This window comes from Scardinius erythrophthalmus (assembly GCF_964197995.2).
Source record: "Scardinius erythrophthalmus genome assembly, chromosome: 1".
NCBI classification, from domain to species: domain Eukaryota; kingdom Metazoa; phylum Chordata; class Actinopteri; order Cypriniformes; family Leuciscidae; genus Scardinius; species Scardinius erythrophthalmus.
Window position 1 is genome coordinate 27,518,470 of NC_138221.1, and position 72,089 is coordinate 27,590,558.

General features: G+C 37.5%; 2 protein-coding genes across 3 annotated transcripts in view; one reads left to right on the forward strand and one right to left on the reverse strand.

Annotated features, from left to right (window-relative positions):
- Window positions 1-3,002, forward strand: part of nup85 (nucleoporin 85) — a 15,289-nt gene extending 12,287 nt beyond the window's left edge. For both annotated transcript variants that reach the window (XM_081385210.1, XM_081385209.1), the window contains 5 exons: window positions 404-521; window positions 990-1,090; window positions 1,547-1,698; window positions 2,595-2,684; window positions 2,788-3,002. In XM_081385210.1, coding sequence (XP_081241336.1) covers window positions 404-521; window positions 990-1,090; window positions 1,547-1,698; window positions 2,595-2,684; window positions 2,788-2,886 — 560 coding nt within the window. In that variant the 3' untranslated portion in view covers window positions 2,887-3,002. The remainder of the gene's footprint in view (window positions 1-403; window positions 522-989; window positions 1,091-1,546; window positions 1,699-2,594; window positions 2,685-2,787) is intronic.
- A 13,563-nt stretch (window positions 3,003-16,565) lies between these two features.
- gga3b (golgi associated, gamma adaptin ear containing, ARF binding protein 3b) lies at window positions 16,566-40,364 on the reverse strand (the record flags this gene model as incomplete). The annotated part of the gene is made up of 17 exons (XM_081373793.1): window positions 16,566-16,949; window positions 18,122-18,232; window positions 19,832-20,001; window positions 23,819-24,081; window positions 25,722-25,852; window positions 25,952-26,025; window positions 26,878-27,126; window positions 30,977-31,093; window positions 31,863-31,944; window positions 33,939-34,076; window positions 34,385-34,465; window positions 35,379-35,482; window positions 35,684-35,807; window positions 36,734-36,832; window positions 36,919-36,991; window positions 37,127-37,211; window positions 40,220-40,364. 17 exons carry the CDS (start codon window positions 40,362-40,364, stop codon window positions 16,839-16,841), a joined length of 2,157 nt encoding a protein of 718 aa, XP_081229919.1. The 3' UTR covers window positions 16,566-16,838.
- Window positions 40,365-72,089: the final 31,725 nt, after the last annotated feature.

Below are 72,089 nucleotides of genomic sequence, written 5' to 3' on the forward strand. Positions count from 1 at the left end.
TGAGCGAACACACTCAAACACTGAGGTCGACTGACCACAGTCACCAAAAACTGTCATCCTCTTCCTGCCTAAACCGGCTGCTCTTTTCCAGAAAGAGTCTATTACATTACATTCATTAAGTTTGATTTAAGTCTGTTAAGTGTGTGTGTGTGTGTGTGTGTGTGTGTGTGTGTGTGTGTGTGTGTGTGTGTGTGTGTGTGTGTGTGTGTGTGTGTGTGTGTGTGTGTGTGTGTGTGTGTGTGTGTGTGTGTGTGTGTGTGTGTGTGTGGTGTGTGTGGTGTGTGTGGTGTGTGTGGTGTGTGTGGTGTGTGTGGTGTGTGTGGTGTGTGTGGTGTGTGTGTGTGTGTGTGTGTGGTGTGTGTGTGTGTGGTGGTGTGTGGGTGTGTGTGTGCGTGTGTTTCAGTGCGCAGTATCTGTAAGATCATGGCTAAACGAGCTCTGAGGAACAACAGACTGGGATCTGCTCTGTCCTGGAGCATCAGAGCAAAAGACGCAGCCTTCGCCACACTCATCTCTGAGAGGTTACTATCTATCTGTCTGTCTGTCTGTCCATCTATCCATCCATCTTATCTATCTATCTTATCCATCTATCCATCCATCCATAATCCATCTTATCTGTCTTATCCATCCATCATTCTTATCTATCTTATCCACCCATCTATAATCCATCTCTTATCTTTCTTATCCATCCATCATCCATCTATCCATCTCTTATCTTTCTTATCCATCCATCCATCTGTCCCTATCTATCAGTCCATCCACCCTACCTACCCCTGCCAATATACTTAATTGGTTATCATGTTGTCTTTTTAACCTATAATTATAATTTTTTTACAACTTCAAATTACCATTACTGTAATGTTCTAAAACAGACTTAATTGTCTTAATGCTACATTTAATATATAAGAATAAAAAAAATATATATATACATATATAATTATTAAATTGCTCTTTTTCCCCTAACGCTTCTTTCCATGTGTTTTGCACAGGTTTCTTCAGGATTACAGTAATAAAGGCTCTTTCACAGATCTGGATTTGTTGGATAATCTGGGTCCTGCCATGCTGCTCAGTGACAGACTGACGTTTCTAGGTACAACATGACAAACCAACGACATTTACGTGATTTATCTGAAGAGCTGCTATAATTCGGTTTCATGAATTTTTCATGAACAACTCATATTTCAGTCCGCTGGTTTTTTCTCATGACTATTTATCACAGATTTCACTGCGGCTTTCCTTCACTAACTGTGAAGGATTCATCAATGCCCATTATATGTGCTCATAGCTTGTCTTTCATCTAATAACTTTCTCTTCATATATTAATACTGACCAATAACTAAAGCAATTTATAAGTTATTGTTTTCAGCAAATGCACATTCAGCTCTATTCTGTTATAAGTCCATGTTTTTCTTGTCAGATATCCTGTTTCACTCTGAACGATGTCACATCACAGACTTAAAAACGATTACTAATGCCATTTCATGTTGTCTTTAAGAAGGTCGTTAGTCCTTGAGATGTATGACCATGTGTGCGTGTGTGTTTTTAGGAAAGTACCGTGAGTTTCACAGGCTTTACGGTGAGAACCGCTTCTCTGAGGCGGCCAGACTCCTGCTGTCCCTCATGACGGCTAAGATCGCCCCGCGCAGCCTGTGGATGACCCTGCTGACCGACGCACTGCCACTGCTGGAGCAGAAGGAGGTCACTCACACCTCATGCTCTACACTAACCCGTAACCTTAGGAGAGAAAGTGCTAGGAACAATGAAAGTTTGGCTACAGAACTTCATTCCCTCGGGTCATTTTGATCCAAAACTTTTTTTTAATTGAGTGTACATCAGAGGGGTACATCTTGGGCTTTTGTCACACTTGAATAACGAATACACAAAAAAAAACATTTGATTGGATTCAAGGAGTTTTGTGGTTGAAATTGTAAAAAAGTAACAAATTCTTCCCTCACGGGTCAATTTTACGTCCTTAGGAATGAATGGAATGTGAGGAATACACATCGAAAATCCTAGAATTTTACCAAAAAATTATTTTCTAATGTCTACATGTGTGTCTGAATGCATACTGAAGAGAAACTGAGTTTAGGACCCAGAGGAACAGCTCATTTGCTCCATATAGAGCTATAAGGCCATCTAGTAGCTAGAGTCATATTATCATTATTTCCACAAGAGGTCGGCAAAGACACCCAGTGTAAGATGTTTTGAGCTGAATTAAAAGGGTTATGCATGAAATTGTGAGTTATTCTGAATTTAAGTGGAAAGAATGTGAGGAATGTGCTTAAATTATGTATTTATTGATAAAATATAGTAATTTGAAGGTAAACAAAATAAAGAAACTCCCCCAAAAAAATGCATTAAAAATGGAAAAAGTAATATCAAAAGGCGATTGAGAGGCTTTGGCTTCACTTTTCAGCACTTGTGTGGCATGTTTGGTCTGTACTATCAACTGATTAAATATTTGCCTTAAATGCAAGGATAAAAGCGACTACCAAATGCATAAATATAAACAAACATATTAGCTTAACCCATAAAAGTTGACCATAGTGTGTTTGGCATATCGTTTGAATCGCTCTGTTTTCCTGCATGTAAAGGTGATCTTCTCCGTGGATCAGACGTATGAGCTCATGTCCTGTCTGGAGGAACTGAACTCAGGAACCAAAGAGCCAAAGCAGACAGACCAGGTACTGCTCGTCCAGAGCGTCCCAGAAGCACGTGAGCTGACCATTATAAGGTTTAGCTGTAAATTAAGATGTTTCTAAGCTGTTTTTCCTCTGTGTGTTTTAGGATGAAGATATCGAGTCCACAAAGACGGAGCTCTTGCGACTGTCTCTGGCCCGTAACCTCGCCATGGCCATCGTGAAAGAGGGAACGATTGAAACATAAATTCATCTGATCATTTAAATAACATTTAAAGCTGTTTTTTTTTGTGTCCTGTACATAATTCAGAAAACTTGGATTAAAAAATGTGATGTCTTTTATAAAACTTTTCCAGTATTTGCAAAAAATGGTCTTTCATATTGGTTTCTTTTGTCTTCATATAAAGGTCTTATGAGGTGTAAAGGTCCTTTCACACTGGACGCGATTTTGACGCACAAATAATTTGCGCGATGGTTTTATTTTTTGATCAGCTGTGTTTGTGTAATGAGTGCTTCCACACCGAACGCGAATGTGCTGCGGCGAAAAAACGACTTATTTTTTTCGCTTTGATGTCGATTTTTTTTTTACTTTTGCGGCGACAGAAAAGGCTTCAGCCAATCGCATACTACAAGGACAATGATTGTGTGGCGTAGCATTGCCAACCAACTCGGTTATCACGACTGTGAGTATGTTGTGTGATAGTTTTAGTCGTTGTATAGTCCTGTGCTGTGTAGGCTAGAAAGCTAAACTACATTTGGGATAGAAAGCTAACACTTATCGTCAAAGATAGAGATAGAGACCGTGTTTACGCAGCTCATGTGAATGGTTTTGACGCAAACTATTTGCACACGAACTATTTGCTTTTTCGTTATGCATCCGGTGTGAAAGGGCCTATAGGGGGTAACAGCTTAAGGACCCAGACCCAGATATGATGAAAGAAGACTAGGAGACGTGAGGTTAAATCAAATAGTGAAAAATTTACTGAAGAATAGTTTGCAGTTTCATCGGTAGAGCCAGCATCAGAGTCTCACGAGGAGGTCGCAGGCCAGACTCTACCTTACACAAAATCTCACACCAGTTATACAATTTCCAAGAGCATGAATTACATCATTGCTTACAGGTTAGCTACTACTGATTGGCAAAGAGTCCACAAAATCAAAAACACATCTTCACACATGGATAGTTATGAGAGTAGGCGCCATTAGTCAAGATACAGTAGTTGTCGCCCGATTCCTAGATTTAGTCCTGTGGTGACCTCGGAGATCGTGGAAAGATGTCTCTGGGTCTGTTGTTGCTTACCGAAGTGTTTCATAAATCCTATACAGGACCTGCACAAAACATCCAACACACACACAAAGCACTGGGAATCACAGTTTCCTCAAGGATGGAGAGGGCCTGAGCTCACTATCATACCAAAACATACTGATAAAACATTCCCTCCTCAGGAAGATGTACAGATAATGTTCACTTTATTCATTAGAGAAATACACATAAGAGAAGTACAATTCTGTAAATCAAGTCAGGAAAGTCACGTAGAGTTTGACCTCTGGAACCTTAACTAGTCGACTAGAACAGATATATAGTCCACACATGGTGAGGGTCTTCTCCAGGCCTGACATCTTCTGTTGGCTGTTTTCCACTACAAAGAGCCTGTTCTCTCAAGGCCGTCTTTCAGGTCAACAAAGATTAATCACAGACATCAGAGTTCACCTAGAAGGAAGCTGGTTAAACACTCACAGCAACATGTGGTTAAAAGTATGTATGTATAATTCATGTAATATAAAAATATATATATATGAAATACTGCTTCTTGATTATTAATTTTTATAGGAATAATGTAATCACTCACAAGTTGAAGAGACAAGGGATTCTGACCCCAACCCTTCAGTCCCCCGTTTTAGACCGATGTGTGGTCCAATACCGCCACGTCTGGTCTATCAAGTGAGGTCACTACGGAAGGTGGAGTGGTAACGCATGCTCCCCTGACGGGTCACACTTGTCTCTTCGCCTCATCACGGACATGCTGGATACTAAAAATTCCAGTCCCCATTCCGAGGCTCTCCCACCTTCCACTCACAACAGGGCGTTGATGTTCTCTTTCCTCAGTTTGTCCTTCAGATGGTTCGTCAGCTTTCTTAGTCTCCTTTCCTCCTCGACAGGATTCAGTTTTCTGCAAGAACATTTAGGAGAAACAAAAACGAACACACAAGCAAAGAACAAATACTCCCAAACAGGCTCCAAAAGCATTCAACACAGATTTAACATTCCCCATGACTATATCCTCCGATGCAGTCACAAACTCCTCCCATTTTTACTCAAAAGAGTGGCCTCCCATTTAGCTTGTCTTTGGTTAGAGATAGAGATGAACATAGAAATTACAATGTTCAGATCCTATCTCATGTAGGATAGTTGCGGGATTGACCACCAGAGGGTACATTTTCCCAGAAACTGTAGAGTCAATTGTCAAGCGCCAACTTCCGTCTGGCTTTCTTGGAGAGTTGGTGAGAGAAGAACATGGGATTATGATTCCTCATTTACATAACTCATCTACAACATTGTCAGCTCCCTCTCGAGCTTCATTCTTCAAACAGTATTGTCTTTTGGCTTCATGCATTGGACCTTTCACTTCATGCATTGGACCTGGGTTGTTCAGTGGTTGAATCTGTGGAAGCCCACAATCGAATTTATCTTTTGCCCATACTTCTGGGAATTTTGAAATTACAAACTTCCACTCAGGACGAGTTTCAGTTATACTAACAGGATCAGCCACTGCACATCTCTGCTCATGGTGGGGGCCAGTCTGAGATAAGCCAATTGTTTCATTGCAGTCAAGCACTAGCTTATCTTTAGAACGCAAAACATCAGCTTCGAGTTCTTTTAAAATGTCAACACCAATTATTGTCCCTACAGTATTTTCCCCCACCCAGAATTCAGTCCAATACACTTTTTCAGAATTAGAAATGGTTAGAGGGACAGAGACAGATTTATGATACACCTTTTTGCCATTTAGACCTTCTATATTCAAAGTTTCAGAAGTAATCTCAAGATCAAGATCAGTAATCATACTGTCACACCCTTATCAATCAAAGCAATGCATTGCTGGCCTCCTAACAACGCGTTTATGAATGGGCGGGTCGTGTCAGCACAATTACAGGAACCGGAGGCCGCTGACGCCTATTCTTCACCTATCAGCTGTCTCAGCTTTTCAAGTTCAGCCTGAGACAAGGTGTTAGGTTTGGAAGCTTCGCTTTTGGGACCTTGCTTTTTCCAGTTTCCTTGATTTTTCTGCCTACGACAAAATTTCACCAAGTGGCCCTCCATATTACAATTTCTACATCTTGAAATTGGCTGGGTACAATTTCTGGAAGTATGGCCCATCTCGCCACAATTATAGCATGTTATATTATTGCGAGGATTAGTTTCCACTGAAACAGCAGGTGCTTCACCCACAGTGACATCTTCACATGTTTGCAGACGGCTCCAGCTGACGGAGCACCAGCGAAGCAAATCTTGCCAAGTTTTAATGTCAACAGCGCTGTTCAACAACATCTCTTTGTATTGTGTTTTCAGCCCGCCTGTGGCAGATTCAATCACTATAGCAGAATCATGGTCTTCAAAACTGCTGTTTACAGCACAGTAAGTCTCATAGGCCATGCGGAAACGTTCAACATATTCTAAGGGGCTTTCACCAGTTCTTTGCCTGACCTGTGTCACACTGGTCCAGGAACATGAACCCCGACCCAGAAGATCTTTCACCCTTCTCTTATAGTCTGAATAAGCTTCACAGAACTCGGTCCAGTCTGTGGGGAATCTGGGATGAAAGTTTACAGCCTGAACGGCTCTAAATTTACTGGTGGGAACTAACCCTTCTACCAAAGACTGTATATCAGCCATACCCAGATTTTGTTGTCTAGCAACGGCCTCTAATTTGTCCCATATTTTTTTGTTTGGGTTATACAACTTAAAAAGTTCCAACCCTGCAAGCAAACAATTTTTTTCAGCAGCTGTGAGTCTGGTCCATTTACCATCCTCACATCCAGCACCCATTTCAGTATTCAAACCTCTAATTGGGAAGGTGGAGGCTGTTCCGGTGGGCTTGAATGCTTCCATGGGGGTCAGGTCAAGATTTCTGACCCCGGATCTCTGCTCATGTTGTTTTGCTTGCATAGCAGGAATCTCTGAGGTGTTGTAAGGAGGAGGGGGTTCAACCGCCACACTCAACAGTCCGCGCTCCTCCCCATATGGCCCATTCCTCTGATTATCAGTCTGGCCGGCAGGGCCTGAAGGAGCAGAAGAGACGGAGGGAGCAGGAAGAACCGTCTCACATTTCTTAGCATTCTCTGCCTTTTCACAAACTGCCTCTAACCCTTTGCTCAAACTGCACAGATCATGCCCTACTTCCCTTCCAATAATTTTTGCCATCCTATCACGTTGTGCAATTAGGCTGTACCACCCATCAATCACGTTAGGGACTGCCTTTTCAGGGGTTAAAGGTATACCACCCATCTTACAAATCCATGAACAGGCAAAAACGGCTAAAAATTTGACTTTGTCAGCCTCTTTTTTTGTTTGTAGCCAGTCTAGCTGCTGTGGGATTTTCCAATCGGAATCAAAACCCTGGTTGACCATTTTCTTAATTATCTCTGCGTATTTCTTTGAAGAAGAAAGCGTGTCAGAGCAGAGCTGTTTACAGCGTGCGCTCTCTTCTGCCTCATTACTTTGGTCAGGAATAATTAGGATATTTATTTTATCAGTCGTCATTTTTGTTGGTCACAGTTGAATATTTTAGCAGCGAATAAAAATTAATTCAGTGGAAAAATAGGTTTTAGCCGCAATCCTGGACTTCTACACAATTAAACCACAAAGTATTCTTTACAAACGTCCGAGTCACATATACTGGTCCATGCCAATTTGGGTCACAATTGATATTTTACTTGTTGGGAACGGTCCTGATGCATCCCTGGCAAACAACCCTGTTTCTATCCTTTTTTTTTTTTTTTTTTTTACTTGTAACTTGATCCCTATCTGCCTGCTTCACTAAATTCGGGATCCCCTATCTGAGATGGAAGAGATGGGGCAGGTTTGCGGCGCCACTGGACCTACAATCCAGGGACATACTCTGCTAGGGTGGTGCTACACCAGCAATGCCAAGCGTTAACCTTAATGACGCTAACAGCGAATTCTTATACTCTCAGTATAATTAATCCTCACTCTCCTCGTCAGACTGAAGCTCTTCCGCTCTCCTTCCCAATCTCTTCCATTCAGACAGCCCTAGCAAATATAAAATCTTCCTACCTTGTTTGCTGGTTTGCCAGAGGTGTCACTAAGGAATGATTGCACGCAAATCCTCCACCAAAACTGTTAGAGGGTAACAGCTTAAAGACCCAGAACCAGATGTTAGGGGGGTAACAGCTGTAAGACCCAGGACCAGATATGATGAAAGAAGACCAGGAGTCGTGAAGTTCAATCAAATAAGTGAAAATTTACAGAAGAATAGTTTGCAGTTCAATTGGCAGAGCCAGCGTCAAAGTCTCACGAGGAGGTCGCAAGCAAACTCTACCTTACACAAAATCTTACACCAATTATACCATTTCCAAGGACATGCATTGCATCTTTGCTACTTCTGATTGGCTAAGAGAACATAAAGTCTAAACAATTTTACACTTATAGATAGATAGTAGGGTGCGTCGTCATTAATCAAGATAATTGTCATCCGAGTCCCTGGAGGTCCGGTGATGACCTTGGAGGTCGTCGAAAGGCGTCTTGAGATCTGCTGCTACATATCACGAGACCTGCACAGAGCATTCAACGCATACACAAAAGCACAAGGGAATAACAGTTCTACCTAGGTTGTAGAGAGCCTGAGCTCATTATTATCAGGACAGACTAACCAAAACATACTGATAAAACTTTACCTCCTCAGAAAGAAGTACACATAATGTTCACTTTATTCTTTAGAGAAATAGACATAAAAAAAAGTACAATTGTGTGAACCAGATCACGTAAGTCATGTAGAGGTTGACCCATGTAACCTTAACTTGGTCAGCAGAAAACAGACAAAGAGTCATCTGATGAGTCTTCAGGCTTGCCCTCTTCTATTAGTTATTAGCTGTTTTCCCAATACAAAGAGCCTGTTCTCAAGGTCCTCGTTCAGGGCACTAAAGATTAGTCACAGACACCATAATGCACTTAGAAATATACTGGTAGAAATGCTGACAACAAAATATGATTGAAACTATATGTGAATCACTTATTGCATATAGTAATTATTATATAACTTGATTAGTACTTGTTATAGGAATAATGTAAAAACTCAAAAGGATATATAGATATAGTGAAGAGACAAGGGATTCTGACCCCAACCCTTCACAGATATGATGAAAGAAGACTAAGAGTCGTGAGGTTCAATCAAATAGAGAAAAATTTACTGAAGAATAGTTTGCAGTTTCATTGGTCGAGCCAGCGTCAGAGTCTCACGAGGAGGTCGCAGGCCAGACTCTACCTTACACAAAATCTCACACCAGTTATACCATTTCCAAGGGCATGAATTACATCTTTGTTTACAGGTTAGCTACTTCTGATTGGCTAAGAGTCAACAAAATCAAAAACACATCTGCACACATGGATAGATATGAGAGTATGCCACCATTAGTCAAGATAGTTGTCGTCCAATTCCTATATTTAGTCCTGTGGTGACATCGGAGATCGTGGAAAGACGTCTCTGGGTCTGTCGTTGCATACCGAACTGTTTCATAAATCCTATACAGGACCTGCAAAAAACATCCAACGCACACACAAAGCACTGGGAATCACAGTTTCCTCAAGGATGGAGAGGGCCTGAGCTCACTATCATACCAAAACATACTGATAAAACATTCCCTCCTCAGGAAGATGTACAGATAATGTTCACTTTATTCATTAGAGAAATACACATAAAAGAAGTACAATTCTGTAAATCAAGTCAGGAAAGTCACGTAGAGTTTGACCTCTGGAACCTTAACTAGTCGACTAGAACAGATATATAGTCCACACATGGTGAGGGTCTTCTCCAGGCCCGACATCTTCTGTTGGCTGTTTTCCACTACAAAGAGCCTGTTCTCTCAAGGTCGTCTTTCAGGTCAGCAAAGATTAGTCTCGGACATCAGAGTGCACCTTGAAAGAAGCTGGTTAAACACTCACAGCAACATGTGGTTAAAAGTATATCATTCATGGAATATAAAAAAAATATTATATAAGAAATGCTTATCATATTACTACTACTGTCAATTATGGTGCAAGAAACCTTGACTGATATTGTACATGGTTTATTCTGCATGTAGGTCGATTTAAGTTCCATTCACACTAAAACAATAATCACAAGTTTATATAGCCTATAATCAATAATTTTTATAAATGTATTAAATATTACATTTTATAATCATTCATTTCCAAGAAAGTAGAGGTTTTGATTACAGTAACCATACAGAGGAATAATATCGCTGAAATCACTTTGAGAGCGATTTTTTGTTTGTGATGAACGATACAGCCACTCAGAGTCATTCCTTCTTAACAGTGGCGGTTCTAGACCATTTCAACTGGGGGGGCCAAGCTGGGGCCAGTTGTAGTATTAGAGGGGCCAGTTACATTTAGACCTTATTGTTGTCATATCATTTTCTGCACTGCACTGCCAGGCATTAACAGGCAAAAGACCATGTTTACAATCATTCAACAATGTATTTGCATTTCCATTATATTTTTACATTTGCATTACATATTCAGTATTAGCAGTGGTTAAAGTGGGATTTGGCAGGTGGGGGAACCCTCAAATTTTGTGTAGGTGCAACAGGGAAAAATGACTCACGTGGGACAACATATTGAGTATTGTGGTATATTAATATGCTTTGGGACAAGAGTGTCACTGTGGCACAATACTTATTTAATACTTATTTTAATGTTTTTATTTTGGTCCACCTACATCTACACTGATATGATGAAGATACGGAACACAACCTTTTTTTTCACAATGTAAATGTAAAGATAAAAATGGGAAGTCAAAACTGACTCAAATGTGAGTTAGGGGGGTTCGGGGGCATACTCCCCCTAGAAAATTTGGATTTCTCTGACCTACAAATGTGCAATTTGGGGCTTTTGAAGGCCAAAAAAAAAAAAAAAAAAACTTGATAAGAAATAGCTTTAAAATTTTGTCAGATATTTGTCAACACCTGCTCTCTCCTCATCTTCATCTTTCTTTTTCTCTCAGTCTTCTTATCCTGCCCTATTTCTTCCCCTCCTAAAGCTGAACTTTGACTGATAGTCTTTTCATTTTCGTCTGTGTCAGTGAAGAAAGTAAACATAGGCTCAACTGACGTGTTTTATGAATCATTTTCTGTTAAGTTCATTTACTCAAGGCTACCAGGAAAGCTGTAGCCTAAGTCAGTATTGCCAATAGGAACCTTCTACAAGCTGTGGAATTTGAAATCGTCTGTTTTTAAATGTTAAAAGTAATTTTAAATAATACAAATTATAGTCTACGTTTAACGCAGTTGGTGTAATTGGCAGACGTTCCGTTAGGCATCAAGCGCTGTGGAAACGCGTCAAAGCATTCTCATGTATAAATATATATAATAAATAATAAATATATATAATATAATAATAAATAATAAAATATATTACAAGGGGAAATCTGTTATCTGACACTGTGGACCTGTGATATAGGTTTTCACCAGCTTTAGTGCATATACAACATACAATTAAATTATGCTTATTTTAAATGTATTGTGCAGACTAGGTATAAAAAATATAGGAAAAACCATGATAATACGAAACGCTTCAAAACAGAGCGCACAAAGCGCGTATGCACATCGCGGGTGCAGAATGATGTGCTCAAAGCAACATGGAGTCACAGTGTGCAGTGCTGCGCTGCACAAGTGCGCATTTAAAAGTTCACGGCACAGAGCGAAAAAATGTCGGGCGCACAAATCCTAGTGTATATCTGTCCAACAGTTTATTAATAATTTATTTCTTCACAGTTTTAAATTAGTTATTGTGCGTTTGATGCCGATTCATCATCAGTCTTTGTGATCTAACAGGCACACAGCGAGTCATTTAAAAACAACAACAAACATAAAATACAAATAGCCTACATAAAATAAAGTCATTGTATGCAAATCCACAGCCTTGTATCTACAGATCAAGCATTATAATGTGAATATATCATATTGGAGAGAGTTTTACCGTGCATCCTGCTGTAACCGGACGAGGCGCGCGCGCTGTTTGAATAGGCTACTGAATGGATATGATCGAATGATTGACAGCCGCAGAGGAGGGAAAAGGAGTTTAACGTTAAACTTCTGTAATGCGTTTAATAAAAATACAACATATTTTACTCACCATATTTCCTTCTTTGCTTGAACTATAATATTCGCTCAAAACGTCCACCAACTTCTGAATAGAAAAAAAAAAAAAACCCTGCAGATCCGCTTTAAGCTCTCACTCTAGAAAATGTGTGGGTAAAATTTGTTCCGCGTTGCCACTGTCTAATAACGGATGTGAAAAACAAAGATAGCAAAAGAACAGTTTTGTAAAAATTATTTCACACTCCACATTTAGGGGGGCCACAAGGGGGTCCAAGCTTGTTGTCACAGGGGCACTGGCCCCCCCTGGCCCCCCTCTAGAACCGCCACTAAAAGCGCGCGCTGCAATTACATAACCCTGAAGGGGAAAAAAGGCCGTTATCGTCTGTTGACGTAACGCTATAATAGTTTATCGTTCTTTGCGTCAACGGACCTTTAAGGTACAGTTGTTTTGACTTTTACATACAGATACATCACTCCACAAAACGTCGTATTTCAGATTCAGCGATGAGCAGAACATCAAGCAGCATGAAATCTGTCTTTACCAGAGGAAAGGAAGGTTAGAAACCCTCAAACATCTCAATTAATTTCTTGACTAATATATAACTCTAGGGAGCGCGGGGCACAACCTAACGCGGGGTTAGTTGTAACACGCTTGTTTTAAATTCTTCCGCACATGCTTGGATGACGAAACTTTGTTTATTTACTAGTTGCCATATCAACACTATATAGAAAAAAAAAAAATCCGCCAAAAGTAATTTTTTTTTTGGAAGATATTCATAGACATTTATTTAACCATAGCAAAAGTAAATTTCTTACTTAAGTTAATTTTTCATCTCTATTTTTTGTGTTTATTTAAAATAAGACAAATCTGATATTATTTTAATCTCCAAGATGTTATTTAACAGTTGAGATGATTCTTTAATGCTTCGCTAACTAGCAGAAGACACTAGCAGGGTTTAAATCCCAGTTGTGCAGGCGGGGCATGTTGTAACACTGCGTTACAATGTGCCCCTATTAGAAATATGCTATTATATTCTATACTTTTATTAATTTTATTGAGAAAACGTGAGAAAAAGGTGACTAAAGACTGAGAGTCAATGTTCAGAAATTACTAATTATTTATTTGTTTTGAACTATGTTGTATAGCTGTGTTTTCCTGTGTTCGTAGTCAAAACTCAAAAATGAGTTTATATTTAATTATTAAAAATTGCCATTATTTTATATGAAAAGTTTTTTAATTGTATTTTATTTAGAAAATATTTTAGTTTGTTTTGTATATATTTTTTTATTAGATCAGATAACATTTTAAGATGTAATATGGTCATGTTACAATGTGCCCCACACATGTTACAATGTACCCCACCTATGGGGCATGTTGTCACATTTCACTTCCATTCTTTCGGGGTATATCAAGAAAAAAGTATATACTGTATTAATAAAACAAAAACACATAATTGTACTAGACATGTGGGAAATTAATGTGGGAAAAAATAAATACTCTGAACCATAAGTAGATTTACACAAACTGAGAAAGTCAAAAATGTTAGGTTGTGCCCCGCTCTCCCCTACATCTCAAACCAGCTCCAGTTCTTATCATATAATTGAGCCGTCTAATTTACAAATGCCGTTACACTTGATCAAAAAGACTTTAAAATCAATGTTTCACTTTTATTGTGACGTTTTTCTCAATTAAACAGGATAGTCATCGAGAATAATGGTAAGTTAGGTCAGGACGTTTATAGGCTATCATAAATGGATTGGGATGGTGAAAATTGCCTCTATATGACAGATGGTGAAAAATAGTGATTTGTAATTCAATCCCACCCAACAAGAAACATGTAAAAAGAAAGAAACTTGTGCTGGTCAATTAATTTGAAGTCTTTAATGGCGCAGTAACATTACACATGATGAAATCATTATTAAACACCAGAGCAGTGCATCTTTATCATCATCAACCATTATAATTTTTTTTCATAAGTTCAACATTTGTCCCACATACTTTCATGAATCCTCCTAAACCTCGTCATCAACATCATCAGACCAGATGAAGCTTCGACTCTTTAACAGAGACACAATGATTCATTAATATTCACACGAGGTTCCTCTTCAATACTGGAAAGGCTTTGATGCTGATGCACAATGAAGCTCTCAAACCATCATCTCACTGAAACACATCAGTCATAATCAGCAGAGAAATACAGATTAATGCATTCAAACACACGACCAGATTCACCAGGCATGAATCAGATTAATCTCAAACATGTCTCTGGATCATATTTCACCCCCAAAATCACATATTTTGCCAAATTAAGACTATTTTAGGGCCAATAAATTGTTTTTGCGGGTGAAATATGATTAAATATATGATTTCTGTGTGAGATTCACTCAGTTGCTGATGTCTAAAACACATGATCGTAATGAATTGTACGGTTTGCACATATTAGAGGAGGAGCAGCTGTCCAGTTCTTCTAGTCAGACACATTAGGGTTTCTTCGGGACTAAATTAGCGTCTAAAATCACACGGGGCCTTTGTCAGATGAAGTAAAATGCTGTCTTTCTCTCTCTCTCTCTCTCTCTGCTCAAACCACATGAAACGCTCAGAGGACTGACCAAACACACACACACACACACACACACACACACACACACAGACTTATGATAAACTCATTATTATTAACTCAAATGCAGTTCGTCCTCAAACAAGATCTTCATCAAATCATAACCTGCAGGCAAAAACACCATGTAAATATGTCATGATTACCCTCATCCTAGATGAAATTTAAAAAAGTACCAAATTCTTCCCTCGCGGGTCAATTTGACCCCCTTAGGAATGAAGGGAATGCGAGGAATGCTTCAGTAAACATAGAAAAACCTAAAAATGCTCAAAATTCAAACTAAAAATGCCAAAAAAAAAAAAAAAAAGATAATGTCTACATGTGTATCTGAATGCATACTTAAGAGAAACTGAGTTTAGGACCCAGAGGAACAGCTGATCTGCTCCACATAGAGCTATAAGACCATATAGTAGCTAGAGTCATTATTATTTTCACAAGAGGTCGGTAAAGACAACCGATATTTTGAGCTGAATTAAAGGGGTTATGCATGAAATTGTGAGTTATTTTGAATTTAAGTTGAAAGAATGTGAGGAATGTGCTTAAATTACTATGTATTTCTTATTTATTGATCAAATTTAGTAATTTAAAGGTAAATAAAATAAAATAAAATAAAATAAAATAGGGGGGAAAAAAATCTAAATGAAATAAAATAAGCTTTATGGACAAAAAATAAATAAAAAAATAAGTATAATTGTAGGGCTTCGGGTCATTTTGACCCGCGAGGGAAAGATGTGTCACAAAGTGCGAGGGAAGGATGAGGGTTAAATAAACAAATCTAATATTGTCAATAAATGCTGTCAACTGTGTAAGACAGACTGTAATGCTGAAACTCGAGTCCAAACGTTCCTGTAGCAGCAATAAATAAAACCAGAAACAGTGTTGAACTACAACATAGGCAGATAAAAAAAAAAAACTCAAAATGAACAAGCGTCATTGTGCTACTCTTGATGTAAACTCGTTTCATTACATTCGTTCTGATGCCTCATGATTCAAGAGCTGAAGTCTGTAGTGGATGAATCTTAGTGCTAGAAACGGCAAAGTTCAAATGCTTGTTTGTTTTGAGGCGCGTAAGAACACCTAGAACTGACTAAAATCACGGTTAATACACTCCACGGACGGCGGCGAGGTCACGTGACACCATCAGTATCAGCTCGGCTTCTGAACTTCCCATGATGCACCACAGTTTACACCAAAATACCACACTTGTTACCGTCAGCACAACATATGGTATAAATAGTGCTTGAAAAAGATCAATTGTGTTGTATTTCCAACAAGTAGTCAGTGAAAGGAGCTGCTCAACTACATATATTGTTTATAAGCATTAGATAAACCTAAAAAAAAAAAAAAAACATTACATTGAAAATTAAATATACGTAAAATAATAATAAAAAAACACATTGGGTAACAAGCAGAGTTATTATAGTGAACTAAAACTAAAACCATTAAAAAACTTGTTACTTGAAATAATAATAATAAAAATAATAATAATAATAAAACATTTTATCAGCTAGTTACATTATTAATTTTTGTTTAGTTTAACAATGTACTAAAAGTAAATAAAAAAAAAAAAAAAAAAAGAATTATAAAAACTATAAACAGATATATTTTTTAAAAACAATAATTAATAAAAATGATAAAAACAAAACAAAAATTACTTAAACTAAAATGAAAATGGAAAATACAAAAATAAAAACTAATTCAAAATATTTTAAAAATATATATAATAATATCTCGATAATACTAAAACAACACTGGTAACAAGGATGGAAGCTTGTTTCTGCCACTAAATAAAAAAATTAAAAAGGTAATTGACTATTTATCTCGCAATTCTGACTTTATAACTAGGGATGGTTCGATCGATCGACCACAGATCGGTATCGGCCGATGATCACAAAAGTAATTTCACACAAATGAAAGAAAAATATGTTTAATTTTTATTTTATTACAAGAACTTTGTACCCTATTTGTGTAAAGTGCCAGTCAGTAATTGTTTTACTGTGGTATTTTGATGGAAACTGTGATTAACTGTAAGTGCAGCACACAAAAGATCAATCTCTGAAGCGCGTGCGTTCGCTTCAGGACATCATGTGTGTCACTGACGGTGCGTTATTATAATAATATCCAGCTTGAATTTTGGCGAAAAACATCAAGCATCAAGTGCAGCCTCACAGCGCTACAGTAAAACACTGATTGAACATAAATCAGCAGCACAAATGAACGGGATACTTGGGAATGAAGGTTTAAGGATCTACAGGGATCCCCATCTGTCCGCTGGGGGAAACTGATCCAGCTCTCCCACCTCTGAGTACTGGCGCTCGCCCAGCAGATACGTCAGCTTATAGCGCAAACGCACGCGCTCCTGGAACACACACATACACAAACACAAACCTTTATGAAGTGGTGTCACATTTTGAATCGTTTAATTATTTATTCCCACTAATTGTTTTAAATAATTACAGTAACAAAAACAGTATTATAATAAATAAACAATAAATAATTAAAGAAATTTTTTTTATTAAATTAAATACAAAAATGTAATTATTTATTTATTTAAGATTTAATTTTATTCAGTTTAAAAAAAAAAAAAATATATACATATATATATATATATATAAAGGGATATAAGAACAATAAGAAAAACAATATTATAAATAGTATATTTTAATAATTTTAAAATACTTTATTTTTATTTAATTATATACAAAATACAAAAATGTAATTATTTATTCCCCCTTATTTTATGATAACAACAACAGTATTTAAATAATAATTTAAAAACAATTATTTTAAAAATACTTTTTAAAAGATGTTTTTTTTTAAATACAAAAAAATATTTATTACCCCATATTATTTTTTTAATAACAATAACAACAATATTTTAAATAATAATCTATTAAAAATAAAGATTTATTTTACAAAAACATATTTATTTTTCTTTATTTTTAATAATAACAATATTATAAATAATAAATTTGTATTTTTATATAAAATTAATACATTTTCAATAATTATTTATTCCACCTTATTTTTAATAAAAACAACAACAGTATTATACATATTTTAAATATTTAATTCTTTTTTTTACATTTTATTGGATTTTTTTATTGTAATATTTTTTAATAAAACAAGGTAATGGATGTGTGTGTGACCACTCATCATCACTCATCTATTTTTAATAATTTTAAAAAGACTATTTTTTTTATTAAAAAAAACAAAACAAGAAACATTATTTATTCCCCCTTTTTTCTAATAATAACAATAACAACAATATTTTAAATAATAATCTTTAAAAATAATTAAAAAAATATTTGATCCAAGATATTGGAAAATAAAAAGATATTGAAAAAATTATTAACAGTAATAGAAACATTATAAATATATATTTTTAATAATAATAATAATAATAATAATAATAATATAATAAACAATAATAATATAATAAATGTAAAATAATTATTTATTCCACCTTTTTGTAATAAAAAATAAATTAAATGTAAATATTATATATTATATATATATTAAATATTATACCTTCAGTGGGTTGGCGAGCAGCATGACCTGAGTGATGGAGGCGGGAGGCTGGATGGGGTTAAAGGGTGCGATCTCTGTGCCTGACGGAGGCTGAAGCTTCACTCGCATAGACTGATACACACACAAGAGCGTACAGGGTCAGAGGTCAATTTAAAGCAGATATTCAAAGTGCAACTTGTGCATCAGATCTTCACAGAGTGATCAAACATGTTTCAAGAAATCTCTGCGTTGCATTTCACATTTTACAGTGAAACGAATGCTCAGTTAAAGGTGCATTGTGTAATATTTAGGAGGATCTGTTGACAGAAATGCAATATCATATACATAACTATGTTTTCAGTGGTGTATAAAGACCTTACATAATGAACCGTTATGTTTTTATTACCTTAGAATGAGCCATTTCTATCTACACACCACGGGTCCCTAGCCTGGGTGCCAGCCCGAACCCCGCCCACAACATTTTTTGGTCGGGAAGTTCGGTCTGGACTCGATCCATTGAGGAGTAATTATGCTCGGCTCCTAGAAGGCCGAGCCAATCAAATTGCCAGGGCGGGCTTGCAGATGGTCTGCGGTTACGTAATCACCCACGTCACCAAAGAGCGCTTGATTTGAATTGGAGAATTGAGATTTCACGAGTTCACATTTACAAATAAGTCAGATAGAATAAATGCGTAGGCTATATGAGATGTCACGAGTTCACACAAATAAGTAAGATAGAATAAATGCGTATATGACGTGCTGTCCAAGGAGAGGGCTGTGGGCTCTCGGTAGCCATACTCCCCCGTGTTCCTGGTTGTGAGAGAACAAGACAAGAGTGAGGATTCGGGGTGGTGGAAGGACCGAGGGATGCTGAAAAACTGTCAAGGAGTGTTGTTAGGTAAGTTGACAGAGTGAATATGCTTCCTCAGTAACGTTAGACATGGTATTGTTTGATGACAAGTTGATATTGGATTGATTATTTGTACGTGCTCCTCCCAAACTTTGTTTATGAAACATCATGTGTAGATTCCGCCATCGTGTCTGTTATAGAAGATATCCACAGCGCATTCATTTTAAAAGAGGAACAGAGAGCCACGCCCGCGACATTTTGTTGGTTGAAAATATGAATGAAGAACATGCGTCATTTACTACGTTGCTCTGATTGGTTGTAGGTCTATCCAATTGAGTGCAGAGGGGTTTTTTTTCCTAGTTCGGTTGAGACACGCCCCATAATCAAATCTCTATGGAGCGGTATCAGACTCACATTCTGACTAGAATATGAGTATGACGAAGTCAGGCTAACGGGTCCCCTTACATCAACATGTTTCTACAGTGGCCCTGAATGGACAAACGCATTTCGTCACTATGTTGTTCTTCGTGCAAAGTTAGCTAAAGTCAGCGAATAAAACACTGACACAATGATGAACAAGTAATATTCACAATAACATCGTTTTACTGAATAATTAAGTAAACCTAATTTCTTAATTGATCTTTGTAAAGAAACCTCATTGCTTCACTGGCTACTCTCTGCTGTCTCACACGACGACATCACTTCCTGTCGGCCACCGTAACTTCTGTTGGGTGCAATTCACAACCTCACCACTAGATGCGGCTAAAAATTACACACTGCACCTTTAACTTTGTGAAGTGGTTCAACTGAATCACAGAAAGGAACTGACAGATGACTGATTGGTGTGAATCGCTCTGTGTCTGCAGATGAGGAGCTCGTACCTTTGGAACGGCTGCTTGCAGTAATACGTTCCTCACGGGTAACGGCGCCGTGTTGAGCAGCGACACCACGATCACCAGGACGTCCGGGCGACCCGGAGGACAGTCCATCGCGAAGTGCAGAAGAACACGAACTCCATCCTTATCATACACCGTCACAGGTAAGACTTTACCTGAGGACACCAGACAAACAAGAGGCAAATGCTGGATATCTGGGTCAGTCTCACAGAACAGCTGAATCACATTTCACCCCAAAATCAACCAAAAGAAATAATACATTATGATATCTAATTTATAATCAAATATTATAATAAAAGTTACATATATTTTAAATATTTATATAGTTCATAAAGGAATTTTAACCTATAATATAGATTATAATCTGGGAAAATTCAAATATTAATTGAATTGTGAATTTTTTACTAAAAAAACAAACCTTCAAGATCACATTTCACAAAAAAAAAAAAGAAAAAAAAGAAAGAAATAAAAGATTAGGCTTTTAGATAGTGTTATATAATATATATTTATAATAATACTTATAATGATAGAATTTATATGTCATTTTTCATAAATTTTTCATAATCATTTGTTAACAAACAAGTATTCATTACTTCAATGAGCTCATTGTTTCTGCCTTAAATTATTACATTGTTTAAATCAGAGGTCCCCAACCCCCGGGCCGCGGACCAGTACCGGTCCGTGGGACATTTGGCACCGGGCCGCACAGAAAGAATATATAACTTAACGTATTTTCCGGACTATAAATCGAGTATAAGTCGCATCAGTCAAAAATTGCGCCATGAAGAAGAAAAAAACATATATAGCCTAAGTCGCACTGGACTATAAGTCGCATTTATTTAGAAATGTAGCCTATTTCACACAAAAAAAAACGTTACGGACGGGACAGTTCTCCGTTACGGACGTGAGCGCTCTGAAAGCAGCACTAAAAGACTGCTTTAAAACTGTCACAGAGACCTCAAACAGAAAGCAAAAAGCCTGTCTTTAAATTTAATTTCGGTTTGTATTAATTGTATCTTAATTTTAATCAATGTTTCATCAATTTAATGGATTTAATAAGTAAGAAGTAAATATAGTAGAAAATATTTAATCACGACACGGAGGCGTGGGCGCGTGAACTGGAGCTGATCTCATAAATTAACCGAAACTCAGTAATAAGGTAGCCTACTTGCCTCACAGACCTGAGATATAGAAAGCATGAAATGTCTACTTTTAACCCCCTGAGGTCGGCTATCGCGCCGGCGCGATAGGCTCGTTTTTTTCCGTATGAGTGCAAAAAAAGTTTTTAAATTTTTATCTTATATGCTTGTGTTGTACATCAATCGATCCTGTTTAGTGTGTATTTTTTTGTGTATGCTTATAATAAAAACAAAGTGTTGTGCTTTTCGCCAAATAAAGAAAAATAAACATGATGCGAGTTCTGCCTACTCTCCGTCAGTGAAGTCAATTCTGAAACGCGTCCGAAAATGAACTGTAACTCAGCGAATACTCAGTCAAACAGGCATACAGTCACACAGGCATGAAGCTTGAATTCTCTTCTTTTAAATGAAGTAATTTTTATAAAAAACAAATATTCACAGTTTATGTAATATGTATGCAAAGAGAGAGATGTCAGTCGTTCTCATCTCAGCTAATTAAGTTTTAATGTGCTCCGCCCACGGAGAGCGCGCGCTATTCAAACGCAAATGTGAGGCGATCCAAACAAACCTGTGAAACGCCCACATCAGCTGGATAACACACACCGCGAGTTCACTTTCAGACTTATGTACTTTACGATGCTGTGAGGAATAATACTATCTTGATAATAATCCTGCAAAAATTTACCTCAGAAGTTCTGGAAGTATCATTTCGAGGAGCAAACGGATCCCGCTGAGGAATTAGGTCAGTTCTGTTTGCTTTGTTCTAATCGGAATGAATGAACGCAAAGATGCGTGCTGTTGTGGAGCTACTACAGCTGGCAAAAATACTGTTTAAATATGAATCGAGTTTCTGTGTATGAATGAATGAACGAACGAACGCACAGATGCGTGCTGTTGTGGAGCTACTACAGCTGGCAAAAATACTGTGTAAATATGAATCGCGTTTCTATGAATGAATGAACGCACAGATGCGCGCTGTTGTGGAGCTACTACAGCTGGCAAAAATACTGTTTTAATATGAATCGCGAATACAAAGAAAGATTACACTGGAAATATTGTTACAATTTTAAATGTTGTTGTAATTGTATAACCTTAAAAAAAAAAAAAAAAAAAAAAAAAAAAATATATATATATATATATATATATATATATATATATATATATATAAGGATAGATGTAAACAAAATCTTAAAAGGTCATTATGAGCCTTCTCTTTAAATAATTTTATTATGCTTTATTAGTGACACATTTGGGAAGAGAATATATTCCAAATCTGAAAATACAGTATGAGAACAATTAACTGCACAATTACTAGAAATGTTTACCTTGGATATTGTACAATTTGCAAGCAAAATTTGTGGAAAAAACAACAAACCAGTTATATATTGTCCTTGCATTCTTGTGGCTCAGTCACACACCTGAATGAAAGGCTCATTACGTATGCAGCCTCATTATGCGGGCCCCATTGACTCCACAGGTGTGAATCACGCCCACCCGCATATGGCCTTTCCAAACAAAAAGTGTTTTACAAGATTTAAATCAATGTATTGTGTTATGTGAATGATTAGGCAGGATGATTTTCACATAATTTTGAAGAAAAAATTCTAGGCAACGTCATCCATTAGTCAAAAGTCTTATTTACATATATTTAGAATGTGTTTTATGGCCTTATTTCAGAAACTTTAGTTTTTTGTTTTTGAAAAAACCATGCATAAACATTATTCTATCAAAAATACAAACATGTACATGCAAGTTGTTCACATATTATGGTAGCCCTGTTTGTGCTAAATAGAGTGAATTTACACCTTTGCCATTAATATGTTTATAAGCAACTGAAAAAAGCACAAATGTCAGGGCATGTCAGAACATCTCAAGGACCCCAAAAACCCCTCAGACCCCAGAGGGTTAAACAGAACAATTCAAAATGAAAGAAAACTGACTGTTCTCTGCTTATGTAGCCTAGGCTAATTCGTATGAAATGTGCATTTCTCTCGTTCACTAGGCCTACTGCGAAGATTGAGTCAGCATCGTCAACTTTATCTTTGCACAGAAAACACTTGTTTATTATTAAACAATTAAAATGTCTCCTGCTATATTTTACATATTCATAATCATTAATTTTGCCGGTTCTTTGTGACAGCTTTTAGTTGCTTTATTGGCAGCGCCACCCTTACATCGCATCAGCACCGAAAACATGGAGATTTTTTTCTTTTGGGGGCATTTTGTTTGTGTTCAGGCTTTCTCAGTTGTTTTTAGGCGCGATGTTACGAGTACACTGCTAATAAAATTGCGAGTAAGCCTACACATTGGATTCACGTTTATTATTATATTTAAAAAATACCCCAATTTTTATGCCGGTCGTATCATTTTATTTTGTTGTATTTATCCGCCACACCTTAAAGGCCGGTGCGTGAAAATATTGTCTGATATTAAACCGGTCCGTGGTGCAAAAAAGGTTGGGGACCGCTGAGTTAGATGATACATCACTACAAAACACAAAACAGAAAGTAGGATGTACATGTAGTTATGTGAAGTGTGTGTGTAAAATTGTGCTGATTATGTGTATATCTCTATAATAAGTAGAGATAATGTAGAACAATATATATACTGTATATATATATATATATATATATATATATATATATAGCAATAATAATGATCAAAGATGTAAAAATATTTTTATTTCCCTCCAATTTTAAGGATCAATACACTTTTCTGTCAGTGTAAACCGCTCGTCACTTGAAAATCATTTCAGATGATCAGCTAAATTTGAATCAGTAGCTCATGCGTTCGGTCTGCTTGAGCGGGTCGTATTGGCGCTGGTGTCACTCACTGGGTCTGATGGCCTCGAGCGGGACGTGCAGGCTGGCCAGGCTGGGCTCAGCGCTCCTCGCCGGGCTGCTCTGGGGCGAGTGGGACGAGAAGGGCTGAAAGAAGGGGCTGCCCGGAGCCGAGACGCATGTCCCGGCCTGAGCCCGAGCCACAGCAGGAGACGAGGGACCCGCCGCGCTCATGAACGGGTTAGAGCCTGCCGAGCCCATGAAGCCTCCAGAAAGACCAAAAGTTCCTCCAGCGATACCACTCAGACCTGAAACACTGAAGGAAGACACATGAAGTCTCATTTATATAGTCAAATAAGTGGTCTGCATAGGCAGCTCTCTTCTAAAGGAGCATCATAACATCATGCACCCTAATAAGTGACTGATATGAAACCACTTTAAGGCCCATTCACACCAAGGACGATAACGATAAAAATATAGCTCTAAAAATCCTTCTCAATATTGAAGAATAGCAGAGTCCATACCACAGCTATGACGATGATGATATAGAGAAACAATACCGTTGGAATCACTTTCAGAAAGATTTTTTTTCCAGCTGTTGAATGGTAATAAACTGACAGCTAATAGGAATCCATTCTAATTCAAGGGCTCGCACATTTAAAATGGCAGACGACACTGTGGAGAAGTTAATCACCGAGGTCCAGAAAAATCCTCCACTGTTTGACAAGTCAAGCCCCTTTTTTTTAAGTCAAGTCAAGTCATCTTCATTTATATAGCTCTTTTAACAATATAGATTGTTTAAAAGCAGCTTTACATTGATAACAGCAAATTAAAGTAACAGAGATTGTTTTGGCTTTACAGCAGCTCTAGAATAATGTTATTGTCCAGCTAAAGTTAGTTTTGATTGATTGATTCACTTCCGTTGCAAAGATCATTAGTTATTAACTTAGGGGAAGCTAACACAACACCCACCGTTCAAGAAAATGGAAATGGAAAACAATCGTTCATATAAATAAATGGTGAGAATAATTAACGTTACCTCAGGTATCGACAACACTGTCTTGCTTCCTTTGAAGTTGCAGTGTTTTTATTCCTCTATATTGACTATGTCAGCAAAATATACTGTTAGATTATTAGCTCGATTACACACTTCACTGAAAACACAGCATGCTGAGGACATCTGCTGGTTAAAGTCTGTAAATGCAACAACAACAGCAAAAACAATGACGTTGTACACACTTTGAAACCGCAGTGCGCGAACTTAGAATAACAGACCGTTATCGTTCATCGGTGTGTACGCAAATATAGTTATCGTTATAGTTATCGTTATAGTCATCTTTATAGTTATCGTTCTTGGTGTGGACGCAAATATAGTTATCGTTATAGTTATCGTTATAGTCATCTTTATGGTTATCGTTATTGGTGTGGACACAAATATAGTTATCGTTATAGTTATCGTTATAGTCATCTTTATAGTTATCGTTCTTGGTGTGGACACAAATATAGTTATCGTTATAGTTATCGTTATAGTCATCTTTATAGTTATCGTTCTTGGTGTGGACGCAAATATAGTTATCGTTATAGTTATCGTTATCGTTATAGTTATCAATCTTGGTGTGGACGCAAATATAGTTATCGTTATAGTTATCGTTATAGTCATCTTTATAGTTATCGTTATTGGTGTGGACACAAATATAGTTATCGTTATAGTTATCGTTATAGTCATCTTTATAGTTATCGTTCTTGGTGTGGACACAAATATAGTTATCGTTATAGTTATCGTTATAGTCATCTTTATAGATATCGTTCTTGGTGTGGACGCAAATATAGTTATCGTTATAGTTATCGTTATAGTTATCAATCTTGGTGTGGATGCAAATATAGTTATAGTTATCGTTCTTGGTGTGAACAGGCCTTCAGGCTGGTTTGAGGTGCAGTTTCAGAGCAGAATTATACCTCTTTCCACCTCCAAAGTCCAGCATGGAGAGATCCTGCATTCCCTGACTGACAGCCGGTGTGTGTGATGTCGGAAAGACGGCGCTTGGGGCCGAGATGCTCCCAAACAGGTCCAGGTCCGCATCAGGAGCCTGACAGCAAGAGGACAACCGAAATCACAGATTCAATAACCTCTCTCAGGATTATTAATATTCAACACCAGTAAGTCCAAATGATTTAGTGTGTCCGACCTGTAGGGACGTCCACTGAGCAGAGAGTTCATCCAGCTTCGGTCTGTTTGGCACAGAGGGCGGATCATTCAGGCCTGAGAATAAAATAACGTTTACATGCAGAAAAATAAAACTAAATTACATATAAACAACATTAAACTGATTTTATTTCAGCTAGTTGCCAAATAACCATTTCTTATTTTCATTTAGTTTAACTTGATGCAGTAAAATAACTAAAACTGAAATAATTTTTATTTATTTTTTAAATTACAAAAACATTTTACTGAAAATGCGGAAACTAATTAAAAATATGAATAAAACTAAAATAAAACGCACGGTGGAAGAAATTTAGAAGCATTTAATGGATTATTATTGTTATTATTACTATTTATTAATTAATAATTATTAATTGATTAATTATTGTTGTATGAATTATAATCATACACTACATTTTTAACGAACATTATTTTTTACATATTTATTAATAACAATATTTGTAATTGATGTATTATTAATAACAATTATAATAATATCAATTTTATACTTTAAACTTTAATTAATTAATTACATCAAGTACAATTATAACTTTTATTTACTAAACATTGTTTTCAAAACTGTATATACTTTTTAATAACAATATTTTTATTAATAATTATTTTATTAATAGTTTTCCAAATGTTTTAAAACATTATTAATAAGAACAATAATTTTAATATTAATAATATTATTTATTTATTTAAGTGTCAAATACATTTTTATCATATTACTGTTGATGTAATTTTACAAAAGACAACCGGTTTTGTTTTACAGTGATTTTACCACCGCTATGTGGGGTCCAGTGTAAAAAAACATGGTAAACTCACTGCATCACATGACCTCGCATGGCTTATTCCTTTATTATATACATCACCAGACAGTCTCACAACTATATAAGCAAGATTAATCACCGAGAGACAAGAGCTCATCGTCCAGCAGGGAGAGGGAGGTCTGCTGCTCAGGAGGCCTGTGATTGGGGCTGCTCTTCTGACTGCCGGCCAATCGGCGAGGAGGAGGCGGGAGCACAGGGATGGAGGAGGCCGTGTGATTGGTGGACGAGATCTGAGGAGGAGGAAGAGGAAGAGGAGGAGGGCCGGTCGGGGGAGAGGAAGGTTCATCCAGTCCAGCCAGATCAATCAGTGTGCCTGTGGTCTCGCATCCTGAGGGAAGAAGTAAAATCAGTAACACTTTATTTGACAGTGTCCTTGTTACATATGTTACATGTACTTACCATAGTAATAACAGTTAATTATGCATAATTACATGCAACTAACCCTCAGTCAAATCCTACCCTAACCCTATAGTAAGTACATGTAGTTGCTTAATATTACTCAGTACTTAAATATATAGTTACACTGTAACAATGACACCTTAAAATAAAGTGTAACCGCAAAAATCATGTGGGGAGAAAATGAAATGTCCTGGATTATCGAAATATTGCATTTGAGGGAAGATTGACAAATGAACCCTAAACTGAAGAAATTAATCCCTAAACTGAACAAATTAGCCCTAAACTGAACAAATGAACCCTAAACTGAACAAATGAGCCCTAAACTGAAGAAATTAACCCTAAACTGAAGAAATTAGCCCTAAACTGAAGAAATGAACCCTAAGATGAAGAAATGAGCCCTAAACTGAAGAAATTAACCCTAAACTGAAGCCCTAAACTGAAGAAATGAACCCTAAACTGAAGAAATGAACCCTAAACTGAACAAATGAGCCCTACACTGAAGAAATTAACCCTAAATTGACGAAATTAACTCTAAACTGAACAAATTAGCCCTAAACTGACAAAATGAGCCCTAAACTGAAGAAATGAACCCTAAACTGAAGTAATGAACCCTAAACTGAAGAAATGAACCCTAAACTGAAGAAATGAGTCCTAAACTGAAGAATTGAGCCCTAAACTGAAGAAATGAACCCTAAACTGAACAAATGAGCCCTAAATTGAACAAATGAACCCTAAACTGAACAAATGAGCCCTAAATTGAACAAATGAACCCTAAACTGAAGAAATGAGCCCTAAACTGAACAAATGAGCCCTAAATTAAACAAATGAACCCTAAACTGAAGAAATGAGCCCTAAATTGAACAAATGAACCCTAAACTGAAGAAATGAACCCTAAACTGAACAAATGAGCCCTAAATTGAACAAATGAACCCTAAACTGAAGAAATGAGCCCTAAACTGAAGAAATGAGCCCTAAACTGACAAAATGAGCCCTAAACTGAAGAAATGAACCCTAAACTGAAGTAATGAACCCTAAACTGAAGAAATGAACCCTAAACTGAAGAAATGAGTCCTAAACTGAAGAATTGAGCCCTAAACTGAAGCCCTAAACTGAAGAAATGAACCCTAAACTGAACAAATGAGCCCTAAATTGAACAAATGAACCCTAAACTGAAGAAATGAGCCCTAAATTGAACAAATGAACCCTAAAATGAAGAAATGAGCCCTAAACTAAAGAAATGAGCCCTAAACTGAAGAAATGAGCCCTAAACTGAAGAAATGAGCCCTAAATTGAACAAATGAACCCTAAACTGAAGAAATGAGCCATAAATTGAACAAATGAACTCTAAACTGAAGAAATGAACCCTAAACTGAACAAATGAGCCCTAAATTGAACAAATGAACCCTAAACTGAAGAAATGAGCCCTAAACTGAAGAAATGAGCCCTAAATTGAACAAATGAACCCTAAACTGAACAAATGAGCTCTAAACTGAAGAAATGAGCCCTAAACTGAAGAAATGAACCCTAAACTGAAGAAATGAGCCCTAAACTGAAGAAATGAACCCTAAACTGAACAAATGAGCCCTAAATTGAACAATTGAACCCTAAACTGAAGAAATGAGCCCTAAACTGAAGAAATGAGCCCTAAATTGAACAAATGAACCCTAAACTGAACAAATGAGCTCTAAACTGAAGAAATGAGCCCTAAACTGAAGAAATGAACCCTAAACTGAAGAAATGAGCCCTAAACTGAGGAAATGAGCCCTAAATTGAACAAATGAACCCTAAACTGAAGAAATGAGCCCTAAATTGAACAAATGAACCCTAAACTGAAGAAATGAGCCCTAAACTGAAGAAATGAGCCCTAAATTGAACAAATGAACCCTAAACTGAACAAATGAGCTCTAAACTGAAGAAATGAGCCCTAAACTGAAGAAATGAACCCTAAACTGAAGAAATGAGCCCTAAACTGAAGAAATGAGCCCTAAATTGAACAAATGAACTCTAAACTGAAGAAATGAGCCCTAAATTGAACAAATGAACTCTAAACTGAAGAAATGAACCCTAAACTGAACAAATGAGCCCTAAATTGAACAAATGAACCCTAAACTGAAGAAATGAGCCCTAAACTGAAGAAATGAGCCCTAAATTGAACAAATGAACCCTAAACTGAACAAATGAGCTCTAAACTGAAGAAATGAGCCCTAAACTGAAGAAATGAACCCTAAACTGAAGAAATGAGCCCTAAACTGAACAAATGAGCCCTAAATTGAACAAATGAACCCTAAACTGAAGAAATGAGCCCTAAATTGAACAAATGAACTCTAAACTGAAGAAATGAACCCTAAACTGAACAAATGAGCCCTAAATTGAACAAATGAACCCTAAACTGAAGAAATGAGCCCTAAATTGAACAAATGAACCCTAAACTGAAGAAATGAGCCCTAAACTGAAGAAATGAGCCCTAAACTGAAGAAATGAGCCCTAAACTGAAGAAATGAGCCCTAAACTGAACAAATGAGCCCTAAATTGAACAAATGAACCCTAAACTGAAGAAATGAGCCCTAAATTGAACAAATGAACTCTAAACTGAAGAAATGAACCCTAAACTGAACAAATGAGCCCTAAATTGAACAAATGAACCCTAAACTGAAGAAATGAGCCCTAAACTGAAGAAATGAGCCCTAAATTGAACAAATGAACCCTAAACTGAACAAATGAGCTCTAAACTGAAGAAATGAGCCCTAAACTGAAGAAATGAACCCTAAACTGAAGAAATGAGCCCTAAACTGAAGAAATGAACCCTAAACTGAACAAATGAGCCCTAAATTGAACAAATGAACCCTAAACTGAAGAAATGAGCCCTAAACTGAAGAAATGAGCCCTAAATTGAACAAATGAACCCTAAACTGAACAAATGAGCTCTAAACTGAAGAAATGAGCCCTAAACTGAAGAAATGAACCCTAAACTGAAGAAATGAGCCCTAAACTGAAGAAATGAGCCCTAAATTGAACAAATGAACTCTAAACTGAAGAAATGAGCCCTAAATTGAACAAATGAACCCTAAACTGAAGAAATGAGCCCTAAACTGAAGAAATGAGCCCTAAATTGAACAAATGAACCCTAAACTGAACAAATGAGCTCTAAACTGAAGAAATGAGCCCTAAACTGAAGAAATGAACCCTAAACTGAAGAAATGAGCCCTAAACTGAAGAAATGAGCCCTAAATTGAACAAATGAACTCTAAACTGAAGAAATGAGCCCTAAATTGAACAAATGAACTCTAAACTGAAGAAATGAGCCCTAAACTGAAGAAATGAGCCCTAAATTGAACAAATGAACCCTAAACTGAAGAAATGAGCCCTAAACTGAAGAAATGAGCCCTAAATTGAACAAATGAACCCTAAACTGAACAAATGAGCTCTAAACTGAAGAAATGAGCCCTAAACTGAAGAAATGAACCCTAAACTGAAGAAATGAGCCCTAAACTGAACAAATGAGCCCTAAATTGAACAAATGAACCCTAAACTGAAGAAATGAGCCCTAAATTGAACAAATGAACTCTAAACTGAAGAAATGAACCCTAAACTGAACAAATGAGCCCTAAATTGAACAAATGAACCCTAAACTGAAGAAATGAGCCCTAAACTGAAGAAATGAGCCCTAAATTGAACAAATGAACCCTAAACTGAACAAATGAGCTCTAAACTGAAGAAATGAGCCCTAAACTGAAGAAATGAGCCCTAAACTGAAGAAATGAGCCCTAAACTGAGGTCACCTTCACTAGCAGCCGGTCTGAGATCTTCACCCTCGCCGTCGTCCGCCTGTCCGTCAACGACTCGTTTATAAGAGCCGATTACTCTGGACAAATCATCGTTCGCCTTGAGAATGTCCCCTACAGTAAGCAGACACATAATGAACATTTCAAATAAACAATCATTCTAGGGCTGCACGATTAATCGCAATTTACATGTAATCGCACTTAAACCGATTTGGCTTATCGCGATTATGAAATCGCAAAGGCTGCGATTATTTGTTATGTGCAGCTTGTCAGTGACGTACGGCTCTGTAAACGCTGCTCCATCTGAAAGCACTGAGTCTGAGTCTCTTATAACGAGCATTTGAAAAAACAACACACGTCAAACATGAGAAGCATTTATGAACCTCTTGTTTAACAAAAGACAACATTTAATAACATGCTTTTACTCCAAACTCACTTCATAACAAAGCACTGCTACTTCTGCGTAGTGATTCGCTCAGAGTTGGAGTAAATCACTCCGCAGAAGTAGCAGTGCTTTGCCTTCTGAGAATATAGTTCCCAGTATGTATACGGTTAGAAGACGGCTGTGTCTCATGTGACCTTGTTATTCGTACACGCTGTGACTATACAAATCACAACATGTAAATAGGAAAATGTTGCCGTTATTTTGTCACTTATTGGGAGCAGTATCCTAGCTGGAGCCATTTACCTCCAGTCTTTGTGCTAAGCTAGGCTAGCCGTGGGTGCGTCAGACAGAGTTACGGCACGCACAGAGATGAAAACGGTATGTATGGACTTATCTAACTCTGGGGGATACGGTGAATAAGCTAAAGTCCCAAAAGTCGGCGTGTTCCTTTAATCATGCAGCCCTAATCATTCTCTGAGAGAGTAAAGCGTGGTTTACCCAGACTGGAGTCGTTGTCCTCCGCTTCGGTGGCCAGTTTGAACGCGGTGCGTCGGAGTTTGTCACAGCGCTCGTACAGCTCCTGGACACAGACGCCAGGTCACATGTGAGCGCTGTTGTCATGGTTACATCGACCTAATTATACAAGCTCTAACAGTACAGACAGGAAACTGCTGTAATGATACAGTACAGCACTGTGAAATCAACATTTAAACACATGAAACACACTTCACTGTTATTGCACTACTGTCATGTGACTTCTGTGAAATAAGATGGTCAACCAATAACGGACGACTGACGGATTCCGCACATTTTTGGCTGGCAACCAAAAAGTTGCTGAATGACATGAAACTGAAACTAATTCCACCAGACCTGATCATGTGGTGATAAATAAAGATTACTACCACTCTACTCGATTATATTGCATTCCACTCTACTCTACACTCCACTCTATTATATTCTAATCTGGTCTATTCTATTCCACTCTTCTCTACTATATTCTTTTCCACTCTACTCTTCTCTGTTATATTCTATTTCACTCTATTCTACACTGCACTCACTCCAAACTCACTTCATAACGAGAGCTAAGCTCCTCCTTCTGTGAGATGATGATTCTTACACAGAATAAGGCAGTCGTGTGTTTATAAGTCATGTTTAATCGTTTCAATCTTCTATTTATTCAGATACAGCGATAGGGGTTTCCTGGAATGATGATAAAAGTTCCTATTATATTCTTCTCTATTATACTCCTTTCCACTCTACTCTACTCTCCTCTCCACTCTATTATATTCTAATCTGTTATATTCTATTCCACTCTATTATATTCCTTTCCATTCTACTCTATTCTATTCCTTTCCACTCTACTCTATTCTATTCTATTCCTTTCCACTCTACACTCCACTCTATAATATTCTAATCTGTTCTGTTCTATTCTATTCCACTCTATTCTATTCCACTCTATTATATTCTATTTCACTCTATTCTACACTGCACTCTATTATATTCTATGGTGTTCTATTCAACTCAACTCTGTTATATTCTATTCTACTCTACACTCCACTCAATTATATTCAAATCTGTTCTATTCTGTTCCACTCTACTCTATTATATTCCTTTACACTATATTCTGTTATATTCTATTTCACTCTATTCTACACTGCACTCTATTATATTTTACGCTGTTATATTCTATTCCACTCAAATTTATTATATTCTATTTTACTCTATTCTACACTGCACTATTATATTATATGGTGTTCTATTCTATTCCACTCTACTCTGTTATATTCTATTCCACTCTACTCTATCATATTCTACTCTACTCTACACTCCACTCAATTATATTCAAATCTGTTCTATTCTCTTCCACTCTACTCTATTATATTCCTTTACACTCTACTCTGTTATATTCTATTTCACTCTATTCTACACTGCACTCTATTATATTTTACGCTGTTATATTCTATTCCACTCTACTTTACTCTATTATACTCTACTCTACTCTGTTATAACCTATTTCACTCTACTCTACACTGCACTCTATTATATTTTATATTTTACTCTGTTCTATTCTATTACATTATACTCTGTTCTATTCTATTCCACTCTACTCTACTCTTCAAGTGCACTAAGCATAGTCCCAGTCCCAGTAGAGTAAACTGTGGCTACCCTGCAAGAACTAATCTAAATCGTGAGGTTTCTAACTGGTTAAAGTTTAGGTGGTTGATCAGCTGGCAAACCAGCCAAAAATCAAGATCATGTGCATTTCCCCCCCACTAACTATTATTTTTACTGAAGACAATACAGTTATTTATACTTCTAGAATCACAAAATGAAACATGTTTGTTTAATATACACCCAGTTTCTGATAATATAAAAGTTAAAAACAAGGTGCTTTGACATAATTGCAGCAGAAATAGTAGAGAAATATGCAGGCTAAGCTGATGATCCAGAACTAGCTGAACCACCTGATGCTCAGGAGATCTACTTTAGTATAAGTCACAAGTCGTTTCTTTAAAAGCGCACTTTCTTGGCCTGCTCATGTCTAAACGCTGCGTGTTGTGCTCATGGTCTGACCTTGATGAGCTCACGGTCGGCGTCTGACGATCGGTCCCTGTCGTACTGACTCAGCATCTCTCCCAGGAGCTTGACGTTGATGTTCACCTCCTCCAGCGTGTGGATGCGTTTGCTCATTTTCTGCACTCGGGCTTCATCCTGCAACACAGATTCAGTCCATCACATCATGCATGTCACACCAGATCCAGAATCAGGGTGCGAATAATACTGATATAACACATTATCATGAGGTTGGCTTATTTTACAATGAATAATAGTTATTTATTTTTATTTATATCCTTAAATTAATTTAAATCCTTTAATTGCATTAAAAAAGACAAATCAAAATTGGTTTGGACCCTCAATGTTCAAGAAACACATTTACCGCTTTGTTGTGATTAGTGTAAAGAAGGAAATGGTGTTTCACGTTGTCAGAACAGCATCTCGATCACGTCTCTCTCTCTCACCTCTTTCACCATGTTTTTGATGAGTCTGTTCGCCTCCTGAAGATCTTCTGGGTTTTTGCTCCTCAGAAGTTCAGCCAACAACTGCCATCAAATCACAGAAGAGCACAAAGTCATTTCTGTGGTTTCATAAAGAGAAACCGCATCGAGTTAAACTCAAATGTTTTCAGAAGCAGGAAATGATGGGTAGTCAGCAACTTTCTGGATCCAGAGTCTTTCTGGATATATACACTGAAAGCAACCAAATTAGATTCTGTAATTTGACTTTACGGTTTCCTCGACTGGTGTTATTTTATAGTTGTATCATTTGAACTGAGAATAAATTGTTGATTCTGATTTTGTATATTTCATACATATCTTATGTCATGTTGTACTTGAACGGTGTCGTGTTAGCGACCCCTAAGTTAATAGCTAATGATCTCTGCAACAGAAGAATCCAATCAGTCAAAACTAACTTTAGCTGGACAATAACTTTATTCTAGAGCTGCAGTAAAGCCAAAACAATCTCTGTTACTTTAATTTCCTATTATCAATGTAAATTATCACTGCTTTGAAACAACCTATATTGTTAAAGCGCTATAATGAACGTGACTTGACTTGACTTGTAGTTATAATTTAATTTAAAAAAAAAATCTTCCTCCTCTGTTACTGGAATACATTGTTGATTCTGTTTTCTTACACTGTTAAGTGCATTGTTATATTATATCCTGTTTGTTTTTTTTGGAACATTATGTTGGGTTTAATTGTGTTTTGGTGAGATGTGTCTTCACAATTTGTCTAATAATTTCTTCTCAATTGTGACTATACTATATTATGTAATCAGGTGATCACATGACTAACTAATTGCTGCTTAAAAGGACATTAGTCGGTGTCTGGTTATTTCAAAACTGTTTTTAATTGCCTAAGCCATAATGAAATAAAGGCTTTTTATACACATTTACTTTAACTCTCTAGTGCCTTGGCTTGATAAGTTTTTAGGAAGTGATGTCAGTCTCACCTTCCCCATGTCCTCGTTGTCAAACACCGGGTTTTTGGGCCGAGCGGGAGGCGACGGGATCAGGGTTTTGTCCACTGTCAGTTCTGGGTCCGACATCACGAGTCCTGAAGAAATCATCACACACACACACACACACACACACACACACCATCAATCAGACAACCGCTCATGACCGACCCCAGAAAGTGCGTCCGTAGAATTGTGTAAAATTGTTTATTTCTGTCATTTTTATGTTCAGCATTTTGGTGCCCATTGCGGTTTTTGAAAGTGCTTTAGAAATAAAGTTGAGTGGAGTTAAATCTCACCTTGCTTCTTGAGCGCCTGGTATGCGTCCGCGATCTTGGACTCGTTGGGAAACGCCACCGTCCAGCTGTACAGCATCTCAATAATCTTATTCTTCACCTTCTCAGAAACACTGTTCCCCATGTACTGCAACACACACACACACACTGCTTTTGACACATGTTTCGTATTAGACATATAAGTGCACAGGAATGAGCCATAAAACCCAGAATCAAGATCACATTTTTACACTTCTGGTTCCATCATCCTGATGTCAACTGGTTTTTTGAATGGGTTTTTGGTTAAATGCGAACATAAGCTCAAGATATTTTCACGTTTTATTCTACAACATAAATATACCAGTAGGGGTGTAACGATACCCTCATTTTACAATTCGATACATATCACGATATTGAACTCACGATGCAATATTATTGCGATACTCCAAGACACATGATAAAAGGTTAACAAAAAACACACTGTTGATTAAAAAGGTAAATTTGGGCTTGGACTTGGTGCTGGAAACCCAAAGCTTTGGACAATAGAGACGCCAGAACAACAATATTCATGATTCTGAAGCTTAAAATACAGAATTATTTTAGAGGAATATGTTTGCACTCTGTCACTGACTAGATATATTTAAAATAATGCAACTTTTTACTGGTAACAAGACATTTGGCATTATCAGGACCCACAAATATTCCCCCATTATACATTATATTCAACATTATATACAGTAGTTTAATGCAGTGCTGACACTAAAACTCTGAAAACTAGGTTTAAACTTTCATGGAAACCGTTGTTGAAAGTTTAATGATGGCGAGTTCATTTATAGCCCATGCTTAGCTTCTGACTTCTGCTGATTGTTTTTAGGCTTCAAAATTCATAAAAGTTTGTGAAGATTATTATGACGAACAAAACGTGTAAGAATCATAAACTTTTGTTAGTCTCAGAGCTCATTTTCAGCAATTACCCAAAAGCCTATGGAAAAATCCAATTGGGATTTTATCAAGGGAATCAGGCTGCTGACATTTGGGTCAACAAAAATAACTCATAATAGAAAAACCACCAACCCTGGGTGAAACCACTTTAATCAGCTCATTTAAAAACCTATATCTGGCTATTTCGTTGTGAAATCTTCGCCCACAGTTCTTCATACACGCCTCTAGTACCTGCAGAGACACAGAAACATCACATTATCCATGAACAGACTCATGCTAGAGCAGAGATGGAGGATTAGCATTAAAACATCACTCACAGTCAGAGCTTGAAGGGCTTCCCATTCTTGAGAGTAGATTTTGTGAACGAGGAGTCTCACAGCTATCTGAGGACTATACACACACACACACACACACACACACACACACACACACACACACACACACACACACACACACACACACACACACAATCAGAAAGAGCAGAGAATCTGTAGTTTTCAGTCATGTTGGATTACGAAGGCTTACCCTTCCAACTCCTTATTGATCTGGTCACAAAACCCGATAATATATTCCCAGTCCTCCTGCCGGTTGGTGGGGTGTGTGGCTTTGTCTGTGGAGAACACACACATTCGTAAAGGACCAAACAATCGGCCTCGTTGAGCTCTGTGTCTGTGATACACTGGCACAACAGTGTGAGGGACAATCACAGTGATGCATATCAATATTTCCATCAATAATGTAAAGAAAAGTCCTTTACAAAAAGTGTTATATATGTATAATATCAGCATATTCATGTACCATTGTATTTACATGATGTGCAAAAATCGTTGTATTATCATGGTTGGTGTACTATTTGTTACACTTGATAAAATCATCAGTTCAATGGTTAATTAATAATCCCAGCTGTAAATCAAAAAAGCATTGTATTATCATGGTTAGTGTACTATTTAACACACTGGATAAAATCATCTGTTAAATGGATAATTAATAATGAATTCTGCTTTAAATCCTAAATCTCTGGGTCTGAACTCATCCTATATAAATCCAAACACAGACTTTGCACTATCTGAACGCAATATCGCCAGATCTGACAGTCAACACGCACTCTATGAATTTATAAATCATACTATAAGAAAGGCTTGGCTCATGAATATTAATTACGAGGCGTGACGTTCGTACAGTGTCCGTATCTGATTGGTTGGTAGGCAGGTGCTGGTAAGTGGGCGCTGGCGAATTAACGAATCCTACTATGGTGAAGTCTCGCTCTTACATATCATGTAGGCTTTGTGATTGGACGCCCTGAGAAGGTTACCAGGCAACGTCAATATGATAAAATTATTTTTCATGAGCAGACCTTCATCATAGTATGATTCGAAATTTCGCGGAAAACGCCAAACAAGCGCGTCAGACGAGCCGGGACTGATGCATTGCAGCGAACACACACAACAAGAATATTATTTACATCTATTGTGAGATGCAAATGATAATAGTGCACGTACTGAGCCAGGATTCGAGTGATTCTCCCTCCGGAAACGCCATGATCCTCATTTAAAGCTCTGACAGCATAAATCCACACATTTCCCCCTTAGATACCACAGACATTCGTCAAATTAAACCGAGAATGATAAAAACAAACATCCTCTGATCCATCCGAGCCTGTGGGCCGCGACAAAATACTGCTTTATTTATTTATTAAACGAATAGTGCATCAGCCGGCGGTATCATCAGCTGCCTGTGTGGAGGTCCTTGATTTAGACGCCTCTAAATATTACAAAATAAAAGTCTCTAGTAACGCGAACTACTGCGAGTCCTGTTGGATTACAAAATAAAAGTAAAACTTTAAGGTCTTTAAATAAGTCTTTAAAGTGTTGTTGTTTCAAATGTTATAGCAAATAATATAATATAATATAATATAATATAATATAATATAATATAATATAATATAATATAATATAATATAATATAATATAATATAATATAGGTAAATAGAATATAGGCGAATAGAATAGAATAGAATAGAATAGAATAGAATAGAATAGAATAGAATAGAATAGAATAGAATAGAATAGAATAGAGAAACAGACGTCTGATGATGGGAAAACTTTTTGCATTTTTTTTCATATTAATAAAATGGTAGCCTATGTTTATTTAGAATTATGGGGCACACAAACTGTTTTAGAAACACTGTCGGTGAAAACGAAAGTCTCTTCTGCTCTTCAATGCTGTATTTATTTTATTAAAAATAAACAATAAAATTATATTGTAAAATTTAATAATTTTCTGATCAAAGCTGTATTTTCAGCATCATTACTCCAGTCTTCAGTGTGACATGATCCTTCAGAAATCATTACAATATGAAGATTTGATGTTCAAGAAACATTTATTAGTATTATCAATATTGAAGACAGTTGTGTAAAACATTTTTTTTTTCAGGATTCTTTGATGAATATAAAGTTCAAAAGGACAGCATTTATTTGAAATAGATTATTTTGTAACATTATACATTTCTTTACTGTAACTTTTGGTCAATTTAATGCATCTTTGCATGATGTATTAATTTATATGTATTAATTTATATAACTAATAATTAAGTTCCCCCCTTACTTTTGAATGGTTGCAATGTTGCACAAGCTTTCTATTTCAGATAAATGCTGCTCATTTGAACTCTCTAAAAAAAGTTGTACGCAACTGTTTTCAATATTGATGATAATCATAAATGTTTTTTAAACATCAAATCTTCATATTAGAATGATTTCTGAAGGATCATGTGACACTGAAGACTGGAGTAATGATCAAATATATTCAAATAGAAAACAGATATTTGACAATTTAATAATATTTCACACACACACACACACACACACACACACACACACACACACACACACACACACACACACATCTATCTATCTATCTATCTATATATCTATATATCTATCTCTCTCTCTCTCTCTCTCTCTCTCTCTCTCTCTATATATATATATATATATATATATATATATATATATATATAATAAATGCAGCCTTGGTGAGCATATAGACTTCTTCTATAAACATTATCTTACCGATTCAAAACTTTGGACTCTTTTTTTGGTGTATTTAAAAGAGAAACCTTGGACTATTGTTATTATTTTCATATATATATATATATATATATATATATATATATATATATATATATATATAGGCTACATTTATTTAGAAGTTTTAGTTTTATTAGATAATATGGTAATATGACTTTCATGTGGGAATAAAACTGTTTCATGGTGCGTAATTTTAAACACCTTTTACCTTATTTTAATTATTCTCAGGTTAGGTAAATTAAGTCAAATCTGTCCTAAATAATAAGCATTTTTAATATTATTTAGATCACAGAAGACCTCTCCGTGCAGTTCAGCTCAATCTTTTGTAAAACAGAGACTTATTACAGGCGAGCTTCTTAATTTCAATTATATATTTGATTAAATACAGGTTAACTAGTTTACATAAAAGGAGGTACTAATATACAAAATAAAAATAAAAGTAAATCAAAACCAAATCGTTTACAAGCTTTAACTTCATGAGGCGCAATGGCAAGGCAACACCGGAGAGGCCGTCCTTGGTGAATCAGCGTCTGACTGGACATGTCATTTGTTCCAGCTCTTTTAAAGTCCATCAACCTTTTGACATCTTCAGAAATCCCCTCCTGGAAACTCCCTAAAACTTGTTCATTAAAGCCTTTCACCTCTTCTTCCTCCTTCTTCTGACCTTTTCTTTGTTGCATTCTGTGTCTCGTCCGCAACACATACGAAGGTAATGCTTGCATTTTTCTTCTTTCTTTGGCAAAGCTCTTTTTAAAGAATGTTTTGTTCCTTGTTATGCTTTTTAATAAATGTTAAATGTTAAACATTAATTGTGTGTTTTTTTTTTTTATAAACCACTTACTCAATATATGGTTACAATGATTAAAGTGTAGCCTATTTCATTATATAACACTTCCTTAATAAATCATTTAACAACTTCTGGTGTCTTGCTTTATAAAAAAAAAAAAAAACACTTTAATTATATAAGGTTACCATTATGGTTGACTACGATACATAAGTGCTTCATATACAAAAAGGCATATTTAAAATAGAATAATTGCATATTCCATAACAAAACATAAAACAGTATAATTTAAAAGATTTTTTCAGAACATGTATTAGATCTTTGAAGTCAAAAACTGCTTGTAAGGCACAATTTTCAGTAAAGCGGCTTTTAAATAATATACACATATACCAGACTTGACACAACTGCAGGAGCAGTGCAGGTGTGATAAGAAATAAGTCTATTAGATAAACTTTGTCTTAACAGAAGCATATAACCAAGTTGGTTATCTTTACTTCTTCATTTCAGCAGTTATAAAAAGTGCATTGCATAAAGAAAGAATGGGGCTTAAACATTATTCTCAGTACAACATGGTTATGTATGAATAGCAATACTTAAAGAAACAAGTGTACACATCGTAAGAAAAATTATCTGTGGAAAAACAATGTCCTGCAGAAAATTACCAGTACATTTTCAGTTAAGTTTTACAGTTTTTAAAATCTAAAACACAACACAATCAAAGTGTGATTCAAAATACATGTTAAAGGTCAATATGGAAAATTGCTTGATATTAAAATGGTACATCGGGCCCTATTTTAGAGAGTAAACTGAAGTAAAATAAAAGTAATGAATGTAAAGAATATGATTAGTCCATGTACTGTGTATGAATATATCAATGAGTAATGCTATAAGAAAATTTATTTAAAAGAAATTAAGACTGAAGTACAACACAGGTACACATGCTTTCTGGAGAGTCTCTCAGCCAACTCTCACACAACACAACTAACGTTACCATTACTTTTATGAAATTCACATCAAACATTTCTGCTAATGTAACCATATGCTTCTGTCTGCGTTGTGTTGTAAATTCAGTGCAAGAACGACAGGAGAGTGCCAGACTGGGTCTGCATAAGATAATATATTTTATATATATTATATATATATATACACAGTTCGGGAGAAAGGCAGAAAAGAAAAGCACAAGGAAAGAAAAAGCAAAGAAAACAAAAGCACATAGACGGAGAAAACGCAATAACTCCATACACTTAAACATGAAACCTGATAATATAAACTTAAACACAAAAATAGGGTTTGTCAATGCATAGCTGCTACCTGCATAGGAGAATATATTTTGATAAACAGGCCGTCAGGCCAGCTTCAGCTCAATCACACAGTGACACAAAATAACATTCCCAATTGTATAGGCTACATATCTTACATCTGTGGATAAAATAAATAAAAACAACTTAAACATCCCCAGATAGCAACACTGTTTCGGCCCGGATCTGGCCCACATCTGGCACTTGTGGAATGCGGATCTGGCCCACATGCAGCGTGGAATGATGGCCCTTGGGCGGACCGCTCCTGTTTGCCAGATCTGGGCCACATGCAGGCCATAGCAATGCCACATGCCAGCCAAGAGCAAAGAAATAAACCAGAACTGGACCTTATCTGAGCCACAACGTCTGTGTATATTAAATATAGAGTCATCTCAGCCTTAATAAGCCTGTTAACAAGCAGAATCACTGAAAGGAAAGAAGAGAACAGTAAAAGAGATGAGTAGAAACACAATAATTACAACTGACTTCAGCCACAGCCTCAGATAAAATCAACTGAAGAGAAAAGAAGACATTAAATCTGTGAAGATCTTGCCGGTCATGTGGGTGATGCGTGATGACGTACAACACAGACGCGCAGCGCAAAAACACTACGAGGCCCAGAGAGAAGGAAATGAAAAGTGCAATAAAGTCGTTATTTTTGTTTGTTTTTGCGCACAAAAAGTATTATCGTCGCTTGATATACTTAAGATTGAGCCACTGGAGTCACTTGGACTATATTAACGATCTCTTTAATAACTTTTCTGGGCCAGCAAGTTTCGGTCACATAGCAGCCTATGGAGGATTCAGACATGGCTCAGATTTCATCAAAAATATCTTAATTTGTGTTCCGAAGATGAACGAAGGTCTTACGCGGTTGGAACAATATGAGGGTGAGTAATTACTGACAGAATTTTCATTTTTGGGTGAACTAACCCTTTAACTCTTATTAAATCGTTTGTGCCGCTGTGACAGTGTGTTTGTCAAACTTCATTTACAGCAGCAAAGAAAGCTAAAGTGAAATAAGATCAGGTGATGATGGAAAATATTTTTACATTAACATAAGTTTATCAGTTTTCACTTTCACAAGTCAAAGCAATTCATCATTACTCAAGATTTGACAGTTGAAATGACTATACGGCCTTAATTTAATGCAGCAAAAATTAGCAGATGATATTAGCACAATGATATTATCTTGGATGTGTAATTTGATTGCGGATGTTTTAATCAACATACGATGAACAGGCCCCAGGTTATAGTTTCTCTTGCCGCCCGCAACAAATGTGCTTTATAATCACAGAGTTTGAGCAGACAAAGAAATAATAATAATGTTAAAATGGAAAGGGTCAAGAGATCAGCTAAATCAAACACTGATCACCAAAATGGTGCAACAAAACATTCCATAAAACATTACCATCTAAATTCTGTTAAATCTAAATAAGAACATGACAGATGTATGACAGAAAAAAAGTCAAACTGGCAAAATAATAAGTGCAATAATGTGTAATGGCTTGATGTCAGTCAATCAATAAGTAAATGTATAAGGGTCAAGAGTCCAACTAAAGCAAACACCCATCACCATGGCATCACGGTGGCTTACAATTTGAGATTTTCTCTTTCAGTGATTCTGCTTGTTAACATTAGGTGTCTTCAATAATGATCAATCATCACTAAATTAATCACTTAATTATCTCATTAACTTAAACACTCTTGAGTGTGGACTCATAAACACTCCCAGGAGTGTTAATTTAACACTGGAGTTTTTGCTGAGTAGTAAATGCCGCTTCATCTGAAAGCAGGTGATGGTGATTTACTACTAATCAAGGAACCGGCTTTACTGAAGAGATGCGCATAACAATATCGTGCGATATATCGGCCAGCCCTAAATTTACTTATCCTAATAGAATATTCTGCTCGTCACCATTGTTGAGATGCATTGACTGAATCTTGACATCTATGAGTGCCTAAAAGAAAGATTATTTTTTTAAACAACTTTTAAGAAATCCTTTATATTATATCTAAAATTCTGGATATTTATGCAGAATCAGTTATGCTGTAAACAACAACATAAATCAAAAACAAAAAGTTCAAATGATGATTGTCATAATATAACCAACACCATCAGACCACTTTTTTTCTTTGTTCATCTGGCAGTTATAACTCAGATACAGCGGCCAGACAAAATCTAAAGGTAATAATATAAGGGTCAAGAGCCCAACTAAAGCAAACACCCATCACCATAATGGTAACTTACAATTTGTGATTTTCTCCTTCAGTGATTCTGCTTGTTATCATCAGGTGTCTTCAATAATGCTCAATCATCACTCAATTAATCACTTATTTATCTCATTAACTTATCTCATATACACTCCTAGGAGTGTTAATTTAACACGGGAGTTTTTGCTGTGTACAAAGAGCCGTAGTTGTCAGTAGTTCCCTATCGTACGGTCACTATGACGTACGTCGTGGTGAACGACGAATAGGAATCTCGCTAGAGAGGCCAATCTACTTCGAGTGAAACTAAACGAGCCAATGCATATTGGCGTGCAATCATTTGCATCAGCTGTGCAGCCTCGCAGCGCGGGTATTTAACGAGCAGCTGGTGTGATTGCACTTCAGCTTTTTGCTTCGGAGCCGAGCGTTTCGATGCTGTTTAATCTACTGAGTGATCAAACAACGAGCAAGCTCTTCAAGATGATCTCTCGTGTCTGGTGCGGGCGATACAGCGCAGCAGCGGGGTCGACTTTCTTTTTCTCTCTTTGTTTATGTGTTACTGAGCAAAACAAAAAAGCTGTTTTCACAGCTGGTAACGGTGCGCCAAGAGCGCTGAATAGCCGTTCTTATGGCTGGTAAGACCGCCGTGAAGAGAGACAGCGCACGTCAGGCTGCATATTCCTGTCTGTGTCCGCTGCGACCGTTCCCCTGCGTGCTTCAGTACCTAGGAGAGTATTTCCCTGAAAGAGCTTACATGGGTGTGAGTGGCGTCTTTCTAAAGATGACATTCCACCCGTGTGTTTCTGGTTGCGGTCGTTTCCTGTCCTCACTGACGGCCACGATCACTGTCTCGCATGCCTGGGAAACATGTGAGACTGTGTTCGTGGGTGGTTCATGTTCTCGCACGGGAACATGACCACGTCGGCACGCCGGTCAACTCTTCTTTCTCCGGAAAGTTGAGTCCCCTCTGTTGTTGGCCAGCCGCTGCTGTGTGTAAAAGCACAGCTGCAGGTCTGCTCGACACTCTGGGGGACCATGAGCAAGAGCGTTCGCGGGGAAAACCCGACGGATCTCTCGCTCCTCAGCGTGTCGTGTGCCGTCGAGCTGCCGGGCTGCAGCGCGGGTTGTCACGGCAACCCAGCGCTCGCTCGGCGCTCTAGGTGCGCGGTCTCCTTGTCTATTCTCTGTTGTAGCGCCCTCCCTGGTGGCCACTAGGAGAGGTCTACTTCAGTAAAATGGCTTGGGTGATCTGAGAGCTGAGGGCTTCTCCTTCGGGGAACCAACCCCCTAGGGCCCCTCCCTCTCTAGCGCATCACAAGCTGTGCAGCTTCTGGATGAGATTGCTGGTCCTTCAAAATTGGAGGAACCTAGCGTTTCATTCAGGGCTCCAGCTGAGGGCAGATGTCGATTGCTGCATCGGAGAGAGGGCCTGTTTGTTCTGGAAATGAGGGTATGCTGAGTTCCCACTGTAATAGTGTGTGTGCTTATGCTGAATCAGATTCAGAACTGACAGCCATGCTTTCCCGGGTCTTTCTCGAAAGTGATGAGGGGTGGTGTGGTGCAATGGATAAGACACATACCTTTGGTGTGAGAGACCTGGGTTCGAATCCACTGTGAGACACCAATGTGTCCCTGAGCAAGACACTTAACCCCTAGTTGCTCCAGAGGCGTGCGACCTCTGACATATATAGCAATTGTAAGTCGCTTTGGATAAAAGCGTCAGCTAAATGAATAAATGTAAATGTAAATGTAAGTGCATTGAAAAATTAGGAGTATGGAGCTATATTGGTGCCAAAATATGGAACGCCAAAAGTGCCAAATTCTGTTAAGTTTTCACCTCTCTCGCTACCCTCGTTGGTGGGGTGGCTGTGCCTCTGGCGAGCCACCTCTGCCCTGCATGCGAGGCCAAGGCACTCTTATTGCACGAGGGTAGTTCTGAGCCGGAGTTGAGCTGCACTTGTCGACTGACCGTGTTCAAGTCACAGCGCAGGCCCTCGACCAGACGATGTCCACCTTGGTGGTCCAGAAGCGCCCCTGGCTGTCCTTGCAGAGGTGCGAGACGTCGTCAAAATACGCTTTCTCGATGCTCCCATCTCACAAGGTGGCCTTTTCGGCGACACTGTTGAGAATTGGCCCAGCAGTTCTCCGCAGTCAGCAGCAGACTGAAGTGCTTCCCCGACGTACCACCAGAGTGCCTCGTGGGCTGCCCCTCAGTCTACTTGTCGCCAAGGGTGTCATCCCCTGCAAAAAATAAATAAATAAAAATAAAAATAAAAACACTCCGACACAGCCTGCTCTACTGTGTCCGCTGCAGGAGGATGACACCGCCCGTCTCAGCCACTGTTTAAGTGGTCGGTGAAACAATCACCCCTGAGATGGGTGACCTGGAGATGGGTGGAGCTGCTCTTTTCCGGTGGAGGGCCGGGGAACGAATCTTTTGAGTGCTCCACCACTGGAGTCACAGTGGTACCCAAATTCTCAAAAAAAGAGAGCAGTTCTTCTATCCCTGGGTCTGAAGAGGGCCAGGAGAGCAGTGGGAGGACAGAATCCTCACCACTCTCATCCGCCTCTTCTATCGCCAGCAGGCAACAGTGTGCGGTTCGAGAATGCAACCAAGCCGCCTCCTGCACCTCCTGCCTTGTGGAATCAGGTAAGTGTTGCACAGCACACTCAGACTCCGCTACGGGCCGCCTCCCAGAGAGAGCCTTCCGAGCCGAGCCCCTGTCTTCCACCTCGCTGCCCCACTCCGGGTAAGCCTACGGTCCCTTTGGTCCCGCTTGTACGGTCTCTGCGAGCCTGGCTAGCGCTCCCCAGTCCGTCTTGCTGGCTTATTCGGACCATCAGGCTCGGCTATGCGATTCAGTTCGCCCGGCGTCCCCCAAGTTTCGGGCCATCCACTCCACTACAGTGAGAGCAGCCGATGCCCATGTCTTGCGCGTGGAGATCGCAGTCCTACTGGCGAAGGACGCGATAGAGCCGGTCCCTCCAGCCGATATGAGGTCAGGGTACTACAGTCCCTACTTCATTGTACCCAAGATAGGTGGTGGGTTACGACCGATCTTGGATCAGTGAGTTTTGAATTGGAGCCTTCACAAGCTACCGTTCAAAATGCTCACGCAGAAACGCATTTTCGAATGCATCCGTCCCCGAGATTGGTTTGCAGCGATCGACCTGATGGACACGTACTTTCATGTCTCGATTCTTCCTTGACACAGGCCGTTTCTGCGCCTTGTGTTCGAGGGTCGAGCATATCAGTACAAGGTCCTGCCCTTCGGCCTGTCCCTGTCTACCCGTGTCTTCACGAAAGTCACAGAGGGGGCCCTTGTTCCCATGAGAGAACAGGGCGTTCGCATCCTCAACTATCTTGATGACTGGCTCATACTAGCACACTCTCGAGATCAGTTATGCGAACACAGGGACCTCATGCTCAGTCAATCACTCCGGAGTGCCACCAGACCTTCAGTCCGTGGTCAGACCCCTCGTTCCTTCGGGCAGGAGTCCCCTTGGAACAGGTGTCCAGGCATGCTGTGGTTTTCACAGATGCCTCTGCCACGGGCTGGGGTGCCACGTACAACGGGCATGCAGTGTCAGGGGTGTGGACGGGCCCCCAACTGCATTGGCACATCAACTGCCTCGAGTTGCTAGCAGTACGTCTCGCTCTGAGCCGCCTGAAAAGGCCGCTACAGGGCAGAGACGTGCTGGTCCGGACGGACAACACTGCGACCGTTGCGTACATCAACCGTCAAGGTGGTCTACGCTCCCGTCGCATGTCGCAACTCGCCTGCCATCCTTCCTCCTTTGGAGTCAGAAGCATCTGAGGTTGCTTCGAGCCATGTATGTCCCCGGTGTGCTCAACCGTGTGGCCGACGAGCTATCACGAGCTGTGCTCCCGGGAGAATGGCGACTCCACCCCCAGGCGGTTCAGCTGATCTGGAGAGAGTTCGGAGAGGCTCAGGTAGACCTGTTTGCCTCCTCAGAGACCTCCCACTGCCGGTTGTTTTACTCCCTGACCGAGGGAACACTCGGCACGGATGCACTGGCACACAGCTGGCCCCGGGGCCTCCGCAAATATGCGTTTTCCCCAGTGAGCCTACTTGCACAGACCCTGTGCAAAGTCAGGGAGGACGAGGAGCAGGTCCTTCTGGTGGCTCCCTATTGGCCCACCCGGACTTGGTTCCCAGAACTTATGCTCCTCGTGACAGTCCCTCCCTGGCCCATTCCTCTGAGGAAGGATCTTCTGACTCAGAGACGGGGCACCCTTTGGCACCCGCGTCCGGACCTCTGGAAACTCCATGTCTGGTCCCTGGACGGGACGCGGAGGTTCTTGGTGACTTACCCCCAGAGGTACTTAACACCATCACTTCTGCGCTAGCGCCGTCTACGAGACGTGCGTACGCCTTGAAGTGGAACCTGTTCGTCGAGTGGTGTTCCTCCCGCAGAGAGGACCCCGAAGATGTTCGATAGGGTCAGTGCTTTCCTTCTTGCAGCAAGGGTTGGAGCGAAGGCTGTCTCCCTCCACCCTTAAAGTACATGCTGCTGCTATTTCAGCATATCATGACCACATAGATGGCAAAACAGTTGGGAAGCACGACCTGGTCGTCAGGTTCCTTAGGGGGGCGAGACGATTAAATCCTCCTCGTCCCCCCTCCATACCCTCTTGGGACCTTTCCCTGGTGCTCCGAGCACTTCAGGATGCTCCCTTTGAGCCTTTGCAGTCAGCAGACTTAAAGCTTCTCCTTGAAGACTTTGCTGCTGATTGCACTGGCCTCGATCAAGAGGGTAGGGGACCTGCAAGCATTTTCAGACGACGAATCGTGCCTTGAGTTCGGGCCGGGTGACAACCATGTTGTACTGAGACCCCGGCCTGGCTATGTGCCCAAGGTTCCTACCACTCCCTTTAGAGATCAGGTGAACCTGCAAGCGCTGCCCCTGGAGGAGGCAGACCCAGCCCTGGCTTTGCTCTGTCCCGTTCGCGCTCTGCGTATGTACGTGGACAGAACCCAAAGCGTCAGGACCTCAGACCAGCTCTTTGTCTGTTACGGAGGCCAGCAGAAGGGAAAGGCTGTCTCCAAGCAGAGGATGGCCCACTGGATAGTGGATGCCATCGCCTTGGCTTACGAAGCTCAAGGCGTGCCCTGCCCGCTCAGGTTGCATGCACACTCCACGAGAGGCGTTGCATCCTCCTGGGCGCTGGCACGTGGCTCCTCGCTAACAGATATCTGTAGAGCTGCGGGCTGGGCGACACCTAATACGTTCGCTAGATACTATAGCCTACGTGTAGAGCCTGTGTCCTCCCGTGTTCTCACCCTAAATGGGTAGAAACACTGAGAGTACAGGCTCTGTCGGCTTGCTGCACCCTACTGTGCACCCTTATTGCTCCAGAGTCAAAACCTGTCGAGTCCTCCAAACACCCTCGGCCCGGACGTGGCGGAGCGTCCGGTGCCAGGCCTTTACCCGCTGAATCCTTGAGAACCGGGTCTAGGCTGGGTCCCATATGTGTGACCCTACAGGGATCCCATATGTGTATATTTCCACGGCTGCTCCTAAACGGAAGCCCGTGTCTTCCCGTGGGCTAAGTCACCCATTATTCATATGCAGTACAACCCTTGGGTTAGTCCATATGTGTTTTTCCCACATAACTCTTCTTAAGAATGTGGGTTCCGCAGCATTCCCCTCCCTCAGTTTGGGCAAGCTTTCCCAGTGTTATCCATTATCTCACTGTATGGGTTATCACGGAACAACAGTGTGGATACTCTATGTGTAAGCCCTCTCCTATCGTCCTTACAGGCAAGAAGGTGTTGAGGCTTGCTCAGGGCGCTGGATGGGGTGCAGCAGCTGTGGCACTTTGGTAGGGATTCCTATTCATCGTTCACCACGACGTACGTCGTAGTGACCGTACGATAGGGAACGTCTCGGTTACATATGGTAACCCTCGTTCCCTGAGGGAGGGAACGGAGACGTACGTCCCGTCGCCACATCTGCTGCGACCCGCCGGGGCAGCCAGCTCACCGGCTCGGCTCCTCAGCAAAAAACTGAAGTGCAATCACACCAGCTGCTCGTTAAATACCCGCGCTGCGAGGCTGCACAGCTGATGCAAATGATTGCACGCCAATATGCATTGGCTCGTTTAGTTTCACTCGAAGTAGATTGGCCTCTCTAGCGAGATTCCTATTCGTCGTTCACCACGACGTACGTCTCCGTTCCCTCCCTCAGGGAACGAGGGTTACCATATGTAACCGAGACGTTCTTGTGTTTCACTTTTTTCTGTTCTGGTTGTTTCTCTTTCCTTCAACGATTCTGCTGATTAACATATATCTTCAATAATGCTCAATCATTACTCAATTAATCACTAAATTATCTCATTAACTTCAACACTGTTAATTTCAACACTTTGTGGCCTTATCCACACGGAAAAGGTTTTCGGTTTTCCCGCAGCCTGCCAGATCCAGGCCGTATCCAGATCTGAAGAAGGACCTTCGCCTGGACCCAATGGCATAAACTGAAAATCACCATTTTCCATTGGACCAATGTAAATATATATTTTGAATGAATTGCACTGATGTTTCACTTTTTTCAGTGTACAATGTTTTAACTTGCAATAAAAATAAATAAAAAAACACTTGGGATTTTGCTGTGTGAACTAGTCCAAGTTTTCTAAAGTCATTTAGCAGCTTTGTGTGAAGAACGCACTGAAATCAGAGTCTTAACTGTATCATTAAGAATTTAAATCTAGTTGTTTACACATATCATATATGTACATTAGGGCTGAACGATATGGACAAAATTTCATATCTCGATTTTCATGCCAGATATCTCGATATCGATACAATACGATATGACTACGTAAGTACTAAAAAAACAATACATTTAGAGTTTGTAAAATACACACTGATGTCTATGGAAGAGGTAATAATAATCCTTACCATTATAATTCGACACGTTTTATTCATATCAGATACACATTGTGTAAGTAACTTCAATGTTTACTCTATTCTATTCCCAGTTCACCAGCCACTTACTTTTCAGTATTTCGGGAGAAGTGGATGAATTCACGTGTTGTAAACATAGAGGTTGTAAATCCAACAGATCCGATTCTCTGAACTGCGTCTGCGGCACAAACTAACACGGCGGCGCCCATCGCGCATAGAGCTCAACTAACGCGATCGTTATAAAGGTGTTTAAACAACAATATACTTCCACTTGCATGTATTTGACAATCGGAATATCAGATATTTCATGCCATAGCTAACACATTTGTGAATATTCTGAATAAAAAAGGAAAAATGACATAAAAGCAGATCATCATTCATTCAGCGCTGTTGCTGCTGCGGTGTGTCACGTGACAAGCAATGACGCGTCACCATGGAAACGCCGCCCCCCCTCTCACAATATAGTTCCCACGTCCCTGGTAGTGTGCGCGCGCTGGCTTTAGCGGTGCATTCAAGGGCACTCGTAAAACTGATGTTTGTTGTGACTGCCAGAGTTGTATGCAGGGCGAGCGCGGAGAGGGAAAATCTATATCGTCTATATCGTTGCTTTTTTCGATATTAATATCTTGAAAGTTCATATCTCGATATAGATAAGATAACGATATATCGTTCAGCCCTAATGTACATTCACCTTGACTATATTAATAGTGCTTTTATGGGGCTTTTGTTGTTGCTGTTGTTTTACTTTTCTAAACCGTGTACCTCAGAATCAGGAAAGTCCTTTGAGAGTGATTAAACCATAATTTAAAGGGGTCATATAATGGTACATGCACTTTTACAAGTTGATTGTACTGAAATGTCTGTTGGCAGTGCCTGTACACAACCATCCTATCATGATAAAAATCCATCCAGTGGTTTTGTTTTAATCTCCTTATATGTTAGGCCCTCTCTGAAATCAAGCCGTTCGATATTGTGACGTCATAATATCCAACGCCCCTCCCACGGTGCTGAGTGACAGCCGTGTTTCAACACAAGACCCGCCCTGAGCGAGCTGTGACAGCTGTCGTCATAGTAGTCCGCCATTGTTGAAATGCTGGAGCAGGATGGCGTCTACGTGATTGTGGTGTTCTGTTCTTAGATGTAATAAGGAACACAGCAGTCATTTGGATGTTCCTAAATCCGAGCCGTTGAAGATGCAGTGGTTGAGTTTTGTTTTAGAAGCGATATGCCCAAAGGATTGACATGGGGATTCCCTCACGGGGATTCCCCACGATCGTCCATGCTTTCATGTTTGCGCGAATCATTTCACACCAGACAGCTTTACAAACGAGAAAAAACGGATCGGTACCAACGTGTTCCTGCTGAACCTCCAGAAGATGTGAGTGTAATGTTTTATTAACCTTTATATTAGTATTTATATTAATCTTTGCGAAATTTGCAAACCTTGCTGCAGGCTTCACGATGAATGCATCTAAGGTTTACACTCAGGGTCCATTACGGCATGTTTTCTATGTACGACGTTCTCAATATAATTTATAATCCCACGTTTATAATGAACAACGCGTGGTTATTGTGTTGGAAACGGTGTACACACAGAACAGAGGGGTGGGGTGAGCAAAGCTCATTATCATTTAAAGACACATGCACTCAAACGGCGTGCTGAAAACAGAGCTGTTTTTGACCAGGTAAAATGAGTGTTTTCTTACAATACTAATGAGAATTTTTAATTAAAGTATATTAAAACTTTTAATTTAGACCCTAAAGAATCATATTAGATTGTACAAAAATGGCATTATATGACCCCTTTAAATATTTGTTACATTTGTTTTTAGTGAACTAACAAGATGAAGCTGTAAATAACCTGTAAATATGCCTGGTTTGTGTAGTTTAATGGTTTTAAGTGGGTTTTGCCACTTTTCTCACTGCCCAACCAAAAATATCAACTTAAACTAGCTGAAACTAACCAGTCAAGATGGTTTTCAGTAGTTGTTAGTTGTCTAAATGATGATCTAAATTCAATTTGCCCACTGGTAAAGCATCTATATACTATAATACTTACATTTGCAATTCACGTATTTATGATACTATGATATAAATCATAGATCTTGAGGATTAAGTCAGAGAATGTGAAAGTGATTGTGTTGCTCATTGTGACTTTAGCACAAACTCAGTGCAGAAGTGAGTAAACTGACGGTTGAGGTGAATGTGTGGAGGAGGCGGAGCTTTACTGACACTGACAGTCAATGACAGAAAACACACTTTTACAGCAAGGGTGATTGAACTTCATCTGTTCATTTGTCTTCCATCACAAGATGCATCTCCACGTCTCCATTACTCTTCTCTTCAGTCTTCTCACTGGAGGTACAGAAAACATATACAGTATATTGAAGATATTCAGGATGTAAATGGGTCATTGAATGTTTATTTTCATTGTCATTTCAGGATTCTCTCTAGAATGTTATCAATGTTATAATGAACTAGAATTTAACAAAACTATGAGATGTTACGAGGAAGAGAGCAGGTGTGCGAGTTTAAGAAGAGTATATTATATTGGTAAGTCAAGAGTGCACATTTACTTTTGTTGACCTTGAAAATACTTCTAAAATGATTGAACATCTTATATAAAATAGTTTTAGAAGGTATGTATTCCATGTATTTTATGCAGGTTAAACTCAAGCTGTTACTTGATTCTTTCTTTTCCTGTTTTGCTTTTAGTTGGTCTGAAGGACGAAAGTTTTGGATTAGAGTGTGTTACAACAAGTGAATGTAAAAGCTGGTCTTTTACTGCAACACCCATCAGAAATGAATATTCAGTCCAGTGCTGTGATACCAACATGTGCAATGACAGCCCTGCCCCAGGTATGCTTCTTTATTTAATCGTGAACTAATGCCCATTTAAGAGAACCCTTACGAAACAAAAATATATTGCAATATACTAGAATTTATATTGCAATACATTAGAAAATATATTTCAATGTATCAGAAACTTCCTCATATATTTGAAAATATATAGCAATGTATGGATGGACAACCTATTGCTATATATTGATTCATATATTAAAATACATTGATATACAAACAAAACTGTATTACATTTATTGCATGTATGTTTAATTTGAAACAAAGTATTTTTTATGAGTTAAGCAAGCTCATAGTCCAAATCAAATTTTTGCATGACATTCATTATATTTTACATTATATAGCCATATGGATGGGCCATATAGGGCTATGTATTGATTCATATATTGTAAAATGTAGATGAGAGTATTATAAATTAAATTATCATTAACAGCAGCAATTACAACATTTTTTTTTTTTTTGTACACTTTGAATTCCCCCACATGACATTTCATCCTCAACATGACCAAAGTCCAACTTTCCAAGCGCACTCAGGCTACGTTTACACGGAAACGATCTGAAGAGAAAACGCAAAAGTGATCACTTTTTATTCTGCGTTTAGACGAGCGTTATCGGGGGGAAATCTGCGTGCATATGGTGACGCAAAAGTGTGTGAAATTCAATGTAGTATGCACTCCAGGCGGCTAGGTGGCAATGTGAAGCACTGATCGGTGCCTTCACTGTCTAGCAAACTTTTGCGTTTTTACCATTTAGACGGAAACGCGACGGTGGAGCGTTTAAGATTTCCACTCTGGAGGGTGGTTTCACTTTTTTGCATTTTTAAGCCCCGAAAACGCCGTCGCCGTCTAAACGAAAGGCACATCTGATAAAATATTTTTACGTTTTCACCCGCGAGCGTTCTCGTGTAAACAGGGCCTCAATCACATTTTTTGTTAAGAGAAGAAATGCTTTGGAGAAATGCTCTGTGCTGCTGCCTGCTGTTTCATCAGATCTGCTCTCATCTGACTCTCTCTCCCCTGCTCACACTGGCAGCGGCGCCAGCGCGATCTGAATGCGCCACTCCTATTGGCTCTTAGCACCATAACATAACACTGCACCAAAGGATTGTTGTCCTGTTTTTTCCAATGAGGGATTGTTCTGTTTTTGTTGCACTAAAAACTGTTTTATTTGTTTACAATGAAGAACAGTTGTCATTCAGCTGCTGCTTTTATAATAAACCTCATTCAGTTAATGTGAACTATATCGATGTCTTATTCAGTCTATTATATTTTAAAATATATGACAGACATTGTACATTAGATTATTTCATATTTACCATGTATACAATATATAATATGATAATTATATAATATATTATGTAATATAAATCAATATATTTTTCAACATATTTAATATATGTTCCCATATAAATCTGATTATATTATCTTGTACATTGAGGTATATTATTGCATATAATTTTACATATATATTTACATATATATACAATGCCTCTTCCAATATATAATTTCATATAATGTGGGATATATTTCAATATACATAACAATATATTAAATAGTATAATAATATGTATTTATTCAATATATGAAAACGGCAATAATTGCAGTATTGTCCCATATATTGCAATATATAACTTACATATATAATATATTATTATATAATATATCATATGATATATTACTATGTCAATTTCACAATATATGGAGACACGTGAAATATATTGTCACGTAATATATTGAGAAATATATTTTTGTTGCGTAAGGGAATATATACAGTTAGTTCTGGTTCTGGTTCTGGAATCTGATTGGCTGAGAACCCTTTCCATCCAACATATATATACTCATATCACACAGGAACCAGTTTCTCACAGTGAGCGAAATTGCGAGGAGCAATCGCACATTTTACAAATCTTATTGTGTCACTGAATGTAGTTTTGAGAGTTTGTTTTGTTTTGTTGAGAGTGTATTGGTGTACTTGAAATATATTGTTTATTTATAGAGATAGATAGTGTCTATTGTATTGAGATTTTCTGAGATGTGAGCTCCAGGTCGTCAGCAGTCGTTCAGCGCTCATGTTCCCACAGAGAAAAGCTTCATCAAAAATACTTTCAAAAAAATATTTTCTATTGCAATGCTCATTTATGATCCACATGAGGAATTGTTGTTTGATTCCAGTGTTTCACAGAACTGAAAAGGTCTTTAATTTCTTTCACAGACTTGAACCTTCAACCCAATGGGGAAAAAATGTTACTCTTGTAACTGGGAGGGCTGCTCACAGACAGTGGATTGTTTGGGGAATGAGAATCACTGCTTTACTGCACACGGTAAGAATTAAGTGATGGATGAAGAAAGTGTAATAGTTATTTTATCCTGTATTGCCATCAAATATGATTTATTTCTGTATATTGGATACTTTACTTTATATGATGATTCCAGACATGACAAGGCAAGTTTAAATATGTTGCTACGACACTTCAGGTTGTCTTTCCTTTATGATTAACTTCTGGGTTTTTTTTTAAACAGGATATTTTCCACACTCATCAGTGATGATTAAAGGATGTGCATCTGAATTTGTATGCGGGTCATCAGGGATGATTGGACCTGGTGTGAATGTCACATGTTGTGAGGGAAATCTGTGTAACGCTGTAGAGAGAGTCTCTCAGAGCTTCTTGTTTCTCTGCTGTTCTCTGATATTTTACTTCCTCCTGAACTGAGTTCAGATTCTACAGAAAGACCCCACAGAGTCACATTACCACGCTTTATACACTTAACCGTGGAAATACACTGAACATAGTTTTGTTTATGAGAGTTTAAGAATTTTGGGGGGAAAATCTGAACTAAAAAAAGGAGAAACTTTTGACAACCATGGTTTATCAGAGTGCTAAAAATACTTAAATTCCATGTGTAAAAAAAAAACTGTTTTATTATATATATCTCAACTCAAATTGTTATACTGATCTGCTTATAAAATGTACAGAAAATAACGTATTTTGACATTTCTTCTTTTCTTCTGGGTTCTTCTGTAACATTTTGAGGATGTTTTCAGAGAATGTTATCCTACACAGCAAAAACTTCAGTGTTAAATTAACTCTCCTGGGAGTGTATATGAGTCCACACTCAAAGGGTTAAAGTGTTAAATGAACACTGAAGAGTGCTAAAATGAATGAGATAATTAAGTGATTAATTTAGTGATGATTGACCATTATTGGAGACACCTGATGTTAACAAGCAGAATCACTGAAGGAGAAAATCTAATTTTAAGTTACCAATATGGTGATTAGCATTTGCTTTAGTTGGGCTCTTGACCCTTAAACTACTAACTTTATGTAACCCAGGTGAGGTTAATAATATTTCATATAGGGTTATTACTATCTTATTTCTGACAATATTACAGAAATAGTTAATTTGGAGTAAGAAGGGGATTGTTATTGATTAAACAATAATATTAGACATTCAGAGAGTTAATTTATAGGATTTATAAGTGATATAAAGGGTTTCTTGTGAAGAATAAAACTGGGATGTGTTGCTTTAAGAATAATGAGGGAGATTAAAGTTTGTCTGTAATGCACTTGGTAAAAATGTGCTTTTGCCTAGCAATCTTGTATTGTTTTATCCTCATTGGCTGTTGCTTTATGTTTATCCCGCCTTCTTAAGAAGAGGGTGATTCTAATTGGATGGGAGCGGGGTAGTGACTGACAGGGAGGCGATTCGAGAAGGTTTTTTTTTTTTAAATACTTTTATTACAAACTCTCGTGGAGACAACAGCAAAGGAAAACAGGCAAGGCATCAACAAAATACAAAATTAACAATGGGAAAAAAATAAAAATAATAAATAAATAAATAAATAAGGCTTTGTTCTCAAATAAATATGTGTTACAGGATCAAAAACATTTCTGCAGCATAACAAATAGCTTCTACAGTTTGTTTGGAATCTTTAACAAGGTTCAAGGAGGAAAATAACATACGAAGTTCATTTTTAAAACAGTTTACATTTGGCAATTGTTTTTTCCATTTATTTTTGTGAATGTGGTATTTACCCATAATGATGATAAGGTTAATCAAAAGTGAAGTGTCTCCCGTCAGTTTAGAATTATAAATAAGAATATCTTCGATTGAAAATTGTTCAAGTTCCCTAATTTTATTATTCAACCAGCTATGGACATCTTGTCAAAAATTCCTACTAATTGAGCAAAGGAAGAATAAATGTTCTGTTCGTTCTGGATTTTCATGACAAAAGTCACAAGGGTCAACTTCAAAGCCAAATCTACCCCTCAGTGTCTCCGCAGATGGATAGTAGTTGTTAAGAATTTTAAATTGCATTTCTTTTACTTTGGGTGCAATTGGCCATTTTATAAATTTCCAATGTTTTCCTACAATTGTTGGATTATCTAATATTTTAAGTTTGATCTTCCTGTCATAATCATGATGTAAATATCCTTTGAAGGCTTTATTTAAATATTTGTTGTCACATTTTTTGTCTGTAATGTTTAATTCTCCTATCGTTAAGTTTGGAAGTTTAATTTGGACCTTAGAAAAAATAATTGTATTTTTTATCAGCTGTATCAAATTCACTGGGATAGATTTACAGATTTTCCTATATTCTTTAAGAGAACATTGAATATTATTAAATTTGTTTTTAAAATCTTGTAACTGTAAGATTTCACCATTTATATCTAAAATGTCATGTACAAAGATAATGCCTTGATCAAACCAAAGTTGGTTGAACAAAGACTTTTAGTTTGAAACAATTACTCTATTATTCCATAAGGTGGCACAATGAGGGGTAAAGTTATGGGTAAATACCATCTTCCAATGATACAAAACTTGTTTATGAAAGTCAGATAATTTAAAAGGTATTTTAGAAATTTCAAAGTCACATTTCAAAAAAAAGTTTAACCCACCGAACCTCTTGAAAAACTTTTTGGAATGTGAAACCATATTGAATCCGGCTTCAATAAAAACTCCTTCAACCACTTTATTTTAAATGTTCCTAACATTGCCTCAAAATCCACTGTTTTGATACCCCCCCCCCCCCCCATTATATTCTTTAACCAACTGAGATTTTTTAATATAGTAGGTCTTATTTATCCAGATAAATTTATATATAATGGAATTCATTTTTTTTTCACATTTTTTGAAGCAATGTAAAGAGATTGGCATGGATAGATCAGTTTGGATATACCCTCAGCCTTGGACAATAGGTTACGCCCAAAAATGGAAAGATCTCTACTAAGCCACACTGTTAAAAATGTTCGTAATTTTAACAGTAAAAAACTGTAAAAAAGCAACGGAATTTTTTTTTTAATTCCTTAACGGTATGCACCCTTACTATATACAGTGAAAAACTGTAATAGCTCTCACGGGACATTTCATGTAATTTTACATTAATATACTGTTAAATGTACGGATTTTGGAAGTACAATGTAAAAAAAAAACTTACCGTTGCATTTACCGTACCTTACCGTAAAAAATACTGTAGCAAATGTTTACTAATTTTACAAAGTTTTACATCATCGAACTAAAAATTACGGTGAAAAACTGCCAGCTGGTTGCCAATACTTTACCGTAAAAAATACGGTATAAATATTTATGTTTTATGGCATTGAACTAAAGTTTACGGTAAAAAACTGGCAGCTGGTTGAAAGCGATTTACCGTAAAAAATACGGTAGTAATATTTTAGGTTTTACGGCAGTGATCTAAATATTACGGAAAAAAACTGGCAGCTGTGGTTGCCAGTACTTTACCGTAAAAAATACGGTAGAATTGTTTTTGCTTTTACGGCACTGAACTAAAGTTTATACGGTAAAATACGGTAGTAATATTTTAGGTTTTATGGCATTGAACATTGAACTGAACTTTTATATAAAAAATAAAAACCTGCCAGTTGTGGTTTCCTGTAATCTAATTATTGAGAATTACCAGAGGTTTAGACGTTGATGTTTTATTGAAAATAATAAAGTTTGAAGTTACCATTATGGAGATGAGTGTTTGCTTTAGTTGGGCTCTCTGACTTTTTAACTTTAGATTTACTCTGACTGCCTAAACTGTATGGTTATATAATGCAAATGATATGGCATGAAAATCAGAGAAAAATGTGACCAGGTGATGATGGCAGGTTAATGATGAGAAAATTGTGGCCTGATTAACTGATCTCATAAAGAGTCTTATCTCTCACTTTGAGCGAAGTGATAATATTGATTATAATATTACAAATAAATATTTCATATTATTGAGTATATTATTTCTGTAAATGAGCAACAGATAATCTGAAGACCTTTAAAAATACATGGTATACAAAATAGGTTTTGAACTACTGCTTGATTTAAACCAACACAGAAATCAAGATTCAGCGTATGAATCTCAACAACGGTGACAATCAACACAATAATCAGATAAAACTCTGAACATCACAAAACAAGCTACTAAAAAGCTGCAACAAAAACAACATCAAAAATAAAAGCAGATAAAATAATAAAAGAAAATACTAAGGCAATTCAGCATAATGTATTCCTGCTGCAATGCATGCTGGGAGATACTGATGAGTTTTGATTGGAGGCTCAATTAGGGCTGGGCGATTTAAATCGCGATATGGTTATGCGCATCTCGTCAGTGTAAAGCCGGTTCCTTGATTAGTAGTAAATCACCATCACCTGCTTTCAGATGAAGCGGCATTTAGGGCTCAGGAGATAATTAAGTGATTAATTTAGTGATGATTGAGCATTATTGAAGACACCTGATGTTAACAAGCAGAATCACTGAAGAAGAAAAGCACAAATTGTAAGTTACCATTAAGGTGATGGGTGTTTGCTTTAGTTGGGCTCTAGACCATTGTATGTTTACTTTTGTATGGACTGTTTTTTGTCTGCTTTTATTGATTTATAACAGCTAAATGAACAAAGTAAAATGTTATCTCATAGTGTTGGTTATGTTTTGACATAATCATGCTGTGAGCTGAAAAAGGAAACTTATTGAGATAGTTTGGTTTAACTTGTTAGCAGCAGTTCAGTGATTCTTCAGCCTATGATTATCAGTAATTATAATTCAAAATATTTATTAAACATTATTCTGATCAAAAGACATTTAGATAAATTCATTTAAACACAGACATCAATAATCAGCCTGTGAATCTCAACAATGGTGACAATAATAAAGCATGTTGCAGTGGCTACCACCAATCACAACTCATTAATGTCTCCCATCATGCATTGCGGTATGAATAAATTATGATCTGAATTGTCTATGCAATTTACTTTTCCTAATTGAATATTCTGCTCCTCACCATTGTTGAGATGCATAGACTGAATCTTGACATCAGTGTGTCTCAAAAAAAGATTTCTTTCTTTTTTAACAACTTTTAAGAAATTCTTTATATTATATAAAAAATTCTGGGCATTTATGCAGATTCACTAACCAACAACATAAATTGAAATCAGACAACAGAATTTTAATGAGTTCAGTGACATCTTTGTGTGCCATCATTGATTCACAACTGCCATCACATGATACATTTTCTCTCTGATTTCCTAGCCATAATCAACATTTCTTATAAACATAGAGTTACAGCAGGCAGAGAAAAACTAAAGTTGGAAAGTCAAGGGTCAAGAGCCCAACTAAAGCAGTCACTGATCTCCATCATGGTGACTTCAAATGAAACAATAAATCATCAACAACTAAACCTCTGTTAATTCTCAAACAGAACTGTAGATGTCTGACAGAAATAAAGTCAGTCTGGTTAGTAATAAGTGAAGCTGGTAATGCTGTTTGTGGAGTTGTTTAATCCTCCTCTGCTGAGAGCTTCACAGATTTAATGTCTTCTTTTCTCTTCAGTTGATTTCATCTAAGGCTGTGGCTGAAGTCAGTTGTAGTTCTTGTGTTTCTGCTCGTCTCTTTTTTCTGTTCCTGTTGTTTCTCTAAATGGACATTCCCAGAATTCCCTGTGTGACACTTCACATTTGATGCTATTTCATTTAAATAATTATGTTTCTTCTTGGTTTTTGTTATCAGTTTTATACATTTGGGGTTTTTATTACATCATATATTGTTTAATGAATGTTTATGGCATTATTTGGAGTCATGTGTGTATGTCACCATGATGGTGTTTTGTGTTTGTGTGTATGACACTGTGCACCTTCTCAATATTATCAATTACCTCAGTTTGTGAAAAACTAATGGTATACTTAAATCATTGTTTTTTTTTTTGTTTTTTGTTTTTTTTCCACTTGTGTTATTATGATGATGGTTTCAGTATATTGCAAAGATATACAGCAGACTTTAATACTTCAGTGAAATTTAATGATAACATTTATCGGTTTAAGTAATATAACGGTTGTCCCGTGAAAACTAAAAGGTTCCTACTGTATTTTTTATGGTAAAGTACTGGGAACCACAGCTGATGTTTTTTTACCACACATTTAAATCCTGCTGAAGGTTTTTTTTTTTTTTTAATTAAGGTTGCTACCATATTTTTTACGGTAAAATACTGGCAACCAAGCTAACGTTTTTTACCGTAAATTTCACAGGGGTTTTTTTACATTGTGTTTTTTTGCCCGTAAATTTAAATCCCGTAAAACATAAAAGGTTGCTACCTTATTTTTTACGGTAAAATACTGGCAACCACAGCTGCCGGTTTTTTACCGTAAATTTCACGGGGTTTTTTTAACAGTGCAGTGGTTTAAGGATCCTTGTATTTGATCAATTTTTTCTTCCATATTAATTTCCTCTCTTTGTTTTTCATCTTTAACCATCTTAACTCCAAGATATTTAACTTCTTTTATAACAGGAATTGACATTATTTCTGTAGCTATACATTCATATAACGCAAGTAATTCACACTTTTTCATATTTAAACGAAGCCCTGAAGCTTTGGAAAAAATAGAAATTATTTGCAATGCATTACTAACTATAGATTTATCCCTAAGGAAGAAGACAGTGTCGTCTGCAAACTGACTGAGGCGAAATTCGTAATCAAAAAAATGTATACCCTGAAAATTTTGATGATTTAATATCAGATATGCTAGCTGTGTACACAAGATGAACAACTTGGGACTAATTGGACATCCTTGTCTTATTCCGCAAGTTATATTTATTCTAGGTGTTAGTCCTGGGTTTAAGGAGACATAACTCTAAATATCAGTAAATAACATTTTGATCACTGAACAAAATTTTTTGTCAAATCCAAAATTTTCTAATGTAGAAAATAAAAAATCGTGTTCTAAAGAATCGAAAGCTTTAAAATAATCTATAAATAAAATCAGGCTTTCCGATTCCAAAATAGACCGATAGTCCATCATGTCCAATATTAATCTCACATTATTTTGTATACTTCTACCTTTTATAAATGCAGATTGAGTTTCATCTACTATTTTATCAATTACTGTTTTCAATCTCTGTGCATATATTAACGCTAATAACTTATAATCGTTGCAGAGCAACGTAATAGGCCTCCAATTGTCTAAGTTTGTTATATCTTTTTTTGGTTTGGGAAGTAGGGTTATTATACCAGTTCTCATTGTTGGAGTAAGACATCCTTCTTGTATAAACTCATTAAATGCATTTAATAACAATTCTTTAATATCTTCCCAAAAAAACTTTAAAAATTCCGAGGTCAACCCATCAATTCCAGGTGACTTTCCATTTTTCATTTTTTTCAGGGCATTTTCTATTTCCTGCAGATTTATTTTTCCTTCTAACCTTTTTTTGTCATTCTCCCCAATCCTTTTAATATTATTCTTAAGCAGCGTAAAAAAGGATTCACAGTCCTCCTCGTGGAAATTTGAGCTATACAGGTCAGAGTAAAAGAGTTGAACTTCCTCCTGTATTTGGTTAGGGTCTTCTATGACTGTGTCATTTCTTGTTAATTTGCAGATTCTTTTTTTAGACTGCCTAGATTTTTCTAAGCCATAGAAATATGTTGTGCTTTTCTCACCTTCTTCGATCCATCTAGCCCTGGATCGTACAAAGGCTCCACTTGCTTTTTCTAGATAAATTTCATCAAGCTGTTTTTGGAGGGAGTTCAACTCAGTTAGTTCCTCCTCTGAAGCATTAGTTTTACCACAAAGTATGTTAATCCTTTTCAGTATTTCTTTCTGTTTTTATTTACTTGTTTTTGACATGCTTTTCCCCGTTTCAATTGCCAACCTCTTTGTTTCAAATTTAAACCATTACCACTTCCCTTTATTTGACATATCCATTCCTTTTACTTTTAAACAAAGTGATTTTATTTGTTTGCAAAAACCATCATTTGATAATAGTCTATTATTTAGTTTCCATATATTGCCTGAAGAGCGTGATTGTTTTGTTACAATCAAGAATAAACTTATTAAACAATGGTCAGTGAGCGGAGATGTAATAATCTCACATTTCTGAACATTGTTACTTATTGAATGTGAGATTAACCAGTAATCTAGCCTTGACCATTGATTCCCGTTTGAAGCACTAATCCATGTATATTCTAAATTTGTAGGGTTATTCAATCGCCAATAATCAAAAGTATTCGTTTCAGTACAAAAATGTTGTAGTACTTCGTTGTTTTCGGGTTGTTGGCCTCTAGGAGGTAGCCTATCCAACCAAGAATTTGGAGCAATGTTAAAATCACCTCCTATAACAACATTATCTGTCACATGAACAGCTTTCCACTCTGTCACTAGCCTACCCAGTTTCTCTAACATACTTCTGTTGTTCACTTTGTTATTATATCCGTATATTGAAAGCACACTAATTTTTTGGTCACATATTTCAATAGCTGCAATCAGCCAGTGGCCATCCTTATCTCCTACGTGACTAATTACTTTTCCTGTAAACCTGTTACAAAGTATCATAACACCTGCCAAATAATTAGTACCATGAGAATATAAAACATTATCCCCCCACTGCTGTTTCCAAAATTTTTCATCTGCTGTACCCGAATGTTTTTCCTGTAAAAAAATTAAATTTGCCTTAAGTTCTTTACAAAATAAAAAAAAGTGCCTTGCGCTTTGTAATATTTTTCAAACCCCTAACATTTAAAGAAGTAAACAAAACCGACATTGAACACTAAAACACAAATAAAGATAATGCCTAATGCAAACGCTCTTAAAATAACAAAAGAGCAGGAATGAGCAATACTGTCCAAAGTATATTAGGGCTCAACCAAACCTCCAAATGTTTCAGTCAAAAACTTGGGCTATTTACTCATATCAATGAGTCATTTTTTTGTCTATTCAACAGCCCATAAAACAGAAGAACGTCAACTTGGAAAACGCGTGATTCATTTTTAAATCAAAGTTGTGAACCGTACCATGCATCAAGGATAAACCTTTTTCCCATCGATGATCGCATATCCTTCCTTCAAAAAAGCCTTCTTTCCGCGGCGCCTAGCTTCATCCACCTGTGGCCACAGCTTCACCCTCGCCTCCCGATCTTCTTTGGAGAAGTCCTGTTTAAAGATGATCTTCTTTTCTTTGCATACTCTGGCCTCCCTTGACATCTTCCACACGTCTTCCTTCACCGTTCGCGAAACAAACTGCATAATTATGGGTCTTGGCATGTTGTTGTACATTGCACCTTTTATCCCCAAACGGTGAACGGTGTCAACATTTCGGCGGAGCTCATCAACAGCCATGGGGACCACTCTCGTAAGGATACCTATGACTTCATCTCTGGTCTTCTCATCTTCCTTCTCAGGTAACCCCAAAAGCCTGAGGTTCCATCTCCTCTTGTATCTCTCAGCTTCTACAACCTTCTCCTTCAGGGATTTGTTTTCTGCAACCAGGAACTCAACTTGTCTTTGCGTCTTCTCGATGTTCTCTTTATTTTTTTCCGTGGCTCGTTTAATGTCGTCAGTGCGTTCTTCGATGTTCTGAAGTTTGACTTCTATGGCATCAAACTTTTTCAAAGCTTCTTGAACATTATTCATCCTCGCTTCAATGTTTTCCAGCTTCCCATCTAGACCGTCAAATCTTTTCATCACTGACTCAATAGCTAGCGTAAAGCTATTTGCATTCTTCTCCCTTGCCTTCGCGCCTCTCTTTCTCAACTTTTTCGGTTGCGGACTGTTTACAGGAGTTTGGTCGTCCTCGAGATTAACAGACGATTGCTCCATTTCCTGGATTTCATTTTCACTCGATTCACTCATATCTCTCGTCGCAGTGTTGCCGTGGTCATGGTCGACGATATTAGCTTCACCAAGTTTTTCCATCATTTCCGATAGTCAGTAATTTCGGTGCAATTTATTCTTACAAAGCTTACTGGTTTGTTAAAAACGAATAAAAGTCACTTCTGTCACAATCTGGTTTGGTTAATTTTTCCTTTAAGCAAAGTTTGGACTAGAAAAACTAAGTTTTCTTCAGAGCCTGCTTGAGACTAAACCGCTCACTCCGCCATCTTGATTTGTCTCCTCCTAAACCAACTGTGTCATTCAGATATTTCGTTTATTGGGATGTCATTTGTAGGTGTGTGTGTGTGCGTGCGTGATGTAATTTTCTAGTTTCATTGTATTTTGCACAATACAATGACATTAAAAACGTTCTGTTCTTCTCACTTTTCACCTTCGAAATTGAATGTTTAATACGGCAATAAATTAAGCCGATGTTATTTTTCATTGCACCATTTTTTTGTGTGAATAATGCAATGAATAATGCACAAATACAAATGCAATTACATATTTTTGTTCAAGAATAATGAACAACAATTGTAATGTGGACTCATGCATTTTCTGTAAAGCTGTTTTGAAATGATGTGTATTGTGAAAAGCGCTATACAAATAAATGGGAATTGAATTGAACGTTAAAAAAGCTACATGCATATAGGCATGACCGATATAATTATAATATTGCACTAAATGGATAGCGTGTATGGGACAGCGCAATCGATGCGCTTTGCTTTTGAGCATGGAGTGACGTGTCAGTGAGGTAACGAAGCTTCATTTCCACAGGTCACATGACAGCCTCGGTGACAGTGACAGTTTCAATGCACTAGTGTTTCAAAAACTTGAGACGTGTGTCAACACTGGGTGTCGAACTACCCATCCCTAGTTTTACCCCTTGTTTGGATTTAGTCGGGTTTTTGCCTGCCCCCTGTTGCTTGGATGTTTTTGTGTTATTTTGTTAATAAACTGCTATACTGCACTTGGATCCTCCTATTCCTTGTTTCTGAAACAATCTGCATTAAAGAACACCAGACCACAGATGGATCCAGCTGTCACCCTTGTCCAACTACGCCAAGGGACTCATCTGAGACTTTTTGAACATTGCTAACATCACTGACCTCCCGGACTTTGCTTATTTGACTTTTTTTGCTACGGACTCAGCAACCAGTTACAATCCAAACTCATCTGTAATGGTCCTCGAGGGTCACTGAGTGAGTTCCTGGATTATGCCCTAACAGTAAGCGGCTCTGCTTTTATGGTGGGTATTGTGGAGGAGGAATGTGACATTCAACAGAGTCTCCAGCCATCATGGCCGCCATTTCTGAGTCCTCAAACAAGATGACCGCCACGCATGTCTCTTCGAACAAGATGACCACAACGCCTGTGTCTTCGAACAAGATGACCACAACGCCTGTGTCTTCGAACAAGATGACCGCAACGCCTGTGTCTTCGAACAAGATCACCGCAACGCCTGTGTCTTCGAACAAGATCACCGCCACGCCTGTGTTTTTGAAAAAAAGATCGCCTGTGTCTTCGAACAAGATTACCGCCACGCATGTGTCTTAAGACCCACTAAACAAAATGATGTCCAAAAGACGTCTTTTTAACGTTTTTGTCACAAAAGTCGGATGTTGAAAAGACGTCCACTGAGGAGCCAGAATGAAAGTCTTCATGGCGTCTTTTTTGGACGTGTTCTGCACAATAGACATTCATGGAACCTTCGTACAAGGTTAAAAACTAGTTCAAATGTGGCCATTGTGGACATATTTTTAGTTGGGCTCTTGGTCCCAGTTCTTCTTGCGCTAGCGTTTCTTTGGCTGCTGTGTTTGTATAATATAATGGTGTTAAAAAAGGTCAAATGATTGGCAGCAACGGCTGCCAAACAAAAACCATAAAATTAAAGTAAAATATCCTCATTTAAATAAAGTGCAAAAAACATTAACAGAAAATGTCCTTAAATGTTTTACAGAAAAACACTGTTATAATTCAGGTATTTCCTGAATTAATTCAAATGACTGGCGGCAACAGAACATTAAACACTGACAGATCTCTCAAGATCTCAGCATCTTCACTTTTTACAATCCAGACTTTATTTATTTCATACAAAAGTTTGTAGTTACCATTATGGTGATCAGTATTTGCTTTAGTTGGGCTCTTGACCCTTAACTTTATGACATACATTTTTCTCTGGCTGCTTTAAATGTGTTTCTGATACTCGTTTGTTATGACAAAAATGCAGGAGAAAATCTCATCAGATGCTGTTGGTCGGGTATTGGTGGTGATATAGTAATCACATAGTGACCTTATATGACTCAAATCAATGAGTATGTTAGCTGAGTTTATATAATATATAGAGAGTGAATCAGGCTTAACCCTCTGGGGTCTGAGGGGTTTTTGGGGTCCTTGAGATGTTCTGACATGCCCTGACATTTGTGCTTTTTTCAGTTGCTTATAAACATATTAATGGCAAAGGTGTAAATTCACTCTATTTAGCACAAACAGGGCTACCATAATATGTGAACAACTTGCATGTACATGTTTGTATTTTTGATAGAATAATGTTTATGCATGTTTTTTTTAAAAAACAAAAAACTAAAGTTTCTGAAATAAGGCCATAAAACACATTCTAAATATATGTAAATAAGACTTTTGACTAATGGATGTCATTGCCTAGAATTTTTTCTTCAAAATTATGTGAAAATCACAATGGCAATGGGGCAATGGCAAAAGACAATGGGGCCCGCATAATGAGGCTGCATACGTAATGAGCCTTTCATTCAGGTGTGTGACTGAGCCACAAGAATGCAAGGACAATATATAACTGGTTTGTTGTCTTTTCCACAAATTTTGCAAGCAAATTGTACAATATCCAAGGTAAACATTTCTAGTAATTGTGCAGTTAATTGTTCTCATACTGTATTTTCAGATTTGGAATATATTCTCTTCCCAAATGTGTCACTAATAAAGCATAATAAAATTATTTAAAGAGAAGGCTTATAATGACCTTTTAAGATTTTGTTTACATCTATCCTTTATATATATATATATATATATATATATATATATATATATATATATATATATATATATATATATAATTTATTTTTTTAAGGTTATACAATTACAACAACATTTAAAATTGCAACAATATTTCCAGTGTAATCTTTCTTTGTATTCGCGATTCATATTAAAACAGTATTTTTGCCAGCTGTAGTAGCTCCACAACAGCGCGCATCTGTGCGCTGTTTCATTCATTCATAGAAACGCGATTCATATTTAAACAGTATTTTTGCCAGCTGTAGTAGCTCCACAACAGCACGCATCTGTGCGTTCATTCATTCCGATTAGAACAAAGCAAACAGAACTGACCTAATTCCTCAGCGGGATCCGTTTGCTCCTCGAAATGATACTTCCAGAACTTCTGAGGTAAATTTTTGCAGGATTATTATCAAGATAGTATTATTCCTCACAGCATCGTAAAGTACATAAGTCTGAAAGTGAACTCGCGGTGTGTGTTATCCAGCTGATGTGGGCGTTTTGGCTCACATTTGCATTTGAATAGCGCGCACTCTCCGTGGGCGGAGCACATTAAAACTATAGCTGAGATGAGAACGACTGACATCTCTCTCTTTGCATACATATTACATAAACTGTGAATATTTTTTTTTAATAAAAATTACTTCGTTTAAAATAAGATAATTCAAGCTTCATGCCTGTGTGTCTGTATGCCTGTTTGACTGAGTATTCGCTGAGTTATGGTTCATTTTCGGACGCGTTTCAGAATGGACTTAACTGACAGAGAGAAGGCAGAACTCGCTTCGTGTTTATTTTTCTTTATTTGGCAAAAAGCACAACACTTTGTTTTTATTGTGAGTATACACAAAAATAATACACATTTAACAGAATCGATTGATGTATGAAACTCCAATGGAAAATCAAAGTCAACCGAGTATTTATGAGTTTCTTTTACACTGCTAAAAAAAAAAACGAGCCGACCTCAGGGGGTTAATGATCACTGAAAAGTGACCGACATCATCTGATCAAAGTTTTTCTTGCATTTTTTTTTTTGTAATAAACATGTATCAGAAAGCAGCATCTACACTAAAGCAAACACAACTAAAGCAAACACCGATCACCTGAATGGTGACATCAAACTTTATTATTTTCAATAAAACATCAGAAACACACATTTCAAAGTAAAATAACTAGAAGTGTAAAAGTGTTTTTCAGTATGTGAACTTAACATATTTCCTCAATATATGCAAACATATTATGGTATTTTTAAGCTTTAGTAGAGTGGAAAAAGTTACATACTGCACCTTTAAGGTTAGGTTTAGGGGTAAGTTCAGGGTTGTTATAACCTAGGCTACTTATTGTAATTGCTGTAATAAGTACATAGTATGTACATGGAGAACAGCAGTGTAAAATAAAGTTCTACCTAAATTTCATTGGTCAGTGAACCTGTGTAGTTTCTACACATTTGTTGTGCAATTGACAAACTGATGTCTCTTATGTGTAACTGCATCCGGCTTCCACCAGAGGGCAGCAGTAGCAGCGAATTGAAGTCTCAAAGACGGTTATCACATGAACAATTTACATTTACAGGCCGAGGCATTGAATCCACTCAAACATGGCTGTAAGCGGACCTAATATTTTACAAAACGCAAATGCAATTATAACTAAACACCTTTCAGTTTGTTCTGCCAAGTGCACTTAAATGTAATGGCAAAGTACAACAACATCCGTCTATCCATCCATCATCCAAACCACTTTATCCTTATTAGAGCTGACTTATGTTGCATGTCTTTGTTTTGTGGGGTAAACTGGAGCACCGGAGGAAACCCACACAGACACAGGGGAGGAACATGCTGTACAACCAGATATTCAGCATAAATATGACTGACTGTATAATTGCTCTTCAGAAGCTAAGTATGAAAAGAAGGATTATTTTAAATATTGTAAAGAATCTGTAATAATGGATCACATGCTTCAGGGCTGGGATGTGTCTTCAACAAACTCACATCTGCCTTTCATTATTCCTGACCTTATTCACCCACACATACACTCATGTTTCAGTAAAGCAAAGCCCTCAGAAACGATATGTGATGTATGTGAAATATTTTGGCCAGCGTTACATTTGAGTGAGTTTTCAACAATGATCTCATGCAACATTTCTCTCTGTGTTGTTTATGTTCAGTGAGGATATTCATACTTTAAGCTGTTCAGATTGAGATGAATACCTTATAATTGTATTGCTCAGATGTTGCTTTTTCATATCTAAGGGGATTTAATGAAATTATCATTTAAAAAATCTAATTTGTTCAAATCTTGGGGTAAGATTTAAAAAAAAATGAAATTAACATCAAGGACATTAAATTCATCAAAGATGACAGTAAAGAGCATATGATGTTACAAAATGTTCCTATCCATCAAAGAATCCTGAAAATAAAATGTATCATGTTTTCCACAAAAAAAAAAAAATTATAATAATGAATCTGCACAACTGTTTTCTTGAGCATCAAATCTTCATATTAGAATGATTTCTGAAGGATCACGTGACACTGAAGACTGGAGTAATGATGCTGAAAATTCAGCTTTGATCACAGGAATAAAATATATTTTAACTTATATCCACATAGAAAACACTTATTTCAAATTGTAATAATATTTCATAATATTACTGTATTTTTGATCAAATAATTGCTGTCTTGTTAAGCAGAAAATACACTTTTCTTACCAAAGATCTTACCAACCCAAAACATTTTTTACAGTTTTTCTCAGTCGCTTTGGTGCATTTCTCAGATCAGAAATGAAATTCTCAAAACTACTTGTTCAACCTCCACATCATCTAGTCACTTGTGCACATCATAAAAGCACTTTCTCATTCTTTTGAACAAGTTGCGATTGCTTTGGTACATTCATGCAATTGATTATGTACAACTGTCTGCGGTTTCCTACATTATCAGTTGCTAATGCCATGTTGCTCAAAATGTATTAAATAGTTCTCTGTGCAATAGCCTTACCCCTCGAAACATCTAGTCATTAGTTCATCGTATAAGTCATTGAATGCAAAATGGTTGATCTTGTCATAACTGTCAAGCATATTTTCTACACAATCTAAAACTTTTTGTAAATGTGCCATGAATTGATGAATTGTGCAGGTGAATCTTGACTTTCACTAATGAAGAGAATATAGATCAAAC